Source organism: Dipteris shenzhenensis, chromosome 1 (assembly GCF_047967505.1).
Source record: "Dipteris shenzhenensis isolate YYH24624 ecotype China chromosome 1, Dip_SZ_1.0, whole genome shotgun sequence".
NCBI classification, from domain to species: Eukaryota; Viridiplantae; Streptophyta; class Polypodiopsida; order Gleicheniales; family Dipteridaceae; genus Dipteris; species Dipteris shenzhenensis.
The window spans coordinates 16,757,998-16,830,086 of NC_141596.1; the positions used below are offsets into that span (position 1 = coordinate 16,757,998).

Sequence of the window (72,089 nt, forward strand, 5' to 3'; positions counted from 1 at the left end):
AGATGCTTCATAATCATTGGGATCCAAGAGAAACTTCTTATTTTGATTTATAATGATCAACAATCCAATATCTCCCTCTTTTCCAACCACATCTTCAGTGATTTGATGTACCGATCCAACACAAGTGTATGCACTTTTATTAGGTAACAAAACAAATAAGTGAACTCGTGTCAACTATGCTCCCTCAATACTATATATGTCAAAGTACCAAGGTAAGCTTTTTTCTGCAAATCCACTTATAACTTTCTCAACCTTCTTCACATTTGTGTCTTTCCTGTAAAAAAACCCAAGCGATATACAAACTATCATCTTTATAATCTTTAATGTTAGACAAAACACATTATCGATAAACATATCTGAAATAGAATCTAGAATTGACACTAGACATAGTAGTAGATTTGGAAAGCACCAGATTCTAGGGAGATTTGGCCGCACTAGGGAGATTTGGCCGTGCGGCCAAATCTTATGGGCTTCTTTTAAAGCACTGGAAGGAGAGGTTTGGATGTGTGGCCAAATCATATGGGCTTCTTTCAAAGCACCAAAGTTTGGGGAGATTTGGCCTTGTGTCCAGATCTTGTGGGCTTCTTCCAAAGCACTAGGGTCTGGAGAGATTTGGCTGTGCAACCAAATCTTGCTAGCTTCTTTCAAATCAGTTAAATCTTTCTAGCTTCTTTTAAATCACTTGGATTTAGGGAGATTTGGCCGTGCGGCCAAATCTTGCTAGCTTCTTTCTAATCACGAGGGTCTATGGAGATTTGGCCGTGCAGCCAAATCTTTTCAAAGCACCAGGGTTTGGTGAGATTTGTGTGTGGTCAAATCTTGCTAGCTTCTTTCTAATCATAAGGGTCTATGGAGATTTGGCCATGCGGCCAATTCTTTTCAATGGAACCGTGAGAAGGAGGAGCAGCAGTGGGAGAGAAGACGACGGAGGGACGAGCATGAGAGTGGACGAGGAGAAGACGAACGGAGGGACGAGAAGATTCGGAGGGATGAGGAGCGGCTCGAGTGGTGGGAGAAGAGGAACGACGAATCCCGACGAACCGCGAGGAGGAGGAGTGTGGCTAGAGAGGGCGGGAGAAGGGGATCCCCCCAAAAAAAGCATGTTTTGGGGGGAAGGAGCAATCCACCCAAAAGCATGTAGAGCACACACACACACACCCCCCCCACCCCCCCCCCCCCCCCCCCCCCAAAAAAAAAAAAAAAAAAAAAAAAAAGACCTCTTTCTAATCCAACTATTGTGTGTGGAATCTATGGAGAGTTGAATTGGTAATGGAATTTTAAAACCTACATAGTTAAGTACACATTGTTAGGACAAAACTGGGATGGGGAGCCTCCCGGGACCTCTCATTTTAACATAGTTTTGAACTTTTTTACTTGCAATTAGCTAAGCAAGGGTGGAGGAGTGTTTTCCAAGAACTACCCCATCTAAGACGTTGTCCTAAAGCTCTCAAACCACCCTACATACACATTGGAGATCTAGGAAGGGAGAGAACAAGGTGAGCCTAGCACTTGATCCCCCATGACGACGAATTCAATTCCTTCTCATAGGTTTACTTTTTATGCTTGGTTTAAAAGGTTTGTTTAGCTTTGCCTTTTAAAGTTTTGGTTTTTTAATAGTTTTAGATTTTCTAGTTTGCTTTATAGTAATAGTATGATTTTAAAGTGTAATAGCGTGAATCATGAAAAGCATGTACGATTTTTTTGAAAGTAGGATCTCTAGATTTGAATTTCAAAATTTGAAACTTGAAACTTGAAATTTGATTTTTTATTTTAAATTTTGAATTTTGAATTTTGAACTTTAAATTTTAAATTTTAAAATCTGGATTTTCAATTTTTAAATTTAACGTTTGAAGATTTGTCCATGTGGCCAAATCTTCCTAGTGATTTGAAAGAAGATTTGGCCATGTGGCCAAATCTTCCTAGTGATTTCAAAGAAGCTGGCAACATTTGGCAGCACGGCAAAATCTTCCCAAACCCTAATGCTTTGAAAGATTTTGTGGCCAAATCTCCTAGAACCTGGTGATTTGAAAGAAGCATGCAAGAGGAGGTTGCACGGCCAAAACTCTCCATACCCTAGTGCTTTGAAAGAAGCCTACAAGATTTGGCCACATGACCAAATCTCCCCAAGTTTGAAAGAACGCCACAAACAAATCTTCTCAGTGCTTTGAAAGAAGTCACCAAGGTCTCGAAGGATTTGGCCGTGCATCCAAATCTTGCTAGCTTCTTTGAAAGCACCAAGGTCTGAGTAGATTTGGCCGCGTGGCCAAATCTTATTGCTTCTTTCAAAGCAGCTTCTTTCAAAGCACTACTGTCTTAGGAGATTTGGCCATGTGGCCAAATCTTTTTGGCTCCTTTCAAAGCACCAAGGTCTGCGGAGATTTGACCATGTGGCCAAATCTTGTGGGCTTCTTTCAAAGCACCAAGGTCTAAGTAGATTTGGATGTGTGGATAAATCTTGATGGCTTCTTGAAAGCACCAGCGTATCGGGAAATTTGTTTGTGTGGACAAATCTTGCTATCTCCATTTCAAAGCACCATGGTTTGTGAAGATTTGGCCATGTAGCCAAATTTTGCTGCCTAAAATTCAAAGCACCAAGGTTTAGGAAGATTTGGTCTTGCAATGAAATCTTGTAAAGCATTTTCATCCTAAGTCACACCATCAGATATCAATATTGAACTATAACAAATGCTATGTACTATGCAGGTGCCACATTCAAAGTGGGGGTTAAAGTCAACTTGCTTGTCAGTGGAAAGATTGTTGCCATTGGGACAATATTCTCTACATCACATGATGACATGTGCCAAGGTGTGCCCTTGGGAGAAAACAATGTATCAGTGGCGATCGATATTTGTATGGATGAAAGTGCACTTCTTCCATTTCCTACAATGGATGCATTCTTAGTCTATGAGGCTTTGGGTAGTGTTGTTCGTTGGAAAGCACGATCAATGAGTTGTGTGGACAATGTCAATGGAGCTATTGTACCAATGAATGATATAACATTAGATACCATTGACGTTGAACCTCTATGTGAATATGATGAGTTTTCCATTCGAGAATCATGGAAGGACAAGAAAGTCTTAATATGGGATGAGCAGAAAACCAAGAGCATTGCAGAGGGTGTTGTTTTGTATGTCTACCCATTTGAACCTATAAATTTTGAGATGCTTGGTGAAGGTAATCTAGGTGTGGGAATTGAAAAGTATCATAGTGATGTATCAGGCATCGATACCATCCACTTAATAAAATGGCCCATTGCACAAATAACCTTTTTAGATGGAACTTCATTAAGAATCGATGACACCATGAATTCTTCAAGTGGTTCTGGGAAAAAGCACATGGAAGATGAGGACCCAATGGAAAAATCCACAAAAAAGAGGCGTTACTGCATGATAAAGAGAAAAGCTAAAAAACATGGCATGCCATTAGCATCATCTAGACTCACAAGGGATGCAGTCATAAAAGTATCTATGATTGATTGTTGTAAACAAAATTGTTGTCAATTTGCCGATCGTCAAATGATATCCAAATTACGCATAGAGTATTGGGGCCAAAGTTTGGAGGCTCGCACCAATTATGTATATGACACTCTTGGGGTTGCTTGTCGAAAAGATGACAATGGGCAGTTCAAATATGTCTTTTCATTGAATGGTATTCAAGTTTGTTGTAGAGCATGGTATGAAATGCATGGTATTCCAAAAACAACATTTTATCGATACAGGGATGTTGACTCTGTGCCAACATGAACTTATGAAGAAAGAGAAGGTGATACAACTTTGTGATACAACTTTGTGTTACAACTTTGTGTTACAACTTCTAGACACAACTTTATGTTACGACTTTGTGTAACAACTTTGTGTTACGAGTTTGTCTACATGAAGAGAGAGAATGTGTTACGACTTTGTAACACAACTTTGTGACACAACTTTGTGACACAACTTTGTGTTACAACTTTGTGTTACAACTTTGTGTAACAACTTTGTGTAACAACTTTGTGTAACAACTTTGTGTTACAACTTCTACATGAAGAGAGAGAATGTGTTACGACTTTGTGACACAACTTTGTGTTACAACTTTGTGATACAACTTTGTGTTACAACTTTGTGATACGACTTTGTGTTACATGCAGAGAGAGAAGCTCTCCAACTTGTATAAATACCCCATAATGGAATGAAGCCCACACTCTTGGGGCATTGTGTTGAGTCTACATTGGTATTCCAAGCATTTGTCTCAAGTGTCCATGCTTCCTTGCACTGCACGTCCAAAAGCATGTCCTAACCTTGCAACCCTTCTCCCCTCTCCTCCAACCCTGCAACCCATCCTCTCCCTCTCCTCCTCCCTTCTCCCTCCTACTCCTACTCCTCCTCCTCCCTCCTCCTCCTCCTCCTCCTCCTCCCTCCTCCTTCTCCTCCTCTCTCCTCCCTCCTCCTCCTCCTCCTCTCTCCTCCCTCTCCCTCCTCCTCTTCCCTCCTCCTCCTTCCTCCTCTCTCTCTTACTTCACCCATGCTCTTACACCTTCTTCCTCTCCCACTCCTATGCTTTCTTAAACCCTTAAACTCAATGATCTACGAGGGAGACGAGTTCTCCACCATGTACTCTACTCTGAACCTTGGATCCTCCTCCTAACCTCGAACTCCTTCTAAACCTTGGAACCTCCTTCTGAACCCTGAAACTCTTTCGAACCCTTGAACTCTTTCTAAACCCTGGAACCTTCTTCTGAACCCTTAAACTCCTCCTAAACCCTACAACCCCCAATGAAAGCGAAAGCCTTCATTACCCCAACAACAATGGGTTACGTGCCTTTTACACATGCTTGCATTATGTTTACTCACCACACTTAAGCCTACGTCTCTCACCGGAACACGACTCGAGGTCCTAAGCTACATATATATTACAACGACAATCCCAATGTATCTGTAGGTGACAAAAAGCCTCGGAACCCTGCAACATAGAATACCCAGCTCTTCCTACGAAAGCAGTAGGAAAGAGCCAACATTTGGCGCCGTTGCCGGGGAGACTAGCGTCTCAAGTAGCGACGAGTAAACATGCGTAGGTAGGTATAAAAGCCACATGATGTACAATTAGGCTAGGTAGTGAACACGGTTGCGTAGAGCTTTCAATTACGATCATTTTACCTTTTTACAGAAAGGCAGACCGAGCTCTCCATAAAGAGTTATGGCTCGGGAAGAGTTTAGGGTTAAACCCTAAACCTAAACCCTAAACCTAAAATCCAAACCTATAAAAACCTACTCCACCCCCCCCTCACTCTTCATCTCACACTTTTTGCCTCCATTCTCTTCCTCCTTCCGAGCCCCACGCAAGACACTCCTCCCTCTCCATCGACCGCCCCCTTACTCCTATCCTCGCCATGTAAGTAACATCGAGCCCTTCTCGCAGCAATGACCTAGCCTTCCACCCACCGTCCATTGTTCCGCGACAATCCCGTTCCATCGAGAAAGACTTGGAAAGCGTCAGGTAACCACTTCGCCTTGCTTTTCAATTTTCGTCTTTCAGTTTTTTTTGTTGCTCTTTTACCCCTCCCCCTCCACCACCACCTCCCCCCTCCCCCCTCCCCCTCCCCCTCCACCTCCTCCCCCTCCCCCTCCACTACCACCTCCCCCCTCCCCCTCTTCCCCCCCCTTCCACCACCACATCCCCCCTCTTCCCCTTCATCTCCACCTCCCCCTCTCCCCCTCCCCCTCCACTACCACCTTCCCCCTCCCCCTCTCCCCCTCCCCCTCCACCTCCTCCCCCCTCCCCCTTCATTTCCCCCCGCCTCCACCACCACCTCCCCCCTCCCCCTTCATTTCCCCCTCCCCCTCCACCTCCTCCCCCCTCCCCCTCTTCCACCACCCCCCTCCCCCACCACCTCCCCCCTCCCCCTCCACTACCACCTCCCCCCTCCCCCTCTCCCCCTCCCCCCTCCCCCCTCCACCTCACCACCTCCCCTCCCCCTCCACTACCACCCCCCCCCTCCCCCTCTTCCCCTTCATCTCCACCTCCCCCTCTCCCCCTCCCCCTCTACTACCACCTCCCCTCTCTCCTCTCATCTCCCCCTCCCCCTCCCTCTTCATCCCCCCCTCCACCACCCTCCTCCCCCACCACCTCCCCCCTCCCCCTCTCCCCCTCCCCCTCTCCACCTCCACTACCACCTCCCCCCTCCCCCTCTCCCCCTCCCCCTCCACCTCCTCCCCCCTCCCCCTCCACTACCACCTCCCCCCTCCCCCTTCATTTCCCCCTCCCCCTCCACCTCCTCCCCCCTCCCCCTCTTCCCCCCCCCCTCCACCACCACCTCCCCCCTCCCCCTTCATCTCCCTCTCCCCCTCCCCCATCCCCCACTCTCACCTTTCTCTCTCCCACCCCATCTCCTCTCTCCCCCTCGTTCCCTCCCCCACCCCCTCTCTCACCTTTCTCTCTCCTCTCTCCACCCTCCCCCTCCCCCTCCACCACCACCCCCCATCTCCTCTCTCCCCCTCGTTCCCTCCCCCACCCCCTCTCTCACTCCCTCTCTCCTCTCTCCCCCTCATTCTCTCCCCCACCCCCTCTCTCCCTTCCCCCTAACCTCACTCAAACCCCCCATCCCACCCACCCCACCCCACCCCACCCCACCCATCCCCCGCTCCCGCGGCGGCGCTCCGCAGAGACGCCGCCGCCGCCCCCGCCCACCCCGCCCGGGCCGGCGACGCCCGCCCGCCAGCAGCGGAGCCACCAGCGGCGGCGCCCGCCCCTTCCGCCCCCGCGGCGGTGCACGCAGCGCCGCCGCCCCGCGCCCCCCGCCCGCAGCCCCGTGCCCCCCGCCCCGCCCCGCGCCCGCAACCCCGCGCCACCCCCGCCCGCCGTCCCGCGGCGGCGCACAGCGCCGCCCCCGCCCGCAACCCGGCGGCGCACAACGCCGCCCCCGCCCGCAACCCAGCGGCGCACCGCGCCGCCCCCGCCCGCCGCCCCGCGGCGGCGCACACAGCGCCGCCTCCCCCCGACCCGCCCCCTCTCCTCTCCTCACACACCCCCCGCCACCCGCCCCCCGCCCCCGCGGCGGCGCACACAGCGCCGTCCCCCCCGACCCGCCCCCTCTCCTCTCCTCACACACCCCCCGCTACCCGCCCCCGCCCCCGCGGCGGCGCACACAGCGCCGCCCCCCCCCCCGCCCTCCCCCGCCCCTCCCCGCACCCCCCTCACACACCCCCTCACAGACACTCCCCTCGCACTCCCCTCACACCCCCCGCGCACCCCCTCGCTCGCCTCCCCCGCCCCCCCCGCGCGTCAACCCCCCCCTCTCCGGGCGCCGCCGTCGGGCAGCCCCCAGTGCCAAAAAAAAAAAAAAAAAAAAAAACCTAACCTAAAACTAACCTCAGGTTAGTTACTAACTACGGTTAGGTTAGTCGATTAACCCTAGGTTAGTTAGTCCTAACTACAGTTAGGTTATGTTAGTTAGGTTAGCATTAACTAGAGTTAGGTTAGAGTAGGTCAGTTCACCCTCGGTTAGTTAGGTTAGACTAGTTAGGTTAGTTTAGGTTAACCTCCAGTTAGGTTAGACTAACTCTTCAGTTAGTGTCTAACTACAGTTAGTTCACCCTCCCAGTTATAGTAACTGGGAGGATCACGGTTAGTTAGTCTAACTAGAGTCACTTAGTTTCAACCCCTCGGTTGGACTTAAAGTCCATTCGCACCACCATTAGGACCCCCCAAACGCCAAATTTACCCCTCCTTTAACCCCTCGAAACTCATCCGTTTGGAACCCAAATTGAACCCCGTTTGAACCCAGATTTCACACACGGAAACACCACGTTACGGGGTATTTTTCCAGCCCATTGCACACCATTTCGGCATCCCTAGCACACGTTCGTTCGCGCCTCCGTGTGGGCCTCATTTTGCATTAATTCACTCGTATTTTCACGCCGCGACCTCCGATTAACAATCCATCTGCACCGGCACATTTCCCTACACACATAGGACAATCCAAGGAACATTATTAACACGACGGTCCTTACACAAACTAACATCACTCTACCTCTCCTAACGACACCACCTCCACGCCCGCCCTTGGGGTAACGATCCCCTTAGCCAATCACGCACCATCTGCATGCAGTTACGTTCCGGCCAACGACTTCGACTCCAACGCTCGCCCAATCCGCATCTAACTCCACTGCAACAACCGCCCCCGCCAATCCTCTACCCCGAATCCCCCCCTGAGGTTCAACAACTTCCTTTAACTCCTCCACGCCCCAACATGGCTGGACGTCGTCCTGAGCATGATGGGGACATCGAGCTCGATGCCGAGGCTGACAACTTCTTCAATCGACGAAATCACAACAATCACGCCCGACGCCCCTTGGGAAAACTGGAACTTCCCAAATATAATGGTAGGGGAGACCCTGCTCGCTTCCTCCAACATTTTGATGCCGCATGTCGAGCAGGTGGTGATCAATCCCATGAAACTAAGGTGGCTTGGTTTCCAATGGCCTTAACTGATGAGGCGTCAGAATGGTACCTCGACCTTCTTGTGGAAGAACGTGCTACATGGGACCTACTTCAAACCGAATTCAAACGTCGCTTTCAAACGGAAAGGCTACAAGATGATCCCGCTCTCCAACTCAGCAAGATCGAACAAGGCCGGAGGGAAGATGTACGCACATACCTGGGAAAGATGAAGAGATTGATCGCCAAATGTGACCCACGCCCAGATGCAAAGTACCTCACGGCATGGTTCATAGCAGGTCTACGAAAGAAAATCCGCAAGGATATGAAAAAGATAAGTAGCTATGAAACATTCAGTGCTGCTCATGCGGCAGCCATTGACATCGAAGATGGCATGACAGATTCAGACACTAGCAGTGATGATGCCAGATCAAATACACGAGATAAGCGCTCGAAAAAAGGTAAATCAAAGGACACTGCCGAAACATCCAATGAAGATCGCCTCGAGGCCATGACCTTGAAGCTGAAAGAAGATATGATGCAGGCCATGGATCAAAAACTTCACTTGTCTCAGCCGCCAACTCAAACATATCCACGGCGAGAAAATATCTGGTGCCCACACTGCTTGGCAAATCATACAGCAAATGAATGCCCAGTCCTAAGAGCAAGAATCAATGCACAAGCAAATCCACCGCCACGGTTGTGGTGCCATATCTGTGTCGTCGGCGGCCATGATGAGACCAGTTGCATCTTCAACATGCGCAACAATCCGCCTCGACCACCACAATACCAAGCGGCACCCATGCCAGTATACAGGCAACCGGCACTTGCACAAGCGCCCCCAGCTTCGAGACTAAATCCTGTACCCGTTCGGACACAAGTCCCCCAACTACTCAGGAATCCGAATCCACGACCGTATCCAAGAGCAGCAAATCTAGCTCCTCAGGCAGTTCCAATACATCAATTACAAGCCGAGGAAGTCGACTCGCTATTTGAGTATGAAGCAGAGTACCCAGTGTACTACGTCGAAGGTGCAGAGGGTTTAATACCAGTCTATGCAAATCAAGTGCGACCCAACACATTTCGCACACCAATCAAGTGTTACGGTTGTGGAGAAAATCATAGAATCGCAGAATGCCCTCATCGCGGTAGCCCAGCCACTTTCCAACCACTCTGCAGAGATTGTGGCATAGGACATGCCTGTATGGATTGTCCCATGAAAAATAAGGTCCCAGAACAAACAGAGGTTAAGCCCGACGTCCCCATCGGCATCATTGGGGTGGACCATCAAGTCTGGGTCCGGCAAGTCTAAGGTCACAACCTATCAATGTAATTACACGCCAACAGAAAGCGGCCACGAAGGAACCTATCATTCCAATCCAACCGAAGCGCCTTCTGAGAAAGAAAGCACAAGTGCCTCCACCTCCGCCAAGCAATGAGCAGCCGAGTTCATCCACATCAACTCCCGAGCCTCGAATAAAAGAAGCTCCATTCCCGAATGCAGAGGTGGAAAAGGCTCGTTTTCAGGCACTTCAGCAATGGGTCCAAAATGAACAAGCTCAATTTGAGGCTCAGAAACAAGCTCAAGACCCACTCCATGACTTGGCCCCACAAAGTATTGATACTGTACTCGAGCCTTTGTTCCAACGACAGACTCCACAACAGAATGTACCGCCACGTCAACTTGAAGGAGCTGCACTCTCTAGCATCCTGAGTTGCCCTGTGTCCATTCCCATCGGAATCCTCTTACGAAATTGTCCCAATCTCTGGGAGAGTTTCAAAGGATGGATTGAACTCGCAAATCCCCCTCCACCTATGAACGACATTGATGATATCCCTGTGCGGATGGGTGAGAAAGATGACATACGCAACATCACTGTGCCTTTGATCCACAAGGCATATAATGAAATCCAAGCCATAGTGGATGGTGGAGCAGGTGTCAATGTCCTATCAAAGGAGCTTTACGAAGAATGGGGTCTCCCACCAATGCAAAAGGCTAATTTCAACATACGCCTTGCCGATGATTCACGGGCTAAACCCTTGGGAATAGTGAATGGCGTGTCCACAAAGATCGCAGGAGTCCGCTTTTCCCTTCAATTCACAATCTTGGATCTCCCCAAAAAATCCTATCAAATCTTACTGGGACGTCCTTGGTTACGGGAAGCATCAGTCCTCCATGACTGGGGAACGGATACAATCCAGAATTGAGACACTGCAGTCAGGGTGAATGTGGGGACAGGAGCTATTAAACCCATTGTTCCTAGAGCATTGGATGACACATCTTCCACGACAATCTCGAGTAAATCAGATCCCTTGCAACAGCATGCCATAGCAGGTGACTCACAAAGCAATGTCAATAACTGGATACAAACATTGGCAACCATCGACAACTGCCATTCATTAGACCCCATCTTCTCACAGATAGTTGTTAATGCACTACAGGTCGATCCTCCACCGACACATGACGAACAAATCGATCTAGAGATGCCTTTCTTTATGGCTGACCTCGAATGGGATAATGAACCTGAAGAAGGTACCCATACCAATGATGACTCAGATTTTCCTTGGGACCTTGAAACAGAGGCTGCGAATGCTGAAATTGAAGATCAAATCTTTGAAAATGACCTAGCCATTCTGCATGCCCTAATGGCAGTTGAGCTCCCAAAAGTTGAACCTCCACAGTTGCATAACAGCAGAAGATCCCGCAAGAAAGCTGCCGGAGGAAATCGCAGAAAAGCCAAGGCCGAGCACTTCAATGAATTCGAACGAGTCCAAACACGGATTGTGGAATTGTATCTTGCAAAGGCAGTCCCCTCAAAGTCAAAACCACCACCTCTTGAATGGTCCTTTGAAGGACTGGAAGGAGTATGTGCAGCACATGAACCCTTACTTGGAAACACCTTACCAGTGGAAAAGTTACCCCACAGTTCCCAACGTAAGAAGTTTCGGAAATATAAGCCACATGTGCGGATGAAGCTCGAACAAGAGACTTCAGAAAAAGAAAAAAAAGAAGAGCCTAACAAATTACTAAATGCGTCTATGCCACCCAGTACTCATGACACATCTCAGGCTAGTTCAACCCCATCAGAGGCCGATCTTCGAGAAGTGCCGGAATACTTTAAGAATTATACAAGTGGAAGTGCACCAATAGCAATGCCAAGACCAATCAGAGAATCTGAAGTTCAAGAAACAGATAGCATTGGAGAAACTCCAATCTATGAGGGACCGGCAAAAACACGCACAATAAACCTCGCCCTTGAAGGGGAGGAAGAAAAGTTGGTTTTCATTGGGAAACAGCTCCGTCAAGAAGATGAAATCAAACTCAAAGACCTCCTAATGGAATACCGTGACTGCCTAGCATGGTCATACAAAGAGATGAAAGGAATTTCACCAGAAGTGGTAGTTCACACGATCCCTATAAGGGAAGGTGCTCGCCCTAAGGTATGTGGCCCTTATCGCACAAATCCTAAATATGGCACCATGGTTTATGACGAGCTGGAAAAACTCCTAGATGCCGGATTCATCTACGAGATAGAGCACACTGATTGGGTTTCACCCATTGTCATTGTGCCTAAACGCAACAAGAAGCTCAGAATATGCGTAAACTTGAAAAATGTGAATGCCGCCACAATTAGGGATCACTACCCCCTACCCTTAACAGAAACAGTGTTGGAAAAGGTGGCAGGATCCGAAATATATAGCTTCTTGGATGGCTTCAGTGGCTATAACCAAGTACAAATTGCTCCTCAAGACCAATCAAAAATAGCATTTGCTACAGAATGGGGTATTTTTGCATATAGAGTCATGCCATTCGGCCTTTGTAATGCCCCAGCCACATTCCAGCGAGTCATGTTCACAGCTTTCAAGTCATTTTTGAATAAGTTTTTACAGGTCTTCTTGGATGATTTGTGCATCCATTCAACCAAACAGGACCACTTCAAATGTCTGGAAGAAGTACTAATCAAATGCAGGGAGTATGGCATCTCCCTAAATCCAACAAAATGCCAGTTCATGGTCACCCACGGAGTTGTTTTGGGACACATCGTCTCTCAACATGGGATTGCAACTGACATGGACAAAATCAAAATCATCATGGAATTGCCTCCTCCTACAAATTCCAAAGGTGTACAGGTCTTTATGGGACATGCCGGTTATTATAGAAGATTTATATTGCGGTATGCCATGATAGCTAGACCACTTTACAAGTTATTAGTGGAGTTCTTATGGACCGAAGAGTGCGACCAAGCCTTTGAGCTTTTAAAGTGGCGCCTAATCACAGCACCCATCCTTCTATCTCCCAATTGGGATATTGATTTTCATGTTCATACTGATGGATCCAAGTATGCAATTGGGAGTGTGCTTTGTCAACCTGGTGAACATAAGAAAGACTACCCCGTCTACTTCGCCAGTCGACAACTCAATGATGCAGAGATCAACTATACAACCACAGAAAGAGAAGCCCTCGCAATGGTGTACAGTGTAAAGAAATTTCGGCACTATCTACTCGCAAATGATTTTGTCTTCTACACCGACCATCAAGCATTGCTTTATCTTGTGAACCGTCCGTGTACCACCGGAAGAATAACCAGATGGCTCCTCTTGCTGCAAGAATTCAACTTCAAAATTGTGGTCCGCAAAGGTGCACAACACTACATTGCCGATCACATGTCTCGAGTCAAGACAGGAGAAGAAGCCACTGGTGTAGAAGATGACTTACCAGATGCCACACTATTTCAAATAGATGCTGTTCCAGAATGGTGTGGAGATATCATTGGGTACTTGATGGCAGGAAGACCACCCCCTGACATGAAAGCAGTAGATGCCAGAAAATTGATTCTAAAGGCTGCACCATATCAACTCATTGCAGGACAACTATACAAGATGGGCAAGGACCAGTTATTAAGAAGATGTGTAATGCCTCATGAGATCCTGCCAATCCTGAGTGAAGTCCATGAAGGCATTGCAGGAGGACACTTCCAAGGGGAAGCCACAGCAAGAAAAGTTCTCCTCGCAGGCTACTGGTGGCCAACACTGTGGGCAGATGCCTATGAATATGTAAAAGGCTGTGATGTCTGCCAACGAACTATTAAACCACAACACAAAGACTTCAATCCCCTAACAACAGTTGTTGCATAACAACCATTTGAAAAATGGGGGATTGATTATGTGGGTCCCATACATCCAGCAGCAAAAGGAACACAGGCACGCTACATCATTGTGGCCACTGATTACTTTACAAAATGGGCTGAAGCTAAGGCAGTCAGAAAGGCAGATGCCAAAAGCATGCCAAAAGCACAGCAAGATTCTTGTACGAACATGTGATCACCCGATTCGGATGCCCCCTTGAAATTGTGTCGGATAGAGGCACACATTTTGTCAATGAGGTAATCCAAGAACTCTTGTCTGGCTTCATGGTCATTCATAGAAAAAGCACACCCTACTACCCCCAAGGGAATGGACTAGCAGAATCCACAAATAAAATCATATGCAATATCCTCACCAAGGTAGTAGAACCACAGCGTTCTGATTGGGCAGAGAAACTGAATGCAGCCTTATGGGCATACAGAACCACATTCAAGGTCAGTACAGGGAACATACCTTTTCAATTGGTGTACGGCCTTGAAGCCGTGGTCCCACTCGAATTTGTAATACCAAGTCTACGCATCGCAATACAGGAACGCATGGGTGATCATGAGTCCTTGAAAGAAAGGCTCTGTCAGTTGGAAAAGCATACAGAGACAAGACTAGTCGCTTATCATGCCATGACAACAGAAAAACGTCGAAGAAAGGCATGGTTTGATAGGAATTTGAAAGCTAAAGACATCAAGGAAGGCGACTTAGTCCTGTTATACAATGCCAAAGTACACAAGGGAAAACTGAAATATCTAGGTCAAGGACCCTACCGAGTACGAAAGATGAATCCCATTGGAGCTGTGCTACTTGAAACACTAGATGGAGTCCAATTCAACACAACAATAAACGGGAGCCGACTGAAGTGCTACTACATCAACACGCAAGCCATCCCCGACACAAACGAAGATTTGGGAAACCAAGTCTTCCTTAGTTAGGATTAGATTGTATCACAAGCACTCACTCGCATATGCACATTTTTGCACATATAGTTTGCACTAGATTGTTACACGCACACTCACTGCATACGCACGTTTTTTTTTGCACATTAGGGATGTTTGAGTCTTAGTTTCCCTATCAAATCCCACAAATAAGCATATAGTTAGACACATCACATGCACTCACCTGATTTTGCATAGGCACATAATAGATTGCATAAAAAATAGTATCACACACTTTCATTCCATACTCTCAAAGCATGCAATGAATTCACACGCAGTACACGAAGCTATGCCAAAACTCAAGATGAATTGGCAACAGAGTCTGCAGCCTCCACAACGAGACCCCCGCCAAACATCACAGCCGTCTCCTATATGCAAAAATATCAAACTTGCATACTCATTATCTACAAGCTCAATGCTACGGGTGCAATCGCATCCAACCTGTATGCAAGATAGCAAGAAATGACAGCCTCAACAACGAGACCCCCGCCAAACCTCTTCCCAAGAAGATTCAATGGCAGCGTCCGCAACCTCAGCAACGAGATCCCCTCTGACATTCATAGTCATCTACCCCTCCTTAAGTGGAGATAAGCTTCTTGACCAACATCCTTTTATACCAATCCTCCACAACGAGACCCCCGCTAAACCTCTTCCCAAGAAGATTCGATGGTAGCGTCCGCAACCTCAGCAACGAGATCCCCTCTGACATTCATAGTCATCTACCCCTCCTTCAGAGGACATAAGTTTCTTGACTATTGACTACAAATTGTGTGGTGCAAAAGCATTACAGCAGGAACGACTCGCATACCACAAGTTCAATAGCCACTGAATTACGCACATGGCATCCCAACTCTGAAATCAAAATAAGCCATAACCCGAGGACGGGTAATAAAATGGATCCGGGAGTATGTTGACTCTGTGCCAACATGAACTTATGAAGAAAGAGAAGGTGATACAACTTTGTGATACAACTTTGTGTTACAACTTTGTGTTACAACTTCTAGACACAACTTTATGTTACGACTTTGTGTAACAACTTTGTGTTACGAGTTTGTCTACATGAAGAGAGAGAATGTGTTACGACTTTGTAACACAACTTTGTGACACAACTTTGTGTTACAACTTTGTGTTACAACTTTGTGTAACAACTTTGTGTAACAACTTTGTGTTACAACTTCTACATGAAGAGAGAGAATGTGTTACGACTTTGTGACACAACTTTGTGTTACAACTTTGTGATACAACTTTGTGTTACAACTTTGTGATACGACTTTGTGTTACATGCAGAGAGAGAAGCTCTCCAACTTGTATAAATACCCCATAATGGAATGAAGCCCACACTCTTGGGGCATTGTGTTGAGTCTACATTGGTATTCCAAGCATTTGTCTCAAGTGTCCATGCTTCCTTGCACTGCACGTCCAAAAGCATGTCCTAACCTTGCAACCCTTCTCCCCTCTCCTCCAACCCTGCAACCCATCCTCTCCCTCTCCTCCTCCCTTCTCCCTCCTACTCCTACTCCTCCTCCTCCCTCCTCCTCCTCCTCCTCCTCCTCCCTCCTCCTTCTCCTCCTCTCTCCTCCCTCCTCCTCCTCCTCCTCTCTCCTCCCTCTCCCTCCTCCTCTTCCCTCCTCCTCCTTCCTCCTCTCTCTCTTACTTCACCCATGCTCTTACACCTTCTTCCTCTCCCACTCCTATGCTTTCCTAAACCCTTAAACTCAATGATCTACGAGGGAGACGAGTTCTCCACCATGTACTCTACTCTGAACCTTGGATCCTCCTCCTAACCCTGAACTCCTTCTAAACCTTGGAACCTCCTTCTGAACCCTGAAACTCTTTCGAACCCTTGAACTCTTTCTAAACCCTGGAACCTCCTTCTGAACCCTTAAACTCCTCCTAAACCCTACAACCCCCAATGAAAGCGAAAGCCTTCATTACCCCAACAACAATGGGTTACGTGCCTTTTACACATGCTTGCATTATGTTTACTCACCACACTTAAGCCTACGTCTCTCACCGGAACACGACTCGAGGTCCTAAGCTACATATATATTACGCAGTAGGAAAGAGCCAACAAGGGAGCAATTTGAAATTGGTATACGAAGGTGCATACATGGTAATAAAGGAATCGTGCGGAGAGGTTGGGACCACACAGAACTGGGTAGAGCCATAATCCAAGATTTTGTGGATAACAATTCTGAGCGTATGCCACACAAAAGTAGAACACTTCAGGATGGATCAAGGGAAACACAGTTGGTGATACCGGATGTATACAAGCAGGTTGATATTCTCTATGAAGTTAACATGCAATTAAAGCATAGTTTGGGTTGTAAAGAGATGTCAACTTCCACATTCAACCGCATATGGAACTCTGAATTCAAGCATGTAACTTTGTCAAAAACAAGTGAATTCTCTAAGTGTGGTTTATGTAGTGCAATCAAGGCTCAGCTTGCAGTGACAAAATGCCAAAATGAACGTAATAAGTTGATGGAAGATAGAAGAAAACACATGTTACAACAAAAAAGTTGTAGAAATGTGTACTACACTTGGCGTAGATTTTCTGAAATGTATCCTCAGACATACTTGTGCATTATCCATGATAAGATGGACCAAAAGAAGATAGCCATCCCTAGATTACGCAATCGTTCAAAGGACACAGACAAGTCCTTTCAGCTCCCAGTGGCTTTGACTGGCATGATAACACATGGACATGGTCAAGGACGTTATGGTCACTTTTCTTTATCCTTGTGGCCGTCGGATCCTAACTTCACGATTGGTTCATTGGCTTTGTGTTTGAGAAATCTTGAAAGATTTGATAACCATGCACTTGGAGATTTAGTACATGATGGGATGCCAAGGTCTGACAATGCTCTGCTAAATGCACTAACCTCAAGAGAAGCATTGGATTCTCACTATGTTTCTAATGGCAAGCAACAACTTCATCTTGGAGCAGTGGGTGGAACATTAAAAGACCTTGGACTTGGAAGTTCCCATCAAGAAAATCCTTATAAGAAACTACCCGAACACCTATTGTTGCAGTTGGATAATTGTGGTTCTGAAAACAAGAATAGGTACTTGTTTGCATACCTATCATTACTTGTTGCTCGAGGGATTTTCAAGTCAATTCAATTGGGATTCTTGATGGTTGGGCATACACATGAGGATATTGATGCAATGTTTAGCAGGTTTTCAGAGAGGTTAAGAACTAGCCAAACATTGACATTTGCACATCTCATGGATACTTTTAGACAATGTGAGGAGTCTTCTTCAACGCCATTTTTGGTAACGGAAGTCCCTGATTTCAAGAGCTATGTTGATGGATGCCTATGCGATGGGAAAGATTCTTTAGTGGGACACTCAAAGCCTCTCCAATTTCGGTTCTTTATGCGAAATGAAGTTCCTATCATGCAATATAAAGTGCATCCACGATCATTAGATTGGCAACCAAGTGAAGGTGGCATTGAGTTGTGGAAGAGACATCTGGATGGTCATCCAATGCTACCAAGTGGAGAGCCGCCTTATGTAACCATGTTCAAGTATGTGAAGGATCACTTAGATGTGATAGTTGGTATCAAGGAGTATGTACGCTTTTGGGAAAAATGGGCACACCTGCAAGGTCCAGATGCATCTTTCACAAAGTTTTACAAGCCAGTAGTGAAGTACTGGAAGAACATGATTGATGAGCTTGATAAACCAAACAATAGTGTAGAGGGCATGTACGAGAGATTTTGGCCAAAGACGCAACATATTGATTGTGTGCAAGTATTTGATAATGAAAACGATGAGTTTCAAGGAATTGAAGAGTTGAATGATCATTACTGTGGACCTCAAAGGAAAAAGCCAAAACAATCATTTGATCCAATGGTTGATGTACAAAAAGGACACTTTCTTTTGGTCCGACCAGCAGAAAAAATTTACCCAATTTGGCTAGGCATTGCTCAAACTGATGTACAGAAGGATAATAAATCTAAAAATTTCAAGAAGGTTTTCATACAATATTGGGCACCTATATGCAAAAGACACAATGCAGAAATTGAGGAGGTGTATGCACATTGTTGGAACAAGATTTGGATGTGCAATAAAGGTGATCCTCCATGTTGGGAATCTGTTGATGCTATTGTATGGTCATGGGTTCCAAAATGTAACCTCTCAAAGAAGGTTTCCTCGAAGAGCAGCAACCTCCCCATCAAGGTGAAGATACCAACCATTGCACGCAAGCGAGCTTTATCCAATTTGGCTCATAGAATAGATTCTGACTCTGATGCTGACTCCACAATGGAGTGAAGGTACTTGAAAAGCATGACTTTTTTTTCCTTGCACAACAATAATTTATTTGAATACTAACAAATATTTGGAAGGTATGACATTGATCTTTTTTCTTTATCTTTTTTTTTGCAGACCATTGCTTTGTGGTTGCAAGTTTTGCACACTCGACAAAATATCAAGGACTAGTGTTGCATTCTTACTTTTTCTCCAACTAAACTAAAATGGTGTTTTTGAACACCACCTATTTTTGAGAAGAGGCAAAAAATGCTTCATTAAACTCAAACATATGATGTTTTTTTCTCGGCTAATGCAGAACAGGCACACTCCAAATTGTGAATTTCATATACACGGCCAAATCCAGGGAGAAAGTCAATGGAGTGCACTCAATGCATTGTAATTGTAACCCCTCAAAAAATACCATGCATTGGTCAAAACCTCAACATTTGACATTTTATTTATGTTGATGCAAACCATGCACATTTGCAAGATTTGGATGGACTCCCAAATCTATGGGAAAAATCAATGAAAAACATTGAATGTTACATAATAACAACCCCTCAAAAGTTCCCAAATTATCAGGATTTTCCCAAATTCTCTAATATGGTGTTAGTGGCAGTAGAGGATATGGAGCTTATGCAGATGGATGTCAAGACAGCTTTCTTGCATGGGGATTTACATGAGGAAATTTACATGGTGCAGCCGGAAGGCTTTGAAGAAAAGGGCAAAGAGCATTTAGTTTACAAGTTGAAGAAGAGTCTCTATGGTCTTAAGCAAGCGCCTAGAGAATGGTATCAGAAGTTTGATGCTTTCATTCGGTCCCAGGGTTTTAGAAGGAGTGAAATTGATCACTGCCTCTACACTAAAAGGGCTAAGGATAATAGCCTGATAATCTTGGCACTATATGTGGATGATATGCTATTGGCTAGCAAGAATACTTATGAGCTAGATGCATTAAAGGCCAAGTTGCATGAGGCCTTTGATATGAAGGATTTGGGACTTGCAGGTCATATTCTTGGTATGCGCATCACGCGTGATCGGAGTAGGAAACTCCTTTGGCTTTCACAAAAAGAGAATGTTACAAAAGTATTGCAGCGTTTCAATATGGAGGGAGGGAAGGCAGTGAGTACTCCATTGCCTCCACATGTGAAACTGAGTCATACATATAGTCCCAAATCAGATGAGGAGAGGGCCATGATGCCCAAGGTTCCTTATGCATCAGCAGTTGGGAGTCTTATGTATGCTATGATAGCTACTAGACCAGACATTGCATTTGCAGTGGGAGTTGTTAGCCGGTATATGGCTAATCCAAGAAAGAGGCATTGGGAGGCAGTTAAGTGCATCATGAGGTACATGAAGGGTACCAAGGAGATGTGCATCTGCTTTGGTAGAGGAGACATGCGTGTACTTGGGTACACAGATTCAGACTATGCAGGGCATGTGGATAGTAGGAGATCCACTTCTGGTTATGTGTTCACCTTTGCAGGTGGTGCAGTGTCGCGGATGTCTCATGCACAGAAGTGCGTTGCTTTGTCTACCACAGAGGCTGAGTATGTTGCAGCCACAGAGGGTTGCAAGGAGGCTATATGGCTTGATCGGCTGGTGGGAGATTTGGGGATTCATACAGGTGTACCGACATTGCATAGTGATTCCATGAGTGCTATTCAGCTAGCACGGAATCTGGTCTTTCATGCAAAGACCAAACACATTGAGGTCAGGTACCATTTCATCAAGGAGGTACTTGAGGAAAAGCGCATAGAGCTTGTCAAGGTTCATACAGACGATAACCTTGCAGATATGCTGACGAAGAGTCTACCTAGTCAGCGGTTTGAGTAGTCGTGAATTGATGGGCATTGGATAGTATGCTCACTAGTTGTTCTCCCTTAAAGGCACATTGTCCTTTAAGTGGGAGGTTGTGGGGGTTAAAGGTCACTATGCCTTTACCCCGGTTATGTACAATACTCAAACACATATATAAATGAATGAAAAAGAAGATTAGGGTGGTTCTGCACCCACCAAAACTTGTGTGGCTCTCTGTCTCTCTCTCTCTCTCCTTCTTCTGTTCTTGCTTCCATTGAGAGCACTCTCAAACCACATGAACCAAGTCATAATTGATGATTTAAAGAAGACTTTAAAACTTGCAGACTTTTTTTATGTGTCATTGGATGAGTACACAGCTATGGATACTACATCGTGGTTGGGAATGCATTTGTACGTGGTAGAAAACAATAAGAGAAAACCATATTTTTTACATGTACACAAACTTAATTCAGAATCCAATGCTAATAACTTGGTGCAAGTTTTGATCCAAGCTTTAAAAGAGTATGGAGGCATGACAGAGTCTGAGATGGTCAAGAAACTTATTTGTTTTGCATGTGATGGTGCTTCAGTCTTGCAAGGTTGTCAGAATGGTGTCTCTGTACAAATAGAAACAAAATATGCTCCTTACTATGTTGGGATACATTGTATGGCTCATCGCACAAATCTAGCTTACAAAGTTGTGTCCACATTTCCATCATTACAACAAATCGAGACGGTTAAAAAAAGCTACTCTTACTTTTGCAAGAGTCCAAAAAGATACAATCAATTTAGAGTTATTGCAGAAGCACTGGGTACAAAACGGAGGAAGATTTTGAAGAATGTGGATACTAGATGGATATCTTTGGTTCAGCCAGTGAAAAGATTATGGGATGAATACAAGACTTTGGTCTATTTAATGCACATGGAGGCAGAAGAAGAGGTTGAAAAGGCAAATATTTTGTATCATAAACTGACCAACATAGATTCGATATTGGGATTGTGTGGAATTATTCCACTTTTAAACAAAATGAATATGTTGAGTAAAATGTCGCAATCGAAGGATATTTATATCAATGAATATGTCAAGGCAATAAAACTCACTAATTTGAGTATAACAGCAACATACGATAAGAAGTCAAGCTCCAGTTTTTAAGACGAGAAATTGTTTAAAGATTGGAAAAGTTTAATAGACCTAGATGGGGATTCCTCACTTTTAACATGTGACCAGGAAGGATATGATTGCCTTCATGCAAACAATCAGGTTTTCAGGATGAGGAGAGAAAAAAAATGACACAAAAGACTACAATACATTAAAAAAGAGGTTTTTTTAAAGAAAGTACAAACAATGAAAAATGCCCTTAGTGAAGTTGCAAGTGCAGTGGTAGATGAGATTAGAAGTAGGTTTCCACGAAATGACCTAATGGAAGCATTTACCATCATATTTCCACATTTTTGGGTCAATGGATCTTATGAAAATATCAAAGCAGGTCTAAAGAATCATTCGGATGCTCTCAAAAAGCACTTTGGATAGGACACTGACATGGACAATATAAAGTACAATGGTTTGTTGGATTTTGGAAAGCTTTATTCACAGTCTTCCCTTTTTGGAGAAGTCATGCACCAGCAAAGTAATTTAATGGAAAACGTTCAAATGCAATGTTCAATGGTTCGGCTTTGGAACGAGCTCTCTCGCAATACATTCCTACAAGATAACATTTCTGAGTACTTCAAGCTTGCAAATTTATGTCAAACCTTTATTCTTGGCTAAGTTGAGGATAAAAGGTGTTTTAGTACTCTCAATTACTTGAAGAATAAGCTTCGTAATAAGCTAGATGATAACTTAGATCTTAGCTTGAGATTATATTCTTGTTCTTATGATGTTAGTAGCTTTCCGTATGATAGAGCATTAGCACTCTGGAAGTCAAGCTGTAAAAGAAAAGGCTATAATTAGCCTTTTTGGACTATTTAAACTAGACTTTGAGAATTTTCTTCCCCCATTGGATTTGAAGGATATTCATTATCTTTAAACAATTTTATGTTTTGCATACTCTACAATATCCTAAATGCTAGCTATTTCATGTATTTTGAAATTATGTAAAACGGAAAAGACAGAGTTTTCAATATAACTAGTTTTTAGTATATTTATGAAAATTGAAAGTTTTTTAAATGCCCTAGAATATTTAGCCAAGTTTTGAAACAAAAATTATAACAAAAGATATAATTCGCCAATTCTTTGAAACTTTTAAAAATAATTTATGAAAAATTTTGCCAGTATATTATAATACTATATTTCTATACCTTCGATAAAAACATCCCTGCTTAATACTATATATGCAAGGTTTTCCAAAATATAACCTCTTAGATGTGCTCAAATGGGGTTTTTCGAATTTGAGTGGCTGAATGACTATATTTGGACATTGGATGTGAAAGTTATGTCACTTTTAGAAGTGCTGTCCAAGGTACCTTGAAAGACCTTGTTCAAAGGGGTTTCGCTGGCGAAACTACCTTGATGGCTTGCTTCAGTGAGTTTTCTTTGGAGAAACCCTTTCATGAAGATAGGTTGAGAGAGGTTTTTCAATGTCACCCCCTATTAAGTAAAAAGTTGTAAGAAGGATCATAAGGGAATTTTCATAGAGAAGTCTACTCTACATGTGGGTTTCTTGAAAAGCCATCCCATTATGTTCTCACCATTCCCAAAGATTCACATAAATATTCATGTATAAAATAAGCATTCCTATAATACTTTTCATATTTCTAAGTGAAACTATGTTTTCTTTTTATCCATTTTTGTCATATTTTTGCATAGTTGGAAGCTTTTTTTTTCCTTCGCTCGGACGCTTGGAAGATTTTGCTCGAAAAATGCTCGTAACCCAAACAAACTAGGTGTTTAAACATCATAGTTACATTTGGGTAGATAGGTAATACTTGTTTTCCCTGGCTTGTTATCACTTTACCTAGGACTATAGACAACCATATGGATTCTTAGATAATTTAAAAAAATTTTAAGGCACAAGTGAAGTTTAAGTCACAAGTGGAGTAAGGAGCAAATGAGTGCGTGGGTAGCGAAGGGATTAGAGGAGGTATGGGATGATTAGTGGGCCTGGTGTGTGGGGTGGTTAAAAAGAGAGTGCAAAGGGGAGATTTCCCAGGGGGTTCATAAAAGAATAATTCATAGTTGGGTAAGTGTGTGTGTGTGTGTGTGTGTGTGACCATGGTTTTTTCCTACTCAATTGGTTGCATTAGCAACCAACTACCTTTTGAGACAACCATTTTTTGTCAGCGACCATCTACATTCACCCTATTGGTGAACTCTATAGATGCAATGCATGTTGTAGGTCACCGAGAAACAACTCTCACCTCTATGTCAAGGTCTTTTGTATTTTGAGTTACAATGCTTCACGTTGGGATGCCCTAGGGTGCTTGTTTCCATGGATGATTCGTGAAAGAGAACCAAACTTGCAAATGGGTAAAATGCAAGTGAGAGAACTAGGAGAAAAAGTAGGAACACAAGCGACAAAGCCCGTTTAGGCAAGATAGACACCCTAGTTCCATGGATGGAAAGTGCAAACATCCTAGAATGGGGGGGGAGGGAAATAGGCCCAATCCTAGACTAGAGAAAACATATTTGAATCTTTGATTCGTACAAGTAGGAAAACTAGTTTAGGAGGGAAATCATATTTGAGTCCATGATCTTTTTTAAAAATGACTCCTTGTCAGGTTTATACAATTGTACATCCATAAAGTTTTGTTTCTTTCTCTTATTATGTGAAGTTATTTTGTATTTTTTCTTTTTTCCCAACGTTACGTTGGCCCTCTTGTGATTGGTGGAGAGGGATTTTTCATTTTGGCCAAAAGGCCCCAAAATGAGTTTCCTTTTTTCCTAATGGTATTCTTTCATTAAAATTGTACACCCATTTGATGCAAATGTCTGTGTGCGTGCCGTATTGGCTACACATTGATTCCAATTAAAAGTCGATTTGAGGGCTCATTATGTTTTCAATTAACAAGAGATTATGTGCAGCTCGCTATCTGCCTATGCAAAGTAGGTAATTGTATGAAGATGGGACACCTTGCTGTGGTGGGTTAATACATTTGGATTCCTATACTACTGTCTTTAACCCCTACTTGTAAAATTATTGTTATGCCTGTAAATAGGTGTGTTGTCTCAATGGTGGTGACTCACATGTCGATGTTGAAGGGATGCCGTTGGAGCCTCCACTCCAAGCTACTTCCTTATGAGAGTAATGTAAGCACGAGCTATCCACTTGTGTCACACAAGTGGCTTTCAGATTGTCGCAGGAGAGAAAGAGGGAAAGGAGAGAGGGAAGAAGAGAAGGGAGAAAGAGAAGGGGAAGAGAGAGTGAAGGGGGATGGAGTAGCAAACACAAAGGCACTACTAAAGAGACAAGATAACACCCAAAGACACTCTTGAAAGAGAAGAGGGAGCTTGTATTCCAGACTTGTGCATACAACAATGGAGACCAAAGTCAACCATTTGGTCTTTTATACATGTCACCTTTTGAAGGGAGGGCCAACCCTTTTCCTTTTAGCACTCTCCCTTGCTTTACATTAAAAGTCTCTTGGGCCCATAGGGTGCATATTTGCTATCCTTTCCATCTCTCCCCTACTGTTCCACTCCTTGTGTCAGAAATAACACTTGTGTTAACCATGTTAGAGCACTAAATAGCGCTTGTCTTAGCCTCGAGCCTCCAAGGACAAAACTATTTGGGCCTTAAACCCTCTGTATGAGGCTCAAAACCTGGAGTCGCAAGGCCGATCTTGGGCTTCTTATGGCTTGACCCCCATGAGGCACATAACCGCACTAACCACATTTTGTGGCAATTTGCCACTGGAATCTACAACCTGTGACTATTTGGGGTACATGGGGCTCAAACTCCCAAAGCTTGTACTATACTCCTTCCATGGATGCAACTGTTGAAGTAAATCATGAAGCCTAATCACCTCTAATCCCACTAGTTACCTTGCATTCTCGATGACTGTACTCTGCCTTTCCTGTTGTTCGATTTGACAAAGACTAGGTTATGGTGAGCTCCACAAACAAACATCGTAATTGGAGAAATAACTTCAATCCAATCATATTCAGACTACGACGAGAAAAAACTAATATCTAATTCATTCTGAATCCTCATGGAGTTGCCTCCAACTACACTTTGTACATCATCAAGATTGACAAAGACATGATTGAGGCAGTAAAGGCCACCCTTTCACACTGATTACATAATAATGTACCTGCCAATGAGCATATATTTAGAGTAGGCAACTTGATATTGAACACATAACACATTAGTGCACCACAAGCTATTTATTTGTCATTGTTGAGGTCACTGACAAGCGCAACTAGAGAGTTTTGATACAATGACACAAGCCTAGTGTGGATGAACAGACCCTACTATAAAACGTCACACATAGCTAGAGAAGATGGACCCATCGGGCACCAATATTTCTAAATGACATTATTACCAAATACCTCAAGTTTACTGCACATTTGCCTCATGACATGTGCCAGCCAGTACAGAATAAGGAAGGCACGAGCAAAAGAATGCAAACATGCAAAGATTGTAAGATTCAACTAGTACAACAAAACCAAGGACTCTAAAAACCATCAAAGAGAGCTTTGCTTGCAGTTCTTGACCTTTTTATCTTGCAAGCATTTATTAAGTGATGAGACTCCCACAAAGCATGACATGTACAGCGATGGTGCAGACACAATAGAGGCTAATCACTGCTCTACCAATATTAACAATAAGCACTAGTCCAACTTTAACAAAATCATGTCTTTGCCAAAAATAATAACAAGCACTAGTCCAACTACTTCTACCTCATCCAATAGTGCAGACTCCAAAGACAACAATCTTGTGTTCGACATCAAAAAAGAAATGAACCTACACACTAGATCAAATCAGTTCCATCAGCCTAGACAACGTATATACAAGTTCATGTCCAGTACTTAGTACGATGCCATGCTACAAAAATGAACCTCAAAGTAACGCATTATCTTGGATGATGTGATGTTGAAAAAATCCTTATCTCAAATTTTCGCTTGCACTTCTTCTTGTTCGGAAATGCAAACACAGGAAAGATGCTCGCATTGTTGTTGATAGTGCAAGCACTTCTTCGTTTACTATTCACACAAAGAAATATCAGATGTCGACTTGCCAAGGGCATTACTGCTTATATACCTTGGGAAAGTAGCATTCACCAACTACATGAGCCTTTCGGTAGAAAAACTCCAATCTTTATCCACATTGTATAGAAACTTGAAGCTAGTCATTCTTGATGAATGCTACTATTCCCAAACTCCTTCATGCATCCTACTTTTCTTATAGCACTTGTCTCTTCTCCATAAGTCTCCAACCATCCTTCCTTAGCCACCTATTATTAAATGCATTAAAAACACTCTCCTAGTACTGGAAAAAAAAAGAGGAAAAACATAGCAACATCAACACCCAATGGCATATCCTTGTTGTCTACATTCCATAAGTATAAAATCCAACTTGCAATCTCCCTTCTTCCCTTCTCTTCCCAACCAAATTGTCTTCGTTTGGCTATCATAACATAATTAGCAACGCTACCAATGTACTTTCTATTCTCATAATTGAGGTCCCAATATCTCATAGACATCTGCATGTAAGACTTCCAAGTTCCACACACAATCTACAACAATAAAAATTGTTCCAACTTCCTTCATAGTTTTATGTAAATGAAATCCCATATGCATCACCACACAAAAATCATGTTCGAAAGCAAATTCTTCTTTGTCAAAAGATTTCCATCATCAATATTGTCTGTTATTATTGTATTTAAAAAAAATATGAAACTACTTAACAAACAAAAAAATTTACAAACAAAACTTCCGTTTCGTCCAACAGAGCAATGACTTGATCAAACATAGATTCTTCTTCCTTGAGAATCTTCTTGAAATGTAACTACAGTTTTGAATGTGTATCGCATCTCATACATGAATCCAAAAGATGATGTGCCTTCGGTAAAGCACTCCTTCTCCAAAATACTTTGATTGAAAAGAAGACTTAGAGATGAAAGATAGAGACTCAACATCGATCAATCACCACAAATACCAACCATCACATCAGCCAAGAACACCCAAATGAATTGAGACCGAAATGGTTGATCACTTCAATCACCAACTTGCTTATTCAAGAACATATCACCCATTCACTTCCATCAAGCAAACTAGATTCCAAACAAATCATGATTACCAAATTAACCCAACCAAACACGTTGATCCTCTTAACTACAATTATACTAACTCAACTACGATTATCCAACCCACCTCAACATCTCACCCAATCCCCATTGGCAAGCCACGTGAATTTTCACCTTATTCTTATTCGTTTTGTCTTTCAGACCTATGGCCAAGCATCAATATATTTCCAAGGCTACAGTTTGTACAATTTTTTTGTTTTCTTTGGACCTTTCAATATTTCAATGTTCAAAAGGCATGATGAGGTAAATCGCTCATGGACCTCAGACAATAGGTAAAACAAATTTCTTTCTCCTTCGATTGCCTCCATGGGGAATTTGAGAGCTTGAACAAGGTGCGAGTACAAGAATACCTTCGAATAGTCCTCAAGCAAGCGGCGGTAGTGGTGGTCATCCTACCTTTTGCAGTACCATCCAAACACCACAACTGTCTCTGCATTGTATGCATTACGCCAACCATTCCGTGGTACACTTTTTAGTTGCTCCTTCTCACCTGCACATTTGACAATGTAAAACTCCACACCATTGCTATTGCTTGCCTCGACGTTGATAGCAAAATTATCCCCTATACTAAGGGCATCACTTAGAGCATCATGTCCACCTTCACAGATTGGGTCCAAAACGATGCCATACTTGTCATCGTTGATAGAATTGGAAGAACATGGCTCACACGTGCCCACTTATCAACATGAGTCTCCAATGTTCCTACATACATACAAAGCAATAACATGAAAATTGTTTTGTTCTCAATTTAGTAGGATCATCCTTTGAAAAGCCACACATGCAATGCATCAACTACGATCATGTTACATGTCTCGATCTATTGATGGGTAGCTTAGACGTGCCCAAAGACTCAACTTCGTCGACCTCAGGAACTTCATCACATCAAAAGCACATTGTAGTTTTCCCCCATCATGTGTCAAGCACCACTATGCCTTCACCATCATGCTCCCCTTTCCCATGACCTAGGCCAAAGAAATTCCAGGTCATTTGCAAGCCTGTACGGCTGTAATATCGAGAAACAAAGTAGAAGGGCCTCACGGCCTTGAACTGAGATGCAACACCATCCAACAGACCTAGTGCCTTTTGAGATTGACACCCAGATCCCTTAACCAACAATGGTGCAACATAAAGTAGTGTTGTACAAAAAGTGCATCATGGTCCTTGTCATCAAAGATATAGAAGTGGGTCTCTTTATGAATCTTGTTCTCCCCCTTGATCTCAATGTGTCGATATGTTACGTGGACAAGTACGGTGACTTGGTTAGAATGCCAATGCATTGATTGTATCTCTTTTTGCTCCTAAAGCCTACAATTTTCTACAAACACAACAACATCATCGAGGAAATTTCTCAAGCACTCCTTGAATTGCTTAGCTTGCCATGTCGTCATGAAGTTATGTGGGATAAATTGCCCAAGGTTCTTCGTCCACATTTTCCCCACAGTGGACACTTCAACCTCCTTGTATATCAATACCTTCCTGATTTTCTTCTTCCATTGGTCATTCAAAACTGCAGAACTACCTTCCTGATTTTTTTCCATTGGTCATTCAAACCTACAGCTACATTCTTTTAAACTTAATTTTAACATATGTTCTATGGCATACTGCTCATGAGGACACATAGTCATTATTTTGGTGTCACACTTCATGCAATCCCATTTCAAGCACTTCAAATCATGGAAAACCCCATGGACTAGTTTGCGACACATAATAGACTCCAACATGATGGTCACACCACTATATGTGTATTTATGGGTCCCACATCCACTTGATTTACCTTGAGTAAAACAAATAGGTCAGTCACATGTGCAAGACTTCCCATGAAATCCAAAATTTTCAGAGTGAATACAATGTATTGCATCTTTATAGCACATCATCTCCACGTGATAGGCACAACAGCACGTAATTCTATCTTTCAATTTCTTGACGATAAAGAATGGTTTCAAGTTTTCAAACGAACGATGACCAATTTGTGCTTCTGGAAACATTGACTTGAACCTTAAATACAGCTCCACCTACAGCTTCAAAATCCATCAGTGAGCAGTGTATCCCTTGAACATTTGGCAAGTATCAAGCAAGCAGTCATATAATGAAAAGCACCAACTATGGTAATTCTTAGTATTGTAGATCAAATTGATATGGCAATTTTATTTAATGCTATTGAAGGTCCAGGCTAAGTGCTACCTATGCTAACTACCATATAGTCGTCCTTATGCTAGTTTTGTAGCTCTATTTCATATATAGTAGTGTTGTAACTGCTATGTGGAATGTTAGCACGTAGCAATGCTAAGTGTCAACATTTCTAAGTGCTAAGTGATAGGCAATAGTGCTAAGTGCTAAGTGCCAAGTGCTAAGTGCTAAGCACTAGTGCTAGGTGCTAGGTGCTAGGTGATAAGTGGTAAGTGCTAAGTGCTAAGTGCTAAGCGCTAAGTTCTAAGTGCTAAGTACTAGGTGTTAAGTGCTAGGTGCTAAGTGCTAATTGCTAAGTGCTAAGTGCTAAGTGCTAAGTGCTAAGTGCTAAGTGCTAAGTGCTAAAAAGTACGAGCATTGCTAAGCGCTAGTGTTGATAATTGCCATGTGCTAAGTGCTAAGCACTAAGTGGCTAGCAGTGCTAAGTGCTAGCATTGCTAAATTCCATGTGCTAAAGTGCTAATTGCTAAGCGCTACCATTGCTAAGTGCTAAGTGCTAAGTGCTAAGTCCTAAGTGCTAATTGCTAATTACTAAGTTGCTAGCAATGCTAAGTGTTATATGCTAAGCACTAATTCCTAAGTGCTAGCATTTCCTAGTGCTAAGTATGGGCGTTGCTAAGTGCTAAATCCTAGCATTGCTGAGCACAAAGTGCTAAGTGCTAAGTGCTAATTGCTAATAAGTGCTAAGTGCTAAGTGCTATGTGCTCTATTTCCATTTCATTGTCCCTTGACATGGCCCAATACTCTACCATTCTATTTCCATTTCAACTAGATTGTTTATCTCCTCATCTTCCTCTTGATGCAAATACTCACCTTTTTGAACCTCATTCCCCATGAGAGTAAGGATCAGGATCATCAAAAGCCTGAAATACAACAGTTGAAGCAGTACATATGCACTTTCATCCTGCGAATAACAGATAAGGAAGTTCAAAGAATTACATCATTGTCACAAGATTTTATCATCAAGCTTATTTATGTGTTACCATGTAGATAAATAGGTCCATAGGCCAATAATACTTGTGACTCATCCAAAAGATGAGTGGGATACTGTATACACTACTTCCTCCCTATTTGAAATTCACATACATCCTTTTTGTTGGGTGAAACCCGAGTTTCAATCCAAAATGCAACAACAGTAGCTTGAAACTCCTTGCTAATCACATCATTCATTGTTCCTTTCTACACAAATGCAAAGGCAAATTGTTTTTCTCCTCATTTTGCAAATGATCTTTGGCTATATATAAATTTCTCTTATGGATCCAGTAACCTTGAAGCTGTAGGAACATTAATTTCACCTACACTTCCTACATTCATGAACATTGTCAAGCTACTCCTTTTCAGAAACAAGTGCTCTGAAGATTCTAGCAATGATCCTAGAGGTGTCCCTCACCATTGATGGCCATCTTCCCATGCTCAGTTTCAATCCCAATGAACAAATAGATGCTCGAACAACCACTTTCAATGAGCCATATCGCTTGAAGGGCAATATGTGTGTTTATTTGAAGATATGGTTGATACTAGTTTTTTAACACTAAGCAAACAATCTATGGATTCGCGGATTACAAGGAAAAGATCAAGAAAGCCTATCACCGATCCCATCTTTACCACACTCATTGGGTAAAAGCAATTGCATCACAACATCACCTGTAGACTCAACCATAATCCCAGGACGGGCAGTCGAATTGATTTGGGGAGTTTTTAACCATGTGGCAACAAGGGCCAGACGCATAGTCTAGAGCAACAAAGATGAGATCATTCTGTGTGTCGAGAAGCAAAGTTTTGCTTGTAATATCTTGAGCTTGAAAGATGGTATGATGAATCTAAAATGATAAGAATAGCCAAAATCCTCTCTAGAAAATATCTAATCATACTTGCAAAATGAAGATCTAGAGACAGAAATACAAAAACCAGAGAGAGACAAACTAAAAGCCTACACTTTTTGAGGTCCCATACAAACTAAAAGCCTATACTTTTTGAGGTCCCATGCAATTAAGGGTGAGATCCCCTTGCATGTAGCCTCATGTTGAGGCTGAGGGTGACACTTGGCAAATTTGGCTCATGCTTTTGTATCTTTCCAATCAAACTTCATTTATCAATATTACCAGCGTGATCAACATTATCATGTATATCCATAAATTTTAAAATATGATCGCCTATCATGTTAAAGCTATGCTTCCATGTTCCTTTGAGATATCAAAGAATATTTTAGGATACATTAAGATGATTTCTATAGGTCTTTTACTTAAATTGGCTAAAAAAGTCCCAACTACATAGGCAATATCTGGCCGAGTGATTGTTAAGTTAGTGTACGTCAAAGTTACCAACGATTAGCTGTATAGATAATTTAGGAGATTTAAATCAAAAGATCTATCATAAGTTGGTAATTAAATGTTGGATTCCATGGGATTTGGTGATGATTTGCAACCATGAATAAAAAAACTTTGGCAATGGTTTGCAACCATGGGATTGGTAATGGTTTGCAACCATGAATGAAACTTTTATTCAAGTTTGAGGAAGTAGAAAACGCCAAAAGAACCACCAAAGCTTTTGGTGGGAGGAGTCCCTAATATGTTGGGAGGACAACTGATCTAGAGGCTCATTAACTTTTCCTCTCGTGGGATAAAGTGAGAGATTAGAATGCTTTGATTCTATTCGATCCAAGATCTGCATAGGATTTTATCTCAGAAGACCTAGCTTTGAGGCTGGGAAAAGATTTTGAGACCATCCATAGATGCAAAGCATGTTTTCAAATGCGATACAATTAAGGTCACTCCATTGATTGGAAAGCATAGAATTCATATTCTGGATTATGTGGATTCGCCCCTCAAGCATTATGATGTAATTTTGGGCATGGTGTGGTTCCAGAGAAAAGAGGCACACCTTGACTTGAAAGCAAGAACTCTCACTTTCATGCATAGAAACAAGAAGCACAAGATCTTGGCCAAAGGAAGGTACCTTCTTTGATGACATATTGGTATTTCAAAATGGAAGAACATAAGGAACACGTGGCCATTGTGTTTCAAGAACTTCGTAACAAGAAGATTTTTATTAATGGCAAGAAAAGAAAATTTTTCCTTGATGAGATTCACTATCTTAGACACATCATATCTAAAGAATGAATTTGGATGGATCCCGCCAAGATAAGAGCTATTCAAAAATGGCCAAAACTCACCTCGGTGCATGAAGTGCATAGCTAAGAAACAATCTTTGAAAGAATCAAGAAACTGAATTTGCTCGGCTTTGCTATCCTTTTCCATTCTCCCCACCTGAAAAGTAAGAAAAATTAACAACAAATCCGATAAGAAAAATTAACAACAAATCCGATTCTTGGTGTTCCATATCTACACACAACAATTTGATGTGGATTGTGATGCATGTGGCGAGTGTGTGGGAGGTGCCCTTCTCTAAGATGGTCTAGTCATAACCTGTGAGCGCGTGATGTAGAGAGGTACATGGGTATCATATAAAAATAGATGTTGGCTAACATTCATGCTTTAACCATTTGGAAGCATTACCTTCTTGGAGATGACTTTACATTTACGACTAACCACCAAAGCCTCAAGTATTTTTTGACCCAGACAAAAATCTTAAAAAAGTAGATGAAATGGGCAAATTCTTGTCCATGTTTCATTTTCGGATTGTCTATACTCCAAGAGCCCAGAATAGGGTAGCAAATACTCTTATCGAGAAGGCCACGTGTTCCAATGTTACCATAGCTCATCACAGGAACCTAGAAGCCATGAAAGGATCCTAATTTCAAAGAGATTATGAGAATATTCAACAAGGAAAATCATCAAGCCAATACTCACGAGTCACTAAAGGATGGTTTCCTCATGGTAGATGATCACATTTGTGTGACTCAAGGTATGCAACCAAAAGTTTGGAAGAATATCATGCCCCTCTCGCGTGGGTCATTGAGGTATTTCTTCTACTACACAAGCATTTGAAAGATAGTTCTTTCAGCCAAGAATACGGAAGGATATACACACGTTTGTGATGAAATGTCCCACGTGCCAAAAGGTGAAGTAAGACTCCATGACTTCTCATGCCACTACCCATACCGCGAGGTCCATGGGAGAGTATTATTATGGACTTCATCTTTTACCTTCCCAAATCAGATATAAGAATAATGGGATATGGACCATAATTGATAGGTTCAATAAGCAAGTCCACTTCATTCCAATACCACTAAGGCAGACCATATGGCCAAGTTGTTTTTAGCAATAACATGGGTACAAAGTTGGATTTCTCATCTTCATTTCACCCTCAAACGGACAGACAAAGCAAGAATGCCAATTCTATAGTATTATTTCTAAAGTGCTATGTGTCCGAACAAAAGTCAAATGGGAAAGGTATCTTTCCCTTGTGGAATTTGCATACAACACTATTCACAGCTCCACAAGACAAGCCCCATTCAAAGTCATCTATGAGAAGGTGATTTTGCCACCTATCCTTAGAACAAAAGATGAGATAACTATTTGCAACTAATCGGTATGCTCAAGACTTGGATATGGCCTTTTCCCAAGTTTGGACAACGATTGAAAGAACTCAATAAAAGTAAAAGAAGGCTGCAAATAAGTACAAGAGAGATGAATCTCCAAGAAGTAGACTAGGTATTACTCAAGTTTGAAAAAGCACGCCTTTGAAAGATGAAGGGAAAGGAAAAAGTATACCCAAAGTTGTCTCCTAGATATTATGCACCCTTCCAAGCTAGCGAGTCTATAAATGAAGTCTCATATCGACTTGAGTTACCCAAGACTTGGAATATTCACAATGCTTTTTAGTGTGTCTTCTCAAGAAGTATCAACTAATCCGAGAAGAGCCATCAAAGGTGGAATAGATGGAAGAGATCCTCCAACCAGAATAGATTGTATCTCACACAGAAAAGAAAGGAGCCAAAGACATGATTATCTACAGACACCCTGTCAAGTTTGAGAACTATTTGGCACTATAATTTCTCAAGGAATTTGATTGTCATTAGAAAGTCAAATAAGCGTTGTGCAAATTTTGTTTACTAGTAATAAATGACGGGGCAATTATTATCACAAATTTCGGACAACAAGAAGGTGGTTTTAGGGGCAGAGGAAATGGTCATGGACAATCAAGACCCATTACACACACACAGTGAAGCATCATCCTTGTCGATAGGACATAAAGAATAGTTTACAGGAATGCAGCAATTGGAAAGACCAATTGACAACATTGCAAATTCAAAGCACATGATTCCCATGGGAAAGTTATAGGCAAGAAATAATACATTGATTACGCATCTTTCCAAACTCAACAAAAATCTATCATCAGTGGGACAAATGATAGGGAAGAACTAAGCAATCTTGTGGTCAAAGAAGAAAGGAGGGATCATTCCCAATGATGGCATCAGTTCCCAGTTACATTCAATGTCAAATAGATTACTGACTTTTCAAATTGATGGCACAAAGCTATGGACATGTTAACTTCAATAGTCTATCAAAAATCAAAAGATGATCATTCGTAAAATTAATTTCTATGCAAAGGTCTAGGAAGCAAGTTGTTTTTGTAAACAAACTATATAGCCAATTTTGATATAAGCATAACCAGATCAAAACCCTCCTTGCTTCATAATACATCTCAAAAATGAGCATACACACTCAGTCCATAAAAAACTCCTGTTTGCTGATTTGCCAAGATCCCATAATGCAGGACCACAATACAGCAGAACCTGGATACTAGTTTATTCAATAATTTATGAATCAGAGCATAATAATTCAAAATTTTCAGATGCCTAAGAAACAAAAAATCCCCACTGATTTTATTTGACTTCTTCGGGAGAAAACCCTGCTAAACCATCTAAAGGTCATAAACAATCAGAGGACCAGGTCAACCTTCTAAAGCCCAAGCTTCAACCTTAAGGCCCCCAAACAATAAGGAAGACATAAAGGAACAAAACTGTACTTATTTAAACATGCCCCCCTAGCCTGTTCCTGAAACCAGAAAGCCGAAAAGATCGTCTCGAATAGCAAGGAAACAATAGAGCTGGAACAGTGGCACGCCCAGAAACAGCAGTTCCAATCCACAATGAAAACATACCAGCATTGTGTTCCTTGTATTTATAAACCTTGTATCTCATCAGCTGGAATGAACACTTGCAATCCAGCTGGCAAACAGCAATCAAGGGCTCCACGATAATCCATCATAATGTTTCTAGTTCTTTCCGTCGAGTATGTTTTCAGTGGAATCTAAGCTTTCACTGGCATGCAGCCTGCCTTTCTGCTGCTTCTAAGCACTCCTTTGCTCTTTGGACTTTTGACTGTAAATAGAAGCTGCCTGTCTTAGCATTTCTCTCAAAAAGACTTTCGTATTTCTGCACAGAGCAATAAACGTTTAAGATGCATCCTTGCTGCCAAAATTCAATGCACTAAGAGGCAATTTGAAAGTACAAATGCAATCAAAAGAAGTTCAACTCTCATGACTCATACACTTCTAAAAACAGGTGACATAGAGAATCTCTCTCTCTCTCTCTCTCTCTCTCTCTCTCTCTCTCTCATCATGCCTGCCAAAATCCAATGCACTAAGTGGGACCTTGAAATACAATCCCACTCAAAAGAAGTTCAACTCTCTCAAGACTCGTACACTTCTACAAAAATGGGTGGGCATAGAAAATCTCTCTCTCTCTCTCTCTCTTATCTGGGGGTTCTCTTTTCTGGTCCTACTTTTATGATGAGACCGTTGATGCAGGCCCGTTTGAGCAGAGGATAAGCCTCGTTAGCCAGGCTGGAGAGACAGTGCTTCTACTCACACTTTCAAGACCCTCAAACCAAGGCTCTCCTCTTGGACTCCTTGATCCGGCCAACAGGCATGTATGGTAGCCCTTGTTGGGGACCAAATCTCTCTAATGCAGAGTGGGCTTGAGTAGACCATCTCCAGGTTCTCATGCTATCGAGGATGATATGCCATAAGCCGTGAGGTCCCAACCGGATCATTCAAGCAAAGTTTGGGTCATTCTCTGTTGCAGCTTGATGCGGCATTCCAAGTCATCACTTATCTATACCAGGTCGAAGGATACGGGGATTGCACTGCAGGCAACATAGACTAGCTTCTATGACCTTAGCAGCTCCGGGTGGCCAGAGATGCTACCAATGCATACACATGCAAGTGGTTCGAGAGATTGAAGCTCCACATGGACAGATTACCCCCCTTACAGTACAACATTGATGCGCCATTTCTCCCACTCTGATATCACGAGGTCAACCAGGTTAGACGCGAGGACCTTTTACAGCTACACACATTTAGGAGCTCGTTGGCACCAAGTGAGCTCCTAGTGAAGCTCAGCTTCTACAGAGACCATTTTTTGTACATTTCTGATGAGGGCTTTATTGATCCTCCAGGATATACTCGGATTCATCTCCTCAATTCATTGAGAATCTCTATTGGATAGTTTCGGGTTTCATACATTGACTCTGCATTGAAAGTGGGCGAGCTAAGAGAGTACCCAAGGAGAGGCGGATTTGTGCCTTGTGTGATCTACAAGACATCGAGTCAGAGAAGCATTTCAAGTTCAGGTGCCCAGTGTACTGTGAGACCCGAGGCCACTACTAGGTTTCTAAAGACCCGCGAGTGAAGGGGACAAAATAGAAGTGCTTGATCCTCCGCAAGGCCCCCACGCTGTGCACTTGCTTCTAAAATATGTCAAATAAACAAAAGAGAACAAAAAAACAAGAAAGGAAGAAGGTGACTAATAAACAAGCAAATCAAGAACAAAATCTTCCAAAAACAGGAATAAAATCTCTCTCTCTCTCTCTCATGTAGGAATGAAAGAAAGAATTTACATTAAGGAATGAATTATTTAAAACATATAAAACTAAATAAACCCCTTACACTTGTGTACCACTTCCTACAAAGATGCAAAATTACAATCCTAGCTTAGAAAGCACATGCATACTCAATCATACTCTCTTTTGAAACTAGAAAAACGGGCCATTCAGCTCTCAGCTTTTTGTTTTCAGCTTACGTTCAGTCATTCTAAGCATGCCTAAGGCCCATACACCATAGATAAAAGACTTCATATCTAAGATTGTGCATATTTTTTTCATTATTTTTCTTGGATTATCTCTTTGATGGTTATTGCTGTGCCATTTATGATAATCGGTACAACAACTATATTATACTTACTGGAACACTTGATAGAGGGTTATATCATCTCGACATATATGCACAACAGGCTGCTATAGAAGCTAATGCCGTGGCTGCATCTGTAATTTATGATACACATCTATGGCATGACACATCTATGGCATGAGAGATTGGGACATCTCAACTTCAACAGTTTGGTGAAGATGCATTCACATGACATGGTCGTAGATCTTCCACCCATGCATGCACTTAAAAAACATGATGCGAGGGCTGCTTGTTGTAAAAAATGCATAGGATTCCATTTCCCAAGGATAGGGCCCTTGGTGCATCCAGGAAGTTGCATCACGTACATAGTGATGTGCATAGTTTTTTCCATATGTTACCATACGCATACGTTAGACAAGTATGCAAGTATGATTGGAGTACGGTTCAGCCCCTAGGGCTGAAACATACGTGACCCTAATTGTACCCAAAAACATTTAGAAAAATATACGTTGTACACATTACATTGACATAGAGCTACAAAACTTTCAACTTGAAACTTCAAACTTGTATAAATATTAAAGTCTTGAATCATGATTCATAAAAGTTCAAAGAGTCCAGCCTCTAGAGACTAGAGTCGTCTGGAATCTAGATTCTAATATATAGTGTCAATGATAGATCAATACTACACCAGACATCATGATCAAAGGTAGTAGGTAGTAGAAACTTGGGAGTAGTTACTACAAAGGCAAAGCATCGTGTGTGTGTGTGTGTGTGTGTGTGTGTGTGTATATATATATATATATACACATCGTACGGAAGGCCGTACGGAATGACGTACGGATGGAGTACGGAATCACGATGTGTGCGGACAGATGCGCACAGCATCACTTGGAGGGTACTATTACTTTGTTACTTTTAAAGATGACTTCACCGTGTTCACTTGGATATATCCCATTAAGCTGAAGTCAGATGTCTTCTCTTGCTTCAAGCATTGGATTGCCTTGGATGAGAATGAGAGTGGGGAGAAACTCTTGACCTTCCGCACTGGCAGGGGGGTTGAGTACTTGTCCAGGGAATTTTCTGATTTTTTAGCAGCCCGGGGTATCATTTATCAGTGCATTATGGCCTACACTCCTCAACAAAATGCACTTGCCGAGCGCAAGAATAGAACAAAAACGGAAATAGGCAAGTGCATACTTAAGGGAAAGTCTTTGTCCAATAAGTTGGATGCAATTATGTAACCGGCCTTTGACTAACAAAAGCAGTATTTCTTACTCTATTTTCTCACAACACCAAAATCCAACCACCATGTTCCATTGCCATTTCCCAAACACAATACTTACAGCATACAATTCCACAGCATAGCATCACTGAACCATACAAAACAAGGGAGGCTAGAATGCACCTACTCAATAGCATACACAATGACACATGTTGGCCCCAACACTTGGCGCCCCTTGCAGCATTTATTTATTCACTGGTTAGTTCAATTACAAGGGACGCAGGTGCAACCCAGTACAATGCCAACCCATGGCTGTGCAAGTGACCAACTCCCATTGCTATCCTCTTGGTTCCCTTCAATAGCCAAGCATATCACAAGCAAAATAACCCAACATCATGCCAAGCAATGCATCTACACAAATCAAAGCCATTACTGAGCCCAAGGCTTGCCACTAATGAACAAGGGAGAGGAGGGCTCCTTTTATAGAGATTTTATCACCCTCCTTCACCCATTTACAATTGATGCCTGTAGATTCCTTTCCCCATCAATCACATAAGCCCGTATGTCACAATCCATGTCCTTTTTGGCTACTCTTGCCATGTGTCCCATCAAAACATGCTCAAGACTCTCGAAATATTGAGAAAGTCAAGAGTCTCCCCACATGGAGCCCATAGGGACCCTCTCTTTTCCATATGTCCACATCCTCCTTATTCCACATAGGAATTCTAAACCCCAGAAAGAGAGTATCACAACCAGTGCCCCAATCCTCTCTCGGGCCAACGGCAGGGCATCCAACCTTCCAAAAACTCAGCAAAAGTGGTGATAGCACAAAGCAGAAGGAGAAGACAAGATTTCGGCCAACAAATGGAGCATGTTTCAGCTTGAAACAGCCTCAAAAGATGATTGAACAGCAAATAGCAGACTCTGGTAGGAGGGAGCCGTCCTTGGCTGCCTTCCAACACCAGAAAAGGTCACAAGAGAAGGCGTCCAGCAATCAGCAGCAAATCCGCCATGAATTTGTCCACTAAAATGAAGATTCCAGCTCACTGGAAGCTCAGAATTCAGTGCACCTTGCACCAGACAGAAGCCAAGAGAGAGGCGTCCAAGAATATGGCTTCAGATGAAGAAAATAACAACTTATGTGGCAAAGAAAGTCGAGAAAAGCCTCAGAAAAGGCCCAGAATGAAGACACCCAGGTCTAGGGAGCATGCCAACAGCAAGAAACACCAAGGGGAGAAGATCTGTCGCGGAGAAAGTTTCAAAAACGACTTCAACCAGCCAAGAGAGAGCTGCAAAAATTCGCCATCTTCCTCCAAAGACTCCTCTAGTAGGGGAGAAGACTTAGAACAACAGGGTAGACTAGGGAAGGGCTCCAAGACCTTCCAGGTGCTTCCAGATGTGACACACAGGTGCCACAAGTCAAGTAGAGAGGCCACACATGTTTACACACAGACACATGGCAAAATAGGGCGTGGGATTTTAATGCCCCTAGGGGGTCACTTGGTAAATCATGACCCTAATGCTTGGAACCAATAACCCTAGTATATAGAACCTCTAGTGGGTCAATTTTTAAAGCATGAACCTAGTGAACTAAACCAATGACCTCAGAGAATAGAACCACTCTAATAGCACTAGGAGCTGCACTTGTTGCACATCAAATCATAGGTACCCTTTGGACATTAACTAATGCCCCTAGCTTGGCACCCCTAGGTCAAATTCAATGACAGTTAATTTAATCACTTCGCCATCACGTCCTCATGACATACCCCCCTCTTGAAACAGCAAACTGTCATGGTTGCTGTCCCACAATTCCAGCAAATAGAAAAAGGTATCACAATAGGCATAAACAGCCCATAATCCATAGTAGTACATCACATGGAATACAAAAATACAATGCACATACAGCAGGAGTGTAAATCCATCCATATGGTAGTGTATCAACCGTCTGGAGTGTCATGACCACTCATCATAGAAGTCTCATGGTAGAAACATTGTTAGCATCAGTGCCTCGACTGGAATCGCACTATCACCAAGCGACCTCTAGATATCCTGTGAGCCTATCTGCACTGTGGCAGCGAAGGTGCTACCTCCCCCCATGAGCATCCGGTAATGCTGCGGACCTGTGCTCTAAACCGGAATGAGCCGCTACCGCAGTAGGCTCAAGACCAAATGCCTCAAGGTAGAGCTGCAAAACCTATGGTGAATCTGCCAATTCATTTTCTTCCATCCAGATCGCATAGTTTGCAAGATAATTCTTGCACTTCACTCGATAGCATCTGGAAACTCCCATTAACCTTCCGATCCTTATGTGCCACAATCTGCTCAAGAATCAAGACCTCATCTTGCTCATCAACTTCAAGTTGCTCTTCAACTGGCATATCCTGTAGCACTTCTCCATGAAAAGGCTTCAACAAGCTAACATGGAAAGCATTGTGGATAGTCCACTTCTCAGGTAACTTATGCCTATAAGCTACCTCATTGATCTTCTCAAGAACTTGAAAGGGCCCGTAGTACCTCATATTCAGCTTGGTGTACAGCTTCACCTTCCCTTTCTTGCTTCTGAGGCGTGCCTTAAGAAAACACAGCAATACCCAATCACCTTCCATGAAGACCGGGTTCCTGCTTCAATGCTTATCTGAAGCTCTTTTCTACTTGTCATGGCTGCGTTGAAGGGCATACTTAACCTTTTCATACGCTGTCCGCAAGTCTTCCACATACTGATCAGCCACAAATATCTTCTCTTTTGTATGCAAAATAGGTGGAACCTTTCTCCCACCTTCCACTATTTCAAACAGTGCCTTACCAATGGAAGAATGCACTGTGTTGTTGTATGCATACTCAATCAGTGGCAAATATTGTTCCCGTTTAGCTTTGTGCTCAGACACATAACAACGCAACAAATCCAATGCTGTAGAATTTGCCTCTTCTAATTGGCCATCACCACCTTCCACTATTTCAAACAGTGCCTTACCAATGGAAGATTACCAATGGAAGAATGCACTGTGTTGTTGTATGCATACTCAATCAGTGGCAAATATTGTTCCCGTTTAGCTTTGTGCTCAGACACATAACAACGCAACAAATCCAATGCTATAGAATTTGCCTCTTCTAATTGGCCATCAGACTGTGGATGATATGAAGATGAAAACAGCAGTGAGGTACCCATGTCATGAAACAAACCTCTCCAAAACATACTGGTCATCCGTGGATCTCTATCACTCACGATAGACTCAGGCATCCCATGGTACTTGAAAATAAACTTCAAGGATTCTTTTGCCATCTGCTCGGCTGTAATCTTCTTCCTTACTGGAATGAAGTGAGCCATGTTGCTAAATCTGCAAATTATAGTCCATATGCCATCATGACCAGAAGGAGTGTGAGGGAGATCAAAAACAAAATCCATAGCAGTGCTCTGCCATGGTCTATCTGGTATAGGCAAAGGCTGAAGTAAACCGGGCTGCTTCTGCCTGTCATACTTCACCTTCTAGCAAATGATACAAGTCCTGACATAAGCCTCAACATCCTTCCGTAGAGAAGGCCAATAAAAGTAGTGCTCCGCTGCTTTGATTGTAGCCTCAATACCCCTATGTCCTGCATATGGTGGGGCATGACTTTCAGTGATCACCTTATGCCTCAATGGCTGCATCACACACAACTTACCATGCATCATCATGAATCCCTCCTTGAGTGTATAATGATCATGCCGATTGCCCTCCATAAGCTGATCATAAATACATGCAAAAGCATCATCTATAGCATACTGCTCCTTCATGGCATCTAGCTCATTGTTGATGATATTATTGTGCACTCAAAAGATGAAGAGGAGCATAGGCAGCACTTGGCAGCTGTATTTGCAGAGCTCAGGAGACATAAGCTGCTAGTCAACACTAAAAAGAGTGAGTTCTTCATGCCAGAGATCCATTTCCTAGGACATATCATCTCACAGGATGGAGTAAGGATGGACCTTGCCAAGATAGAGGCAATCAAGAATTGGCCTCCATTGAAGAACCTACATGAGGTCCATAGTTTTCTTGGCTTGTGTTCATATTACAGGCGCTTCATATGCCACTTTGTTGAGATAGCCTCACCTTTACATGCTTTGCAGAAGAAGTCAGTGCAACATTCAATGAGCTGAAGGAAAAGTTATGCTCTGATCCTATTATCATTTTGCCAGACTTGTGAAAGCCTTTTGTTCTCCAATGCGATGCAAGTGGCAACAGTGTTGGTGGAGTACTTATGCAGGAAGGTAGAGTTGTTGCATATGAGAGCACGCTGCTCCAAGATGCTGAACACAACATGAATGTATATGAGCAAGAATTGGTAGCTGTAATACATGCTCTTACTGTGTGGAAGCACTATCTTTTAGGTGCTGATTTTTATGTGCAAACTACTTTCTCACTCAGAGAAAGTTGTCAGAGAAGCACATGAGATGGGCAGAGTTCCTTTCCATTTTTCTTTTTAAGATTGTTCTGTGGCTGGAAAGAAGAATGTAGTGGCTGATGCACTTTCCAGAAGGCCATGTATGGAAGCTATGTCCAAGAAACCACAGGTATCTACAGTTACTATTGCTTATCAGAATGTTCCCACAAACTTTTTGTACTCTCTGAAAATCCGGTCCATCATGCGATTGAGGGTAGCAGGAGCTACAGTCAAACCAAATGGCATGACAAGAAACTCATAAAGCCCAAAAGTAGTTCTGAAGGCAGTCTTGTGTACGTCTTCGGGCCTGATTCGTATTATTACCACTCTTCAAGTCAATGCAACTGAAGATGGCTGATCCCTCTAATCGATCCAAAATATCATCAATGCGTTGGATGGGGGGAATCGATTCTTGATAGAGATCTTATTCAAAGCCCTATAATCAATACACATTCTCCAAGATCCATCCTTCTTCTGCACCAATAGGATGGGAGAGCAATATGGAGAAGAGCTTGGCTGAATCAGCCCTAATGCTTGGAACCAATTTTTAAAGCATGACCCTAGTGAACTAGACCAATGACCTCAAAGAACAGAACCACTCTAATAGCACTAGGAGTTACACTTGTTGCACATAAAATATGAGGTACCCTTTGGACTTAACTAATGCCCCTAGCTTGGCAACCCTAGGCCAAATTCAGTGACAGTTAGTTTAATCACTTCGCCATCACGTCCCCGTGACACAATCATGTGTGCCAACTATGTGCTCAACCGAGCACCCACTCAGGCATTGAAGAGCATGACTCCCTATGAAACATGGACAAGTCATAAGCCTGTCATTTCTCACATGTGGATGTTCGGGTCTCTTGCGTATGTGCATGTAGCCTCTCAGTTGAGGCATAAGCTTGATGATAAAGCTATCAAATGCATCTTCATTGGCTACATCTCACAAAGCAAAAGTTACAAGTTGTTTCAACCTAGCACATGCAAGGTGATTGTCAGTAGGGACATGGTTATTGCTGAGCATGCCCCTTTACCTTGGCTGGACTGTAAAACACAGCCTTCAGTGGAAGCCTCTGATGTGTTTAATTCTATTCCGCGTTTCACAAATACAGATGACACAGTGCAGAGCACCATGCCACATGTTTCTAGCAGAGCCAATCCTCCTCCCGTTGCTCTTGCTCAGCCTGATTTTCCATCGCCAGATGGCCATGCTATCGAGCAAGCAATTCAAGAGGAGAGGGCTGTCATCATACAGTAAAAATCAGTCCCTCGTTGGTTTTGTATACCCTCAGGGACAGCAAGCAGACTGAGCCTTTGCCTACCCGCACTAGAGGTGCGCACAAACAAATGCAAGGCAATTTTTTGCCTGTAGCTTTGATTGCCACTACCTGTAATGAGGAGCCGTATGTCACAAAGATGCATTTGAAAGTCATGAATGGATGCAGGCCATGAGAGCTGAACTTGATTCCATTCAAGCAAATGGCACATGGGACTTGTGCAGGCAAGTATGCATCTGCACAAAGTGGGTTTACAAACTGAAGCACAAAGTTGATGGCAGTGCTGATCGCTACAAAGGTCGCCTTGTTGCGAAAGGTTAAGCCCCACAGCATGGTATTGACTTTGAAGAGACATCTACTTCCACTTCACGCATCACGACCATTCGTTGTGTCATTGCTCTTGCATCACACAAGCATTGGGCGGTTCATCAGTTGGACATCAAGACCACCTTTCTTCACGGGGATTTAGTGGAAGAGGTCTATGCCACTCAGCCTCCAGGGTCTGAAACTAAGGTATGCCAGCTTTAAAAAGCTCTTTATGGTTTGAAGTAGGCACCACACGCATGGTATGCCAAGATACATTCTTTTCTGCTGTGCCTTGGGTTTCATAACAGCCCTACAGAGGCTACTCCTTATGTCCGGAAGAGTGAATCAGAATTTCTGGTTTTGATTCTATATGTGGATGACATGGTTATCACTAGGCCAGACTCGCAGAAATTTGCAGATTTCAAAGCTGATTTGCAAACATCATTTGCAATGACAGACATGGGTCGGTTGCACTATTACTTGGGCATCCAGTTTGCATATGTTGAGGGGGGTATAATGATGAGTCAGTCCAAGTACATTGGACAGCTCTTAGACCACTCCCAGTTTGAAGATTGCAAGCTAGTTTCTACACCATTGGGGCCTGGTTTTCGTTTCTCCTCTGAGGATGGGAGTGCACCATTTGATGCCACCCTTTATCAGCAGGCTGTGGGCTGCCTTATTTATTTATGTCATACACGAGTGTTGTCCCACTGTGGCAACTGTTTCATGCTTGGATCCTCATGCATTATGGTTCAGCAAGAAGCAGCCTACATTTGCTACTTCTAGTTGTGAAGCTGAATACAGGGCAGCCTTCAACAGCTACAGTAGAGAGTGTCTGGCTTCGTAAGCTACTCACAGATCTTGACATCAGCCAGCCAGCTTCTACTACCATCTACCAGAGTGCTTCAAGAAACCCAATGTTTCATGCGCGCACAAAGCACCTTAAGGTTCATTATCAATATGTTCGAGAGCGACTGTCAGCTGGAGAAATACAGTGGTCCTATGTTCCCAAGGAGGACAACTTAGCAGATCTCTTCACGAAGGCTCTACCACGGCCCAAGTTTGAGGCTTTTCGGCATGCCTTACACTTGGCACCATTTATTACATGATGTTGATCTCCCTATACTATCATAGGTTGCTATATCCAATTTTGGACGAATATGTGCAACCATGATATAGTTTCCAGGTATACCTACGATGTATCCACGATACTTCATCCAAACCATGGAGGGGGGTTTGTTAGCACTTAGCCCTGGTATGGCCTTGTAGGCTAGTCTTAGGACTCAGTCAACCCTTAGGGTTGACTTTAGGCCATATAGGCCACCCCTTTGTACTCTCTCATTATCCATTTGCAAGTACTTCGTGTTCCTTCAGCTTCTTGTTTGCTCCCTTGCACTCCACTCCCATTCCATTGCTTCCCGCACCCAACAAAATCTGCCCACAAGGGAGGTGGAAAATGAGCAGCATGTACTCCTAAGATGCCATGCCTATGCACACATCAGAGAAAGATATGAAAAATCTGCTAGAGCAGCTAGACAAAGCTAGGAAGGTATCTAAAAGAAGTTTTGGAACACTACAACAAGATACTTAAACCAGCACACAAGCTAGCTCAACAATTACTAACTACATGACAAGTCTATAGTATTTTCTTTCGCCGGATGTAAAAGATCACACCTGTCCCATAGAAGGTCTCAAGAGGACTTTGATACAACCATATCATATCATCTCTCTCTCTCTCTCTCTCGCTCGCTCTCTCTCTCTCTCTCTCTCTCATTGCATGACAAAAATTGCAGATATTGGCATTCGCCATTCACCAAGGATAATTTGCAGCTCCAACCCACACAATAGAGGAATTTCAGGAATCATCGCTAGCACTAGACGTCTGTCACCATTTTAGTAAGCCTATGAGTCAGCTACCATACACTGCCCGGCCATGAACAAGCAGCACATTTCCAGCACCTCTTATTGGAGAATTAATGAGGTTTCTAGTTCCACATTCAAGAACAATATAAAACACAATTCTTAAGGGGGGGGGGGGGAGAGCTCCTCTTTGGAAAGCTGAAAATTGCTATGACTCTCAACCATGACATGAGCGCAGAAACTAGGAGGGGATGACAACTTACTTGTTCATTGAGATAACACGTTCTGTACTGCAAGACTGTCAGATAATTCAACTTACATTTGGGAGATATGCATGTTGAGAGGCACATGTCAACAAACCATGAAGTGGATTTCATACTCCAAGGTAAAAAGTGCCTTATGCTGATTTCTTCCAAGTGCTTATCGTCCCTAATCTATGGTGTATGTTACCAATGATAATTTGGTGAGGCACTCACATGTGAGGATTTAGAATATGCACATCATGGCCAAGACAAGGAAAGAGCTCACTAAGTATGTTTGTTGGAATGGTCACCTCCCCATCTGTAAGCCCCCATATGAGGAGAGCACGGGGGGGTTGAACCTAGGCAGAAAAGATAAGGGAGGGGGTTGCCACATGGGCAGCACCTCACAGGGAAAGGACAGCCATAAGGGGCTGCCACATGGGCAGCACATGAGCTGTCATGTGGGTAGCACAGCGGCCTTTCAGAGGCGCTTCAAGGGCTGTCTGTACGGGCTGGAACAGGCCCCGAATAGAGGTGGACAGGTGGCGCAACTGTACGGAGCAATACGGAGGGTGTGCAGACCCGGGACAGGTGGCACGCAACTGTATGGAGCAGTACAGGGCTGGATGAGGCCTGTTGGAGCAGCAAAGGAGGCTGCCATGAGGCAAGGACCTGCCTTTATATAGGCTGGGCCCTTGCCTTGATTGGAGGGCCAAGGCCCTAGAAGAGTGGGCCCAAAAGGCCCCGGTTTGTGAGCCCTAATAGGGCTGGACTAGCCACAGACTGGTCGGCCAGTTTGGTGCAGGCTGGTCAGTTTTTGCCAGCCCCCTTGGGGCCTATAAAAGGAGAGGCATTTGGCCTCATTCATCATCACTTGAAGCAGCATTTGGGGAGCAGACAGCAGCAGCCACAGGCCTACCCTTGGACCTACACACAGGACGAGAAGGAGGCTGACATAGGGCTGCAGACTGAGCTCAAGGTGCTGCCCACCTAGGCTGGCTTCCGGACAGCAAGGTGGAAGGGATCTAGACAGAGAGTCTACATATGCTCGAGGTGGAGCATGCGGGCTCAGAGATCTAGAAGTGTCAGGCTTGTAGTAGAAGGACCTTTTGGTATTGTATCCTGTCCTAGTTTTTGGACGGATGGAAATATAAAGTGTTGCTTCTATATTTGTCTCCAAGCATTGTCTATTTACTCGCTTGCACATCTTTGCACATAAGAAGTTTGTAATTCCACACCCACACGCACACTGTGTGAGCTCCTGGGCATTACTATCAGTCTTCCGCTGTGCGTGCCCTCTGTTGGGTCATTTCTAACATAGTATCATAGCCCAAGTAGGAGGCTCACAGGTGTGGGAGACTGAAGACAGGGACCTTGCTCAAGGATAAACCTAATTCAAATGCTCTTGGGAATCGACTTCCACAACTGGAGGATGCGAGAAGGAGGGTGATTCAGGTTCAGACAGGTGCGTTCAAAGTTCTAGTCTACTAAAAATTGAGTTTGGTTGACTTTGCTGTGTGATATAACAGAAGAGATGTCGACCTCTACAGCCTCTTCAACCCCTGCTCTCCCTTCCTCCTCCCCCAGATTTCTCTCATTCACTATCCCTGTTTTCGAAGAGTCTGGGAAACTAGACGGGACCAACTACCCGATCTGGAAGGTGAAAATCCGGAGCCATTTAGTGGCTCGGAAGTTGTGGAAGCTGACAACGGGAGTGGATGCGAAGCCGGAGGACATGGTGGACAGGCAAGGGAAGATAGTCATGGCAGTGGACAGAGAGGAGCTCGAAGCTTGGGAAGACAGAGATGCCCATGCCCTAGCATTAATCATAGGGACTACGTCGAACTCTGTTCTTCCACATATCCAGATGGCCGAGACGTCAGTAGAGGCGTGGGTCACTCTGAAGGATCTATACGAGACGGACAACACCTCCCGTATTTTGCTTCTTCAGCATCAACTCTACAATCTTGATATGGAAGGAGATACGGTACATAGCCACTTGAAGAAAGTCAAGGTGGTGAGGGATCAGCTGGCAGCAGTTGGTTAGAAGACAAACTCATGCCATTTGGCCTTGATGTTACTGAGGAGACTACCTCCGAGTTTCAAGAGCTTTGTTACGACCGTGACAACAAGACCAAGGACCAAACCTTTGACGTTTGAGGAGTTGGGTCCCTTGCTGCTACAGGAAGCTCGAGAGAAGCTCTACAATGACGACAAAGACGACAAGGCGATGCTGGCAAAGGATTACGCTGGGCAAAGGAAAGGGCGAGCCTAACGGTGGCAAGTGCAAGAAAGACGACGAGGAGACTTCAAAGAGGAAGCAAAAGAAGAAGTGCTTCTACTGTGATATGCCAGGACATTTTGCAAATGACTGCAGAAAGAAAAAGGCGGATCGAAAAAACAAAAAGGAGTCAACTCAGATTCAGAGGGAGAGGCCAAAGCAAATGTGGTAATCAAAGAGTTGTTCCTAGTGACATCACTGAGTGTTACCAAGGTCAGATATGTTGACCAAGAAATCACAGTGAGGATGTCCGACATAGAGATATGGGTCGATGAGGAGTCAGATGCCTTTGTGAAGGTGAAGGACAGCATTGGAGCGCTTGGTACCTTCCATGTGCGTGGCTGTTGACACTAACACAAGGGTGGATTCCATGGAGGGCCCTGGGGTCTCATGGTCAGATGGATGATGTACTTCAAAAGGGGACAGTACAGGATTACACAGGCTCTTTGCTTTCAGAGCAAACACACAAGCAGTACCACAGTCTGGTATGTACTTGATATTTTGCATTTAAGCCTTTATAGCATGCTATGAAAAGACTCTGCTCTTCATTTATCTTAGGTGATACGAGATTGGAAGGAATTGGCCTTCTTCGAAGGCAGAAGGGGAAGTATTGGTGCTTCTTCAAATCTCGGATGCAGATTGCTTAGAAGGTGATGGACAAAGACTACTGAAGCCAAAAGAGTACCTGCTTGAGAACTCAGCGAGAGTTCATGGTCCAGGTTATCTGAAAATATTCATTGGTTGCAGACCTTGCCAAAAGAAGGACAGGTTGAAACAAACCCTCAGAGCATGGTGCCTCGAAGACTCCAGGTTGTTCACTCATTATGAGGGGGACAACTGGAAGATCGTGATGGCTGGATTGCTCAAGTTCCAAGACGGGAACATGACTGAAGGAGGTGGTGCCAGGAGGTACCTGTGTACCAGGATGGTGTGCGGAAGCGGAACAAGACCTAGTGGAGCAGGGGCCACTGGATAAAAAGCCAGGAAAAGATTTCGACATCGAAATGTTCCAGAGGACTACGACCAGATAGTTACTGGAGCATCCTCATCGACGTGTCGGCATTGGGCCTAGATGTGTCGGTTAGAGGGGGTGTTGGAATGGTCACCTCCCCATCTGTAAGCCCCCATATGTGGAGCGCATTGGGGGGGGGGGGTGAACCTAGGCAGAAAAGATAAGGGAGGGGGCTGCCACATGGGCAGCACCTCACAGGGAAAGGACAGCCATAAGGGGCTGCCACATGGGCAGCACATGAGCTGTCATGTGGGCAGCACAGCAGCCTTTCAGAGGCGCTTCAAGGGCTGTCTGTACGGGCTGGAACAGGCCCTGAATAGAGGCGGACAGGTGGCACAACTGTACGGAGCAGCACGGAGGGTGTGCAGACCCGGGACAGGTGGTGCGCAACTGTACGGAGCAGTACGGGGCTGGACGAGGCCTGTTGGAGCAGCAAAGGAGGCTGCCATGAGGCAGGGACCTGCCTTTACATAGGCTGGGCCCTTGCCTTGATTGGAGGGCCAAGGCCCTAGAAGAGTGGGCCCAAAAGGCCCCGGTTTGTGAGCCCTAATAGGGCTGGACTAGCCACAGACTGGTCGGCCAGTTTGGTGCAGGCTGGTCGGTTTTTGCCAGCCCCTTGGGGCCTCTAAAAGGAGAGACATTTGGCCTCATTCATCATCACTTGAAGCAGCATTTGGGGAGCAGACAGCAGCAGCCACAGGCCTACCCTTGGACCTACACACAAGACGAGAAGGAGGCTGACATAGGGCTGCAGACTGAGCTCAAGGTGCTGCCCACCTAGGCTGGCCTCTGACAGCAAGGTGGAAGGGATCTAGACAGAGAGTCTACATATGCTCGAGGTGGAGCACACGGGCTCAGAGATCTAGAAGTGTCAGGCTTGTAGTAGAAGGACCTTTTGGTATTGTATCCTGTCCTAGTTTCTGGACGGACGGAAATATAAAGTGTTGCTTCTATATTTTTCTCTAAGCATTGTCTATTTACTGGCTTGCACATCTTTGCACATAAGTTAAGAAGTTTGTGATTCCACACCCACACGCACACTGTGTGAGCTCCTAGGCATTACTATCAGTCTTCCGCTGTGCGTACCCTCTGTTGGGTATTTCTAACAATGCTCACTCATCAGAATGAGAAGCAGGGAGATTAGAGACACGTGCTACAAAACTCTTCCCTTCTGGAGTATCGAAGTCCTAGCAAACCTGTCTCAAGTACTAATATAAGGATAATAAAAGCATTAAAATTATGAATGTCTCCATATACTTAACTGAGATGTGGGGCATGTAATGCTTAGCAGGGTTTAGAAGTTTGAGAAAAGGTCAAAGCACGAACCTTCAACATCTCTTGCACGGATGTCTTTCCATTTATGCCCAGAACCATTCTTGCTTCATGCTCTGTCATTGCCTTACTTGATTTTATTGCCATATTCTGTACAGTATCTTGTGCAACTCCTGTCCTTGATGCATCTGAAGTGATCAAGAAGCACATAATTGGTAAATCACTAAAGAAATATGTTTTTTGATAAGCACTCATGAACCTTTTCTTGAAAGTATGAAATACTTAAAAGGTCGAACCTTGGCACGAGATGTTATGCAACTTACTAACGATAGCTTGACGATAAGCTTGAGAGAATGCTCTGATTAGAACCCCAGATCCCAAAACTAACAGATTTGCAATGAGTTTACCAGCCTGTAGCCCAAGTACAGATTCAGCTCTTTCTCTCTCTCTCTCTCTCTCACACACACCTCTTTCAGACCAGAAATACCATGATGGTTAGTGGACCTATGGCGACTGAAACAAAAATTCGGTAAATTGGCAAGACACTAACTTGTTAAGCAACAAATGTTTGGAACACAATCCACCGATTCTATGGTGGTTTGGTGATTTAAAAAGCATTTTTCATGTGACATCTCAAGGATATGTAGTCTTTCAGAGGTATAGTATGGACCTCGGATTTTGCCCTAACCCAGATCAAAGCCATTCCTGTAACCCAGATCAAAGCCATTCTTGAAGACACTATGGACTCCTCCGTTGATTTTTCCCCTAAACGTTGATTTTTCCGCTTCAATCAGAGCTGCAGCTCTCGACGCATGCCAAGGAGCAGTTTTCGCCTTCCCCTTTTCTCCTTTCAAATGGTTCGATCTTTCATTCACAGTTTGCTCCCTCGACGATTTGAGATTCCACATCAAAGGTCTGTGCCCTTGGCGGTTCAATCTGCCTCTTAAGATTTGCTCCCTTAGCACAGGTCCTTCATGCTGGTGGCTCTGGAGGAAATCAGGTTCCTTTTGATGCAAGTCTAAGCAGGTATTTTCCGTTGAACTGTAGTGAGGGTTTGGGATTGGCTTTCGCCTCCCACCTCGCAAGCAGGGTTTTGTAGGATTTTTTCTAGAGGCTTGGGATGGAATGATTGTACTTCGGGCTATCTTGTTTTGAATATAAAACATATTACTTTTTTATTTTAATATAATCAAGGTGTAATATGCATTGATGTAGATGATGCCACCAACAATGCATTTTTGTGAAGAATATGTGTAGCCTATCACCTCTCCATAGCTATTGGTGAAACTGGGTTAAGAATAAGAGGCATGCAAGGTGAAAGAATAAGAAGAGCCAAGGCGGCTTGATTTGTAAAATATGTTTTTGGCTTGCAACTTTAAAATTATACATTAGTACACATTGTTGGATCTTGAGACATGCATCTCTTACTGAAGCAATACTATGGTGGAAGCATTGAGACATAGAGAGAAAAGATGAAGGCTTAACACCATTGCAAGTGCAGCTGACAGTTGTGTTTCAGGCCTTCAAACTACCACCAAAGGGTATAACTAGATTATTTGGATATCTTACAGGATTGGAATCATCCGTCATATTTGAGTTACTACAAGTTGGTCATTTCCTAGGACAAGAATAGATGGCCCATTTGAGCATGTAGCTCAAACATAAGTTGATGCTTTTTGAGATACACATCTTAAGACCTAGTAGATGACCACAAAGATTAAAGAGATGTTTGAGGAGGAAAAGACCAACTTGGAAGTTCTTTTGACCCTTCAGCAGGGTAGACCAACGAAGAGGGAGGTTCCAACAAACCATCTACATCTCAGGAAGCTTTGAAACAAAGAAATCGAAGATGGACATGCCATGCATATGCCGACATTGTGAACAAGCCATCAGAAGGAGGCAGTGAGTATAATATAATTGCAAAAGGTTCAGCTATGGAAAAACTATTGAAGATGATATTGGCATGCTATCTAATGCCCATGTGCACAAAGACCAAAAGGAATTTGATGAAAACATAGACAGACGAGTTGTCTTCTAGTTTGAGCACAAACGGTTGAACTAATCAAGAATGCAAAGCACCTTGGAGAACTATTAGTATATTAGCAACGTTAGAAGTCTACCGCTGAGGTCCAAGCAATTGAGACGGTCGTAAAGGAGACATAGGAGCCCTATTTTATAATTTGGGAACCATGTGAGGAGCTGCCCCCAAATATTTCAATAAGCGCTGCAGAAATGTGATGATGTATTGTTAATCAACCTGTTAAAACCGTTGCAACGAAGAAGGGGGGAATTGACACCAAAGTTGTCAAAAGAGCATTTGTGCGCATGGTGGAGATAGCCTAGGTGAAAGCGTGGTGCTGATGAAGAAAGACTATATAAGATGTGAGGTTGGAGAGACTTTTTACTCGGAAAATTCCTTGCATGACTTGAGGCATAGCATTTATATATGTAAGAAACTCAAATTTCGTGTAGAATAGTTTCTAACTTCTACAATTTCAGTTCTTAGTAGACCTTGTCTCTGTCCTTTCGCCAATTTAATCAAAACCACGGCACGGTTCACATGGAGGTTTAGTCTTAACTGAAGAAACCCATTCATAAGGTAAAGGAAATCGTTCGAAATACGCTCGCAATTTATGACCCAAGAAAGGTACCTATTGGAAACAGGGACAGAACAGCATACCATGGCCAGCACGATCGACAAGCCGACTGGAACAAAGCTAACTTGCAGAAACAAATGATAAGGGGTGTCGAGAACTGTGCAAGAATTTGCGCAGAGATGCAGATACTCGTAATTTTCTGCTTTGAGCCGTGATGTTCAAGCGACGTGCAAAGATTGACGTAGCTATATATAGGGCGCCTGAGGTCCCCTTTGACGCCCGGACGAATTTCCGCGGGGGTCCGAAATAGGGAGAGGCCCACTGAGTAGGGAGAGGGAGGGGGGGCACCTTTTCCCCTCATAAAATGGCTTGTGGGCCCGGGTGGACGGAGTAGGGAAAGGGCGAGGGGATTCGCCTTTCCCCTACACGCCCGCTCGCCATTTTAAGAGGGGGAAAGGTCAGCAGCCCACTCACCATTTTATGAGGAGCCCACTTGCCATTTTATGAGGGGGAAAGGCGGACCCCTCCCCTTTCTCTTCCGTCAGAGGCATGGGGAGCGTGCCACCTGTCCTATTCTGAAAGCGGGCAGTTGTTTTTCGAGCAAGGTGTAGATTACGATTAAAGAAATATTAATCGAACGGCTGAGATCGCATGACATGCGACCCTAGCCTTTGACGAGATAGGGAAGGGACTTGGGGACCCAGGATGGCAACCTCTATGACAATGATGTCTAGGGACTTGGAGACTCCGGTGCCATTTGATGGTGTATGTTAAGTGAGGATTCTCCCTTGCAGTTGCATGATCACATTTAACCTTTGCATGGCTTGAATTTTGATAGTGCACATCGTGAGATAGGGGACTCGAGTGGTTCTTCGTTCCCCTGTCCATGCACAATGGACGACTCCTGCAATTTCTCTTGCCCATGTTCATGCTCTACTTCCTCGTGGACATTCTAAATCACTAATTAGAATTTCTAAGTTTCAAGAAAACTCCAACCATATGAACATGCATTAGTCACCTATTGGTTGAAGACCAAATTAGTTCATCCATATATATATTTGATCGCATACCTGACCAAAGCACATGCTTGCTCTCATGTATTCGTCCCAACAGATACTCCTTTTCTTTCTCCTGCTTGAACAGGGACCCTACACAAAGCAAGGGCCTCACCACTTGCTAATGGCAGAGGGACCCTACAATATGGAGCTTCACTGCCTCCCATGAGTCAAGAAAGACTAGTAGGGACCCTACACAAGCAAGGGTCTCACCGCATGATAAGGGATCAAGAAAAATAAAACCACCTTTTTGTTAAACCAAAAACCCAACTTTGTGTAGGCTCACCAATCGCAACAGCAGTGCTCGGGACACCCATACCCAATGTAAGATTTAGATCAAATGTATGGGTGATCTGTGCGGAAGTCTCTGATCCAAGCTCCAGAAAAGTAGATGGTGCTGCATGAACCTGCGAAAAACGTGGAGAATCTGTATCAATTTATCCCTCATGAAATGAAGAGTCAAGTGGCTTGAGAGAATCCTCTCCTTGATGGACTGTAGCAATAATGGAATCGGTGAGTGTGCTAACCACTTGGGAGACAATTGTAAGATCAGCATATGGGGTCACCAGAGAAGATGTCCGAGCATCTGAGAAAACATTTGACAAAAGAGAGTAGAGCATGTAGAAGTGGGACCCACACCAAGAGAGCCATGAAGGGGGGATGGTGGAGGGGTGGATGTAACACTGAGGGAAAGAGGCACGGATGTTGGAGATCAAACTTATAAGTTATAAGGACACTAAACTCAGGCGACAATAGCCAAAGGGGACAAGGTGACCCAAGAGACTCTCATGGAGCCAAGCTCCTTGAACCACACAAAGAGGAAAGATCAGCCTTCCTCAAAACCACATACTATAAGCTTTGACATGGTTTGTTGCATGGCCAATAACCATGTGCACCCCTTCTAGATCTTTTGGTAAAAACCCTCCTAAAGGTTGTTGAGAGTTGTGGTGCCATGAGCACTTGTAGAGCAAAGGTATGAGCAAAGGGTAAGCTGCCACATGGCATGGAGGACATATCCCACATGTGAGCAAGCAAATGGATGTAAGTACCCTCACCTATAAAAGGGAGGTTCATTTGAAGTAATTCAATCAAGCACTTTGCACTATCTCAAGATTCTCTTTATGAGTCCAAGCTAATCTATCTTGGAACCTAATTGACTTGAGATACATGTCATGAGCACTCTCTTCATCATGTTTCCACATAGGTTCCATCCACCTTAGAGTGCTCCACAGATCCTGAGGCACACATGTTTTGTCATGGTATCAGAGCTTAGGTCTAGTCTCTTAGATTAGTTGTAGGCATGTCTTAGGAGCTCATGTTTTTTCTCTTAGGTTAGTTTTAGTTTTAGAAGGAGAGTTCTTATGAAATTTCCTTCTTCCCATTCTGAAAGAGAGCCATTCCTTCATAATCTTCTGTGAGAGAGAAAGAGAGAGTTCTTTGTGTGCTTTTCATTGAGAGAGAGATTTTGCTCTCATATCCTCTTCTAAGAGAGAGGTATTCAGCCTGAGAGAAAGATATGGACTCTACAACTCAAGCTAGCCTTGCATAGACAAAGCCTCAACAACGAGCAGCGATGACCTCTGAAGTGAAGCCTCACCCACACTCCACGGTAGACTTCATAAAGCTCCCTTGACTCGGCTAGACTGCTCACCAGCCAGTCTCCAAACAGTGTGGGCTGCCACAAAGTCTTCCAAGCTCTTGCACACCGATCAAACGACGCCTTCCAGTGCAAGCTCTCAACGCGATTCGATTGCAATGACTCTAAGCCTTCACCGTGCCAATGCGTGACTCAACCAGCAGCAGCGCTAGTAGGACTTCAGGCACAACGACGCCTTTGCTCCAGACGCTTTGCTCCAGACGCTGCAAATCGGAGAAGATAGAACGTCGTCCGGCTCTCAGCCACAATGGCCAAGCTCATCCAAGGCGCATGCAGAACCGCTAGAGACGGCTCCTCATAGTGGCGGCTCTTCACCTTAGCACTCAGGCTCGACAGACCACTTGATAGCCTACTCCATACGGCCTACGACACAGCAATCAACTATTGATAACAACGACCATGCTCCAAGAGCCACAGCCTCCTTCAAACTCCTACAGCAGCAACCAGGCTCTCACAGTAGCAACAAGCGACCTCCTAACGGATCACAAGATGTGCCAAAGCTCCTAGGCCAGCCACGAGCTCACGGAGCACTTTCGTCTCCGCAACAACGCATCTACAGCTCCATGACCGTCGACCCAGCAAGCCTTGCCTAGCTATACAGCTGCGGGAAATCAAAAACCGAGCTACGTAGCAAATCTCCACATCGTAGCTCGTCTCTTCTCCAATCAGCAGGCCGCATCATCGTCGTCGCAGCTGGTCGACAGAAGCTCCGTCGTCGCCATTGTTTCTTCTCTAAGGTTCACAAAAGAGACACGTGGCAGATAGCATCTAACCAAGGTTAGGTAAGTTTAACCCGTGGTTCAGAGGCTAGGTCACCTTCTGGCCACGTGGCAGATAAGGTGGTCAAAGCTAACTGTGGTTAGTTTCAAGTGCCTGGGTTAGTTCAACCATGGTAAGATGTGTGTAAACCTTGGGTTCACCAAGTGGGTTTAAAGGATGCCACATGGCACAGTGCCACCTAGGCACAGAGGCCCTTGTTAAGCATAGTATGGAATTCAGCATGTGAATCCCTGTGCCACATCATCAAAGGCTCTCTTCTTCATAGAATCTTTGACAAGCCATAACTTGCAATCCAGGAAGAATTTGGACATGCTCCAAAAAGGAAAAGTGATCGTCTTTTTAAGCTCTACGCACCTGTCAACTCAGATTTTCTGTATGCAACTAGACACTGCCAGATTTGAAAGTATCATCAAATTGGTAAGACCTTTGCAATGGCAATCCGCACTCCAACTGTTGAGAAGTTCACCGGGGATGGATTTCACACATGGTCTACACAAATGAGATATCTTCTGATGCACCAAAAGCTTTGGAAGATTGTAAAAGAAGATATACCCACTGCACAAAATGATGCTTGGAAGGAAAAAGATGAAGCAGCACTATCACTCATTGGATTGCACTTGGGTCCAAACATAATTCATCATATAGACTCTAAGGATCATGCCAAGGATGCATGGGATGAGTTGAACACAGTGTTTGGTGCAAAAGCCAAAAACCAAGAAATCCATCTTAAAATTGAATTCTATGGTATGCACATGGGCTTCAATGAATCCATGGCACAATTTGTCAACAAAATCAAAAGCATTATGACTCAACTAGAGGGCATAAATGCAAAAGTAGGAGAGAAAGATGCACTTGCAATTCTCCTTAAAAGCATGCCTGCAGAGTATAGTGCATTGACAACCACTTTGAAGAATTTGCCAGATCCAAAGTTTGAAGAATGTGTATCCTCTCTTCTCGAAAAAGAAAGAGAGTTAAAGGCATCGACATCGACATCGACATCGACATCAACATACAACAGCTATAATGAAGAACAAGCACTATTCAGTAAAACATCAGTGAAATGCTACCATTGCGGAAGGATGGGTCACTATCAAAGTGACTGCAGATTGAAGAACAAACCAAAGTGTCACCATTGCAAGAAGCTCGGACACAAGGAAGAAGATTGCAGATTGAAGAATCAACAAGTCAACTATGCGGAGTCATCATCAAGCCATGAGCCAAAAGGTGACATCAATGGAATGTATTGAAAAGCAAAAACCTTGCCTACCTTGCCTATTATGTTTTGTAATCAAACCTGACCACCTGAGAGTAGCTATGAAAGCACCCAGAGGAGGTATTGACATGTAGAAGCCACACTTGACCACCTTAAGTAGCAATGCATGCACTAAGGGGAGGTGATGGATTTGTAACTCACATCTGACCACCTTGCAGTAGCCAAAGGATTATGGCACCAAGGGGAGGTGTTGAGAGTTGTGGTGCCATGAGCACTTGTAGAGCAAAGGTATGAGCAAAGGGTAAGCTGCCACATGGCATGGAGGACATATCCCACATGTGAGCAAGCAAATGGATGTAAGTACCCTCACCTATAAAAGGGAGGTTCATTTGAAGTAATTCAATCAAGCACTTTGCACTATCTCAAGATTCTCTTTATGAGTCCAAGCTAATCTATCTTGGAACCTAATTGACTTGAGATACATGTCATGAGCACTCTCTTCATCATGTTTCCACATAGGTTCCATCCACCTTAGAGTGCTCCACAGATCCTGAGGCACACATGTTTTGTCAAAGGTTTACCTCATACACTAGAAAAATTCCAACAATGCCCCCTTAAATCAAGTAGGCCGAGAGAAACAACAAAAACAATGCACCCATCCACATAGGATCATACTGCAAAATACATTTAGAAAAATCACAATGCCATCACCACATAGGGTCTAAAACTACACTAAGTTTTAAAATCAATTGAAGAACTTCGAAAGCAAAGTCATCCTGGATTTCTATCATCGGTGTGTTTGTTTGAACCAATCTAGCAAAGTTATCCACCCTCTATGAATCTTCCATAATGCATGCCTTCATATTTGAACCCTTGTCTTCATATTTGAATCCTTGCCTTGTGTGTTGTATTCTCTTTTACCACATAGGTCTCTCCATCGGGTAGGAACACTTCAGGTCTCTTCTCTTTTACCACTTCAGGCTTTCCTTTCTCTTTTACCACATAGGTCTCTCCATCGGGTAGGAACACTTCAGGCCTCTTCTCCTCGCTTATTAACATTGACACAACATCATAATAGGAGGAGGTGTATGAAAATAGGAGCTCTTTGGAGCCTCATTTTCATCTACTTGCACATATTAAAAAGGGCCTCCAACATAACCCCCCCTCCCCCGACTGGCACCACAAAAACATGGATTTGTGGGGAAAGGGAGGATGGGAGTCATCCCTGTCCCCCCCCCACCCTAACACACACACACGAAAAATGAACCCACACCTCCACCATAAAACCCACACCCCCAGTATACAACCCCCCACCATAAAACCTACCCCACACTCCACATGACTTAGTGTGAAGGAGGGGGGGGGTGGGCGGGGGGGGTTGGGGGGGCGGGGGGAAGGGTCTCTTCAGAGCCCCTTTTCAATCTGCAGTAGCACAAATGAAAAAGGATCTCTCTTTAGCCTAAAATTTTATCCCACTGCCAATCTCATACCATGACCTGAAACATATAAAGGAATCCTAAACTCACATGTGCATTCTTCTATGTAGTGATCACTGTCTCCGCTGTGTAGAGATCATATGGAATTGTGTCAATCTCTGAGATCATCAGACTCACATGTGGAATGGAATAGGACACCACTCTCCTATGATCACTGGAATACCCCTCCTAGAATAGTAGGGTGAACATTTGTACAAGTGGAGAATGGCAGTGGTGCCAATCTCTTATTAGGCCCTAAGAAATGGCATTGAGAAGCCTAAACTCACATGTGCATTCTTCTATGTAGTGATCACTGTCTCCGCTGTGCAGAGATCATATGGAATTGTGTCAATCTTTGTGGAGAATGCCACCAGTGGAGAATGGCAGTGGTGCCAATCTCATACCATGACCTGAAAACATGCACAAGGAATCCTAAACTCACATGTGCATTCTTTTATGTAGTGATCACTGTCTCCGCTGTGTAGAGATCATATGGAATTGTGTCAATCTATTGGTCAAATGGCCGAGCAAGGCTTGCAGGTTAGATTTAATCCCCATGGATGCTTTGTTAAGGATATGAAAAATAAAGGTCGCTTACTAACAAAAGGGAAGAAGAAGGGTAGGATGTTTACATTGGATGTAGACATGCCTGAATTGAGTGCGGCAATGTTTGTGCACGGGACCGATGTAGTTGCAGATATTGATATCTGACATAAACGCATTGGTCATGTTAATGTACAGCGACTTAAATTAATGCAATCCTAAAATATTGTTGCAGGATTGCCTAAGTTCAAGGTTGCAGAAATGCATAAGCTATGTGAAGCCTGTCAATTTGGGAAACAGGCAAGGAAACCATTTCCTAGACATGTTCATGAGAGTAAGAGGCCATTGGAATTAATCCACTCTGACGTGTAGACTACTAAAGCTGCATCTACTGGAGGCTATCATTATTTTATCACTTTTATTGATGACTACAACAGAAAAGTTTGGTGTATTTTATGAAAAAGAAAAGTGAAGTGTTTGGGCATTTCAAAGCTTTTAAAGCTATGGTTGAAAAAGAAACAGGCCCGCAAATAAAATGCCTAAGGTCAGATGGAGGGGGAGTGTACCTCTCAAATGAGTTTGCAAGTTTTCTGCAGGAGCATGGCATAAAGCAGCAATATTCATGCAGTCATACCCCATAGCAAAATGGACTCGTAGAAAGGAAAAACAGGCATATTGGAGAGGTATCTCATGCCATGCTCAACGAAAAAGTCCTACCAAATTATTATTAGGCTAAAGCAATTGCTATAATAGTCTACATAATGAACAAGACTCCCACTGCAGCAATACATGGCATGACACCAGAGGAGAGGTATATTGGTAGGAGACCAGATATTTCTCATTTGAAAGTTTTTGGTTGCATTGCCTATGTTCATGTGCCAGATGAGTTGAGATCCAAGTTGGATCCAAAAGCTGAGAAGTGCATCTTTATTGGTTATTCTCTATAGTAGAAAGGGTATAGATGCTATAACCCTTCTACTTGTAAGTTTACAAGGAGCAAAGATGTTTTTTCTAATTAGATGGCAGCTGGTATAAACCAGTAAATGTGATTGATGATGTAGATGCAAAAAATGGTAATGCTGCATAGAATTCACAACAGCAGTCACAAAATATTAGTGGACCTGTAGTGTCCTCTAGCAGTGCTTTACATACTTTGCCATGGACAGCAGGTAGATTGAGATCAAGAGGATCTCTTCAAAGCAATGCAGATAGTGGTATGCAAGTATCACCAAAAGGAAAAGAGAAAGTAGATCAGCCCATGGTTGATGTGAATGTAGCTCATTCTTATGTGGATGGTGAATCCAGTGGCTTAGAACAGAGCCTTGATGATGAGTTGGGTATTCCTTTATTGTTATACCTAGAGTAAGGAAGACAAGGGATGTTTTGAGAGCACCTGGTAGTGAGCCTATTTTGCACAAGTCTACTAGAGCTAGGTATCCTATGGATAGGCTAAAATATGATGGATTTACAGCCATTCACTATGCCTATATGGTCAAAGTGATACATGAACCAGAACCCACTTCTTTTGAGCAAGCCATGGGAAAAGAAAAATGGGAGAAAGCCATGGATGAAGAAATGGATGCCTTGGAAGCAAATGCAACATGGGAATCGGTGCCTTTTCCTAAAGACAAGAATGCAATTGGCTGCAAGTGGGTTTATAAGGTGAACCACAATGCAGATGGTTTTGTGAATCGATACAAGGCAAGATTAGTTGTCAAGGGGTATGCACAGATATATGGCATTGATTATGAAGAAACATTCAGTCCGGTTGCAAGGATGGCAACTGTAAGAGCAGTCATTGCTATGGTTGCATCAAAGGGATGGTCTCTGCATCAGGTGGATGTAAAGAATGCTTTCTTGCATGGTGATTTGCAAGAAGAGGTCTATATGGAGTAGCCACTAGGTTATGTTCATGCTATTCATATTGAGTTTGTTTGTAGGTTGAAGAAAGCCTTGTATGGCTTGAAGCAAGCACCCAGAGCATGGTCTGACAAGATAGGACAGTATCTTGTCACTATTGGCTTTCAGATTTCCAAGGCAGATTTCTCACTCTATGTGAGAAAAAAAGGCATTATGCTGCTTGTCATTTCTGTTGATGATTCGATCATCACAAGTGATAGTGATGAAGATATCCTTCATGTGAAAATGCTATTGAAGCAAAAGTTTGAGATGAAGGATTTGGGAGAGTTGCATTACTTCTTGGGCATTGAGGTGATTAGATCCACAAGTGGGATATGGCTCTTGTAGAGGCAGTATGGATTGGACATGCTGTCCAAATATGGGATAACAAGCTGTAAGCCTATTTCAGTTCCTTTGGAGCAGAATGTGAAGTTGAGCATGGATGCAGGTGAGCTTCTCGAAGACCCTACTATGTACAAATGCATCGTAAGAAGTTTGATTTATATGACTATTACCATGCCAGATTTGAGCTATGCTATTGGGTTTGTAAGTCAGTTTATGCAGGCTCTAAGGAAAACCCATTCGGATGTAGCTAGACGTATACTGAGGTATGTGAAGTCCAGATTGCAGTATGGACTATTTTATGAGACCGGGGTTCAGATACAATTGCATGGATACACTAATGTTGATTGGGCTAGTAGTATTTCTGATAGATGATCTACAAGTGGATATATGTTCTCTTTTGGGAGTGCTGCAGTCACTTGGAGCAGCAAGAAAATGCCTACAGTTGCCTTGTTGAGCACAGAGGCTGAGTATAGGGGTGCAGCAATGGATGCATGTGAGGTAGCATGGTTGCATAAGCTACTTTATGATATGCATCAGTCTATAGATGCACCAGTTGTCATTTATTGTGACAACATGAGCAATATACACTTGGCAAATAACCCAACCTATCATGCTAGAATAAAGCACATTGAGGTGCATTATCACTATGTGTGTGAGAAGGTTCTAGTAGGTTCTATTGATCTAGTTTATGTCAGCACAGAGGATTAAGTAGCTGACATATTCATGAAGGCATTGGGCGCAACGAAGCTGCGCAAGTTCAAAGACCTACTTGGTGTGTAGGAATTGGGATTGAGCTCGAGGGGGAGTCCAAGAAGAGAATAACTCTTTATCAATTTTTGCAATGTTAACAACCATAATATAGTTTCTAAATTCAACAAGTTACAAGGTAGTTCAATTCTTAGTTCTCATTGCTGACAGATACATTTCTGTAAGTGTGCATGATAGGGTCGAGAGTACTATATCTCTAATCATAAGTCTCCCAAGTGTATCCTTCAAGGTTGCCAACATCCTTTTTTCAATACCATGCCCAAGACTCTACTTGCAAATCCGATGGAGAGGTGTGTCAGCTCACCTGCATCCATCCACAAGCATAGCATGTTAGAACAATGCACTGTGGGATATAAGCTTTAGTGCCAGCACACAGTTGTTATCCTGTCACTCTATCTACACTAGCAATATCAAATCTTGGCATTCTAGTATTCGAAAAAGATCAAAGGTTGGCTTTTAAAGAGTTAAATAAATGCATATAAAATGTTAAAGTAATTCTCAAGGGAATATATGGAATAATCACAAGCCCTGTTGTCCTTTATTTTCAATTCTTATCCAATCATAATGTTGAATCATCTTAGACCTGCAAACAAGAACCCTAAAAAAATGATGCATAGAAACCTGCATATAGAACACAAGGGTAAAATCTGTCTTGACTTAGCTCATACCCAAGACAATTCCATGTTTCACTTACCAATCATATCCATGAAGTTCTAAAGGGAACCCAAAGAAATCTTCGAGGAACCCATACTTCAAAGATTGGCTCCTATATTTCTTCAAAGTGTAAGAAATTTTTTTATCAAATGCTCTAAGAGAATTTTCTTGGAAAAAATATGAAGTGTATGTTATTATTTTATCAAAGGGAAAAATCTTTACTCTCCTTGAGTTCTTTGCCAATAACTCTCTAGGGAATCTCCATATATTAATAAACATAAGCAATGAAAGGTATATATACAGACTTATAACAAAAGGAGGTGAATTATTAAACCACATTTATGGGGAAAACATCTTATAAAGGGAAGATAGAATATGGCCGAGACCCTCTATGGCATTAAGATCTTCTCTTGCTAAAGAGAAAATGCAACTACCATCTCTAATCTCATAAATTACTTCAGCAACCATATCTTCATGCTACCATAAAGGCTATAGATCAAGTAAAGAAGGAAATATTTTTGCTAAGGGTTTGGACATGGCCGTGGATGCACATTTTTTGAATGTGTCCATCAGATGAGGTAAACTGAATGTTTGTCCCACTTGCAAACTCTCAGAGAGCCTACTAAACATTGCATCAATGTCCTTGTGTGTGACCTACCATCAAGAAGCCCAATTGAATTGTCTTGAAAATGCCCCTTGCTACAAGAAGAGAAAAATATGCAAACAAGTATCTGTTTTTGTTCTCAGACCCACAATTATCTAGCTGGAGTAGCAAGTTGTCAAGAAACTTTTGGTTTGTTGTCTCAACAACAAAACTTCCATCTAAAGAGGGTGGGTTTTTGTGAATAGCTGATGACAACAATTTCCTACATGTGTCTCCCTCATAATGGAAGTTGTCTCTGAGGTCATGCATATCCATCCTCTCTAGGTTGCGCAAACAATTTGAGAGTGATCCAATTGTTAGGCAGGTTGGGATCAGATGGGCACAAACTATTGAGGGTGAAGTGTCCATAATGACTGTGTCCATGCCCATGGGTAATCATTCCAATGATTGAAACCTATAATTGCCATGTGGAATTGGTCCTTGGACTCACCTGAATTCTTGGAATTGCCATCTTTTTTTGGTCCATCTTATCATGGATTATGCATAGATAACTTTTTGGATCCATCTCAGAGTACCTACGCCATGCATAGTACAAGATCCTCCAACTTTGTTGCTATATCATATGCATCTTTCTCTCCTCCATGAATGAATTGCACTCATCTTGACTTTTTGTGGTTGCCAATTGAGCCTTGATTTGACTGCACAAGCTACATCTAGAGAATTCACTTGTCTTAGTAAGGGCTACATTTTTTAAGTCTGATTTCCAAATCCTTCCAAATGTGGATGTGGATAGGCTCTAATAACCAGGTTGATTAAGCGAAGTGTTGACCTCATGCATGATGTCTATCTTCTTTTACACTTTAGGTATCACTTATGTGTCTCTATAGAGCTATCTTGCATGGTTCTACTCTTGTGAGGCATATGCTCTATGCAATTATCCAAAAACTATTGAATGAGAGCCCTCAATATAGCTTTGTGGACCTTGCTTCTCCTCACAATTCTGGAATTCCCATGCACATATCATTGCACATCACTCTTAAATTGTGCCCTATATCGATAAAATGATGTCCTTAGGATTCCACGCATCTCATATCATGCTCTACAACACACATCATGACTGTTTACCTTGAAGTTCTAGCATATCCTCCTAGCAAAGTCATGATGCCAAGCCGTTGACAACACATCGTATATAAAGTCTATACGAGACTCCAAGGAGCTGCCCCAAAAATTATTCCTTACAGACATTAAGAGTTCTCGCTCAGCATGCTGGCAGCACCTACTACCACAACAATCGACGGACAAAACTTGTTGCACTGACTCTAGTGACATTTTGTACATTATCAAAGTTAATAGAGTTGCCTAGGACTATCATCCCACAAGACAACCTTTTTCTCTTTCCAAGATTCACGAATGCAATTGTCAGTTTCCAATGAAGAAACTGGTATTGCCTAAACATAAGGTTGTTTAGGCTCACTTGGTGTGGCTTCTTGAGTTACAGGATCATCTAAAGAATCACCAACATGTTTAAGAGAGGTCTTAGGCCACTTGAAAATGCTCCAAAGTGCCTCACCTATAAGCACTACATCCATAGTGAGAAATGGCAAGAGCATGTCAATATTGATAGACCTCCACTATCACTGATACATTTTTTGCCCCAATCTTCACACCACTACAGTAGCCCTCTGGATCTATTACACACACTGCACCAATTATAACCACTTCACTCCCCCACCATCATCATGACCTTGTCCCCACATCTGGTAGCCATCCCCTGCCATTATGATTACAAGAAATGAAATTTTAAAAAAATTACAACCAAATAATTTCATAAGACCAACAAAGCTTTATGCTAATCTGTACTTGCAATGGGAGAATGGCACTAGTGCAATTCTACATGTGGGATTGTGGAGAATGGAACTGGTGCCATTCTCCATGTGAGCCTAGATTTATAGAGAATGGCACTGGTGACAATCTCCATTGTGGGTTTTTGGAGAATGGCACTGGTGCCAATCTCCAGAATCCATGAATGGGTCTAATCAAAATTTCCATGAAAGCATGAATTATTTCCCTAAAAATTTTAGCAATTTGATAAAAATTTCTCTAAATTCCAAACATAGAGATTGGCACCAGTGCCATTCTCCACAATCCCACATGGGGAATGGCACTAGTGCCAATTTCCATGTGAGTCTATAAAATTTTAAATTTCCCCATGCAAAATGGCTTTGGGTTTGTGGTGGTGCCAATCTCCATAAACCAATGTGAAGAGTGGTAAAAATTTGCTAGACCCACATGGAGATTTGCACCAGTGCCTTCTCCCCCTCCTCAACCTCCTCCTTCCTCCCTTAATCATCCTTCTCAACCCTTTACCCCTTGAAGTCGCGAAGGAGACAAGCTCTCCACTGTTCAACCCTAGACTCCTCTTGGACCTTGTAACCCTCTTTGAACCATGGAACTCCTAGTTAGCTCTCTCAACCTTATCCCCCTTTTGAACCCTACAACCCCTATCTAAACCCTTGTACTCCCATGGAGGCCAGAGCCTCCACCCATCGTTGTGAAAAAATATTTCCAAGTGGTACAAAAGGATGAGATTTACCACATCCTATAAAAGCAACACCCACCCCCCTCTCACTTCTTTCCCCTCACTTTCCAAGCCACTTCCATCTCTCCTCTATCTCCAAATTCTGTCAAGCCTCTATATTTTCCATCTACCTTGATTTTTTGTCCTTCGCCTTCTATCCACCATCTCCACCACCACCACCACCACCTTTTCCGTCAACCTCCCCCCTCCACCACCACTTTTTCTATCCAACATTCCCCCTCCACCATCACTTTCATCATCCATCCCCTCCACCTCCCACTCACCATCTTTACTACCACCACCACCCTTTTTGCACCATCAATCTCCCCCCTTCATCTCCCCCACCTCCATCTCCACCTCCCATCATCTCCCTCCCCACCACCACCCCTTTTACCACACACCCCTCCCCCCCCGTTCCCTCCACCATCACTTTTTCGTCAAAACTCACCCAGCCCCCACCTCCATCACCTCCACCTACACCACTCAAGGTAACCCCCCTATGTCCCTCCACCCCACCATCCCCCTTCCGCCCACCATCTCTCTATCTCTCTCTACATTCCCATCTCCCTCCAACCTACCATCCCCCGTCCTCCCACCATCTCTTTGCATCCCTCTACATCCCTATCTCCCTCCATTCCACTATCTCTCAAACTCCCTCCATCCCCTTTTCTCCCTCTACCCCACCATCTCACCACCTATCTCTCCACCCTTTTTACCATCTCTCTCCACCCCCTTCCACCCCACATCCCCCTTTCTCTCCCCACGTCTTATCTCTCTCTACCCCTCACCCCACCAACCCCCTTTCCATCTCCACCTCACACTTCCTCCACTCCCCCCACCACACACTTCTCTTTAACCCCTCACCTCTCTCTAACCCCCTCCCCCCCTCTAGCTAACATCTCTCTAACCCCCTTTCCCCCCTCTAACTCCCTCCACTAACCTCCCTAACCCCCCCTTCATACCTAATTATCCACACCCACCTAGCAACAACATTGCCTCAGTGGCGGCGCTCGCACCACATTGCGCTCACCTCGATAGCATATCCTATGCTACACAACGCCTGCCTTGGTGACAAAGCTTGAGCCACACAATGCCCGCACAAGAATAGAGCCCATGCCACATAGTGCCTGAAGTGGCGCACACACGTCCTAGGTGGCAACACCCGCCTGTGGCACAACACCCTAGGAGATACATGCAATGCAGTGCCCTAGGCATAGTGTGCACAACTTAGCACCCATGATGATGCTCTACGTGCCCACCTGTGGAACGTTGCCATAGGTGACACATGATCCCCCTGCCTCACCCATACGCACATCATGCGTGCCACAAAAACCACACCACACCCCTTTTTCCATCCCTCCGCACCTCGATTTATGTCTGTGCGAGACACCCACGTCTGCACCTCGATTTCTATGAGAGAGAGAGAGAGAGAGAGAGAGAGAGAGAGAGAGAGAGAGAGAGAGAGAGAGAGAGAGAGTGAATTATGAGGATGTTTATTTATGGTTGGAATGAGAGAGCAAGGGAGAAGTTGTTAATTATCTGGAACTGGGACAGGGACTATGGAGATGGAGAATGATAGATATTGAGGTAGTTTATGATTTGTTATACTGAAGAATGTTAAGCATGGGGAGTAAGAACCTATTAGATAATTTGGGAAAATCCCAATTCACATCTTGGCAGTATTTTGATAAATTGTAGCCTTCCTCCATGAAAAACTAGAGAAATAAAAGAAAGGAACTACATTATCATTCACAAAATCATGTTAACTATGTTGTCTCTTAATAATTGCATCGTAACACAAACCATGCAATATTGTGATAAAAAACTTGAACATTTCATTGTGAAATCAAACATCATTAAATACTCACTTTGTAGTATTTCTGGGGAGAATCAAACCAAACCATTCCTCCATAATTGTTTGCCATGAGAATGGTTCTAAAGTCATAGTCTTTAAAACACCTTGGAATTTATGGAGTGAGATTCATCTCATGGACCTTGGTGGTGTTCATAAACACCTTTAATCATAATGTATAAGTGTTGACTCCCATTTCTCACTCATCGGTTGGGAGTTTGGAGTTCCGACAAAAGAGAGATATTTGCAGATTTTCTTGCTGAGTCTGATTATGCAATGGCGCCCATGTTTTGAGGCATCTCAGGTTCTATTTTCAGTAGCGGTCATTATCGTGGGACTATGATTTCTTGAGCATACCTTATGCAGATCACTCTGGTTACAGTTTGAGCCATGTGCGCTCATTTGTGGTGTGCATTGGGTTGTAGTAGATGATTTATAGGCCATTTGGATGCATTGTGATCCTTATTGGATGCACTGATAGCCCCAGATTGCCTTGTGGGATGCTATTTTTATGGACGCTTTGCACATGGATGCTATTTTATGCTGAGGGACAGCTTTGACACATTGTAGGTGATGCATTGATAGTGCTATCCTCTCTTGGATGAGATATTATTGATGCATATGCAAGTGGACGGTGTTTATGCTTGAGTCATTTGGCAGTTATTGGCATTTTGGATTGCCATTGCAGTTGGCATTTTCTTTTGGGCCAGATTTGCTCATATGGATGCATAGTATATGTACATGAGTCAGATGCTTTGAGACATGAGTTTTGGTGATATTTCACTCTATTGTGGCATACACATTTGGGTGCACCTGGTATTTGGTGTGATTCTCTCTTGTAGGCACTAGCATTTGGGATTTTTGCTTCATTTGCCTCATGGCATCCTCTTCCATGTCTGAAAAGGAGTTTTTTAGCATTAAAAAGTTTGATGGGATAAACTTTTATTTGTGGAAAGAACAAATAAGGGATGTGATTATTCAAAAGATGCAGATTAAACCCTTGGCAGGGATTGAAGCTAAGCCTGCAAATATGTCTGAGGATGATTGGAATGAGTTGGATGCATTAGCAAAATCTACTATTAGACTTCATCTTGCAGAGTTATTTTATTTCACAATAGTAAATGAGCATACTACGGAAGATTTGTGGAAGAAACTGTGTGCCACTTATGAAAAGGAAACTGCCTCTAATAAAGTTTACCTCATGAAGAGGTTGTTTGAGCTACAGATGAAGGAAGGGGTCGCCATTGCTTCTCACTTGAATGAATTCAATGTTATTTTCAGCCAGCTTCAGGCTCAGAAGATGAATTTTGATGCGGAGACTAAGGCAATATTTCTCTTATGTTCATTGCCATCCTCATGGGATACCTTCCGTACAGCTGTCAGTAACTCTGCACCTAGTGGAGTACTAAAATTTGATGATTTTGTGGGTAGCTTGTTGGCCGAGGAGATTAGACGGAAGTCTATGGACGGCAACAAGCAGGATGTAGCCTTAAATGTGCAAAGGGGCAGATCACAGTTCAAGGGGAAGTCCCAAGAAAGACGGAAGTCTCATAGCAAATCTAGGGCACAGAACATTGAGTGTTACCACTATGGCAAGAAGGGCCATATGAAAAAGGATTGCTACAAGCTAAAAAGAGAGCAAAAGGATAAGAAAAATAATGCAAATTGGGGTGCAAATCAAAAGGAAGAGAGTCCAAGGGAGGACAAAGGAAAAGTGAAGATCGAGGAGATCAATGCAGTCACACATGATAGTGACAATGACGTTCTCTTCATGTCTAGTTTATCTATAGAGTTCCTTACACTTCAGATGATGCATATTCCTAGGATTGGATTTTGGATTCTGGTGCTTCATTCCGTGTTACTCCCCATAGGGAATGGTTCTCCACTTATGACAGTGGAAAGATAGGTTGAGTGCATCTTGGAAATGACTATGCATGTGACATAGTGGGAGTAGGTGACATAAAGTTTTCTTTTGCAAATGGGTCTGCATTTATTTTGAAACATGGGAGACATGTGCCTAAGTTGACCAAGAGTCTTATTTGAGTGGGTTAGCTAGATGATGCTGGTTTTCACATCACTTTTGGCTTTCAAAGTTGGAAAATTTAGAAG

At 43.4% G+C, this 72,089-nt stretch overlaps 1 protein-coding gene across 1 annotated transcript; it reads right to left on the minus strand.

Annotated features, from left to right (window-relative positions):
- Positions 1–35,560: 35,560 nt before the first annotated feature.
- On the minus strand, positions 35,561–54,857 carry LOC147905466 (mitochondrial import inner membrane translocase subunit PAM16 like 2-like). Its single transcript, XM_087380080.1, has 4 exons — positions 54,641–54,857; positions 52,284–52,371; positions 52,015–52,148; positions 35,561–36,315 (listed from the first exon to the last, which is right to left on the minus strand). Exons 1-4 carry the CDS (start codon positions 54,641–54,643, stop codon positions 36,199–36,201), a joined length of 342 nt encoding a protein of 113 aa, XP_087236206.1. The 5' UTR covers positions 54,644–54,857; the 3' UTR covers positions 35,561–36,198.
- Positions 54,858–72,089: the final 17,232 nt, after the last annotated feature.

Excerpts from the sequence above, each read along its gene's own strand:
- LOC147905466 (XM_087380080.1), bottom strand. Across the intron at positions 52,149-52,283 it reads TTATCGTCAAGCTATCGTTA|ATGCATCAAGGACAGGAGTT; the intron begins GTAAGTTGCATA and ends TGATCACTTCAG. Across the intron at positions 36,316-52,014 it reads CCGTGCAAGAGATGTTGAAG|AAATACGAAAGTCTTTTTGA; the intron begins GTTCGTGCTTTG and ends TGCTCTGTGCAG.